A 60,948-nucleotide genomic window follows, 5' to 3' on the forward strand; every position below is an offset into this window, starting at 1 on the left:
TTTAAAGGAACTTACCCGTCGAAGGTGTTTAGTGTTTTGGCATGAGGTTGTCAGTGATATTTCTTTATCATCCCTTCAAACCTGCGATGGAATCGCCTCTCATTTCTCATATGAGTAACTTTTGTCTTTTCTCCCTGTTTCCTGATCAGTCTGAGTAGCACTTTATCAATATGACTGATCGCAGAGAAGCAGGTTTTCATTTTCTTTCTCACTCGTTTTTCCGTTTCCCGTTTCTTTTATTTCTGCTCTTATCTTTATTGTTTTTTCCTTCTGTTTCCTAAAGGCAAAAGCTGAGGTCACTGATCTGAGATCTTGCTTTTTTTTTTTTTTTTTGAGACGGAGTTTCGCTCTTGTTACCCAGGCTGGAGTGCAATGGCGCGATCTCGGCTCACCGCAACCTCCGCCTCCTGGGTTCAGGCAGTTCTCCTGCCTCAGCCTCCTGAGTAGCTGGGATTACAGGCACGCACCACCATGCCCAGCTAATTTTTTTGTATTTTTAGTAGAGACGGGGTTTCACCATGTTGACCGGGATGGTCTCGATCTCTTGACCTCGTGATCAACCTGCCTCGGCCTCCCAAAGTGCTGGGATGACAGGCTTGAGCCACCAGCACGCCCGGCCTGGTCTTTCTTATTTTTATTTTTCGTTTGATTGCTTCTTTTGAGACAGGGTGTCGCTCTGTCCCCCAAGTCACAGCGAAGCACAGTCATAGGTAGCTCGCTGCATCCTTGAACTCCTGGGCCCAGGCGATTCTCCTCCCTTGGCCTCCTCAGGAGCTGGGAATACAGGCACACGCCACGACACCTGGCTAATTCTTTTGTCTGTGGTCTGTTTGTTTTTAGAGACGAGATCTTGTTCTTTTGCCCGGGCTGGCCTCAAGTGAGGCTCCTGCCCCAGCCTCCCCAAGTGCTGGGATTCCTGGCATGAGACCCCGCTCCCTGCCTTTTTTTTCCTTAGGCATTTAATGCTACAAATCTCCCTCTGCTTCGCCCATATCCCACAAGTTTTGATGTATTTTGTTTTCAGTTCCATTCTGTTAACTGCATTTTCTAATTTGCCTTTTCATTTCTTCCTTGACTCAGGAGTTACCTGGACGCGTGTTCTTCGGTTTCCAAATAGTTCAGGATTTTCCAGATATCTTTCACTTACTGTTTTGATTTTTTATTTTTAAATTTTTAAATTTTATTTTTCAGAGAACATGTTTGATTTGGACCTGTCTGAGCTGATGGAGATTTGTTTGACGGCCCAGAACACGGCCTGTCGTGGTAAATGTCCCACATGCACTTGGAAAGAGCATGCATTCTGCTGCTGCTGGGTCCAGGCTGCTAATCAGGTGGCATCCTCTGCACCCTCACACCTTTCTGTCTGCTTGTCCCATCCATCAGTTGCTGAGAGAGGGAGCTGAGGTCTGGGACTGTGGCCGTGGATTCCTCATTGCTCCCTGCAGCTCTTTCTGGCATTGCTCCATGTCAGCAGTCACCAAGATGAGCTCACCCTTTATCATCATGGAATGACTCCTCAGAAATAAGAACAAAATTCTAAGCACCAGCTGAGCAAACAGATCCCCTCTGCCAAGGGAACCCCAGAGGGATCCTGGAAGCTGAATTCATGGACAAGAGATTGGATGTGACAGAGCAGGATCCTCATCGCCTCAGACAAACACTGATACCCCAGACAAACACTGATACCCCAGACAAACACTGTCACAAACCCTGTCACCCTAAACACTGTCACTTCAGACAAACACCATCATCTCAAACACTGTCACCCCAAACACTGTCACAAACCCTGTCACCCCAGACACTGTCACAAACCCTGTCACCCCAAACACTGTCACAAACCCCGTCACCCCAAACACTGTCACAAACCCCATCACCCTAAACACTGTCACTTCAAACACCATCATCTCAAACACTGTCACCCTAAACACTCTCACTTCAGACAAACACCATCATCTCAAACACTGTCACCCCAAACACTGTCACAAACCCCGTCACCCCAAACACTGTCACAAACCCCGTCACCCCAAACACTGTCACTTCAGACAAACACCGTCACCTCAAACCCTGTCACCCTAAACACTCTCACTTCAGACAAACACCATCATCTCAAACACTGTCACCCCAAACACTGTCACAAACCCCGTCACCCCAAACACTGTCACAAACCCCATCACCCTAAACACTGTCACTTCAGACAAACACCATCACCTCAAACCCTGTCACCCCAGACACTGTCACAAACCCTGTCACCCTAAACACTGTCACTTCAGACAAACACCATCACCTCAAACACAGTCACCCGAAACACTGTCACTTCGGACAAACACTGTCACCTCAGACACCATCACCCCAGGGCATGTCAGAGACCTTTGTGGCAGCCCCTCCCATCACAGACCCAGAGGCCTGGGGTGAGAAAATGGTTTCATGGGCCAGGCCCAGGGTCCTTCTGCTTTGTGCAGCCTAGGGACTTCTTGCCCTGCATCCCAGATGCTCTAGCCATAGCTAAAAGGGACCAAGGTACAGCTCAGGCTGTGGCTTCAGAGGTTGTAAGCCCCAAGCTTTGGCAGCTTCCAGGTAGTATTGAGCTTGCAGGTGCACAAAAGTCAAGAACTGAGGTTTAGGAACCTCCACCTAGATTTCGGAGGATGCATGGAAACACCCAGATGTCCAGGAAGAAGTTTGCTGCAGAGGTGGGGCCCTCGTGGGGAACCTCTGCTAGGGCAGTGTGGAAGGGAAACGTGAGGTTGGAGCCCCCACACAGAGTCCCTGCTGGGGCACTGCCTAGTGGAGATATGAGAAAAGGGCAGCTGTCCTCCAGAGGCCAAAATGGTAGATCCACTGACAGCTTGTACCAAGCACCTGGAAAAGCTACCGACACTCAATGCCAGGCTGTGGAAGCAGCCAGGAGAGAGGCTGTACCCTGAAAAGTCATAGGAGTGGAGCTCCTCAAGACCATGGGAACTTATCTCTTGCATCAACGTGACACGGGTGTGAAACACGAAGTCAGAGGAGATCATTTCAGAACTTTAAGATGTAACTGCCTCACTGGATTCCGGACTTGCATGGGGCCTTTGACCCCTTTGTTTTGGCCAATTTCTTCCATTTGGAGGGGTTGTATTTACCCGATGGCTGTACCTTCATTTTATCTAGGAAGTAACTAGCTTGCTTTTGACTTTTTACAGGCTCATAGGCAAAAGGGACTTGCCTTGTCTCAGATGAGACTTTGGACTGTGGACTTTTGAATTAATGATGAAATAGTACTTGGGGGACTGTTGGGAAGGCATGATTAGTTTTGAAAAGTGAAGGCATGAGATTTGGGAGGGGCCAGGGGTGGAATGATGTGGTTTGGCTCTGTGTCCCCCGCCCAAATCTCATCTTAAATTGTGGTTCCCATAATTCCCATGTGTTGTGGGATGGACCTGGTGGAAGTTAATTGAATCGTGAGGTGGTTTCCCCCATACTGTTCTCCTCGTAGTGAATAGGTCTCACAAGATCTGATGGTTTTATAAGGGGTTTCCCTTTCAACTTGGTTTTCATTCTCTCTTGCCTGCCACCATGTAAGAGGTGCCTTTCACCTCCCACCATGTTCTGAACTGAACGCGAGCCCGGGAATCTCGTCCAGCAAGAGGGTCCCAAACCTGGAAGAGAGCGGGGTCTGGAGGACTGGATGGACTATGCCCAGGCAGCAATTTTATTTGTGCAGTAGGTTCCATTATATACTTTTCTACTTAATGTTGTTTACATCAGATCAAAGCATTTTCTCGACAATTGTAAATACTTAAGTCACAAGGTAAGTAAGTTACACCCAGTAAGTAAGTTACACTCAGTAAATACTTAACAATTGTAAATACTGAAGTCACAAGGTAAGTTACACCCAGTAAATACTTAACAATTGTAAATACTGAAGTGCCTCATATCCATAAAGTAATGTCTGTTAATTATTTAGAATAACATAGTCCCTCTCTTGGTTCCTGCTTTCCCTCAGCTCGACTCCCCCAACCGGGGATCTGTGTCCGGGCTCAAACTCACCGTATGGCGAGGCCCATTTCCTGGGGGCCTCACACGGGAGCGATCCCCACAGATCTCCCTCACCACCATGATTGTGAGGCCTCCCCAGGCACATGGAGCTATGAGTTCATTAAACCTCTTTTTCTTTAGAAATTACACAGTCTGGGATATGTCTTTATCAGCGGCATGAAAACAGACCAATGTATGTGGTGTTCTAAGGTGAGAGCCTCACCTGAGATCTTTTTCTCTAGTAGTTGCACCAAATGCTGCTTTACACACTGCATTTGACCACCCTTCGGATATGATAAGTTGTATTTTCATTTTCATTTAGTTAAAAATATTTGTTAATTTTTCTTGAGGCTTTTTGATCCCTGTGTTATTTCTTCTTAACATATTTTAAGGTTTTTTTAGCTCCTGATTTCCAGTTCAATTCCATTGTGGTCTGAGAACATATCTTGTATGGTTTCTGGTCTTTTACACTTGTTAAGATGTATTTTGTGGCCTGGGATGTGGTCAGTTTGGGCGAATGTTCCGTGTGTGTCTGGGAAGAATGTGTATTCTGCTGTGGTAGATGCAATCGTTTATAGGATCCAGTTGATTAATGGTCCTATTCGGTTCAAATATCTTCACGTGTTTCTGCCTGCTAAAGCTCTCAATTACTGCCAGTGCTGTTAGAGTCTTTAACTGTGATCATGGATTTGTCCACATCTCCTTAAGTTCCACAGCTTTTCCCCAGTGTCTGGACCCTGTTTTAGTGCTAGGCTTACACCTATGCTTTTGCCAGAAGCCCAAGGTTGGCAAAGAGAGGACAGTGCACCAGAGAGAGTCAATAACAAAAGCAAAAGCTGAGGAAGCTTCACAGGGGGCAGGTCTGGACAGAGGAGGGTGGGGTTCAGGGATGGGGTTCAGGTCATTCTGCAAACCCGACCTGGGTACCTTGGCCTTTCCCATCCCAGCATGCACTTGGAGCCTGTGGCCCTCACCCACAGGTGCCCCCAGCTCAGAGGTTTGTGCCCCTGCCTGGTGCCCTCCCCTTGGGTGCTGCTGGGACCCGTTTCTTGCTCCTAAGCCACAACATAGGATCGAAGCGATGGGGTGTCCGTGGCTGTGTGTGCATGACCACGCCACATACGACTGTGACCCTGCTTTGCAACTCTGCACCAGAGGGCAGCCTCTGGATAAAAGCCAGTGAGAAAAGGAAGCTACCACTCCTACAGCTGAAAGGACAGACAGGTGCCAGCACCCTGAGCCAGTGTGGAGGCGAACTCTGCCCCAGCTCAGCCTCCAGCCCAGCTGTCACCTGATGTCAGCCTGTGGATCAAGCAGGGGACCCATTAAGCGGTGCCACACCACTGGCCACAGAGACTGTGAGATAACAGATGTGCGTGGTTTTGAGCTGCCAGATTTGTGGTGACCTTGTCACATGAGGACAGACACTACCACCACCGGCTCCCGCAGCAGGTCTTGGGGGCTCAGGGAGTTCTAATAACGAGACCTCAGGGGGCTTCTGGCCAAGTGCAGAGGACAACTTGGCTGAAGGTCACGGCCAGACGCCTGGGGGCAGATCACCAGCCACTCACTCCCTCAGTGTCAAGAGCTGCTATGGAATTGTGGCCAAGCCCGTTCCTTTTTTTTTGTTTGTTTGTTTTGAGACAGAGTCTTGCTCTGCCACTCAGGCTGGAGTGCTAAGGTGAGATCTCAGCTCACCACAACATTCGCCTCCTGGGTTCAAGCAATTCTCCTGCCTCAGCCTCCCAAGTAGCAGGGGTTACTGGCACGCACCACCACACCCAGCTAATTTTTGTGTTTTTAGTAGTGATGGAGTTTCACCAGGCTGATCAGGCTAATCTCGAAATCCTGGCCTCAAGTGAACCACCTGCCTCAGCCTTTCAAAGTGCTGGGATTACAAGCTTGAGCCACCACACCTGGCCAAGCCCATTTCTTTTTTTTTTTTTTTTAAGATAGAGTCTTGCTCTGTCGCCCAGACTGGAGTCCAGTAGCACGATCTCAGCTCACTGCAACCTCAGCCTCCCAAGTCTCTGGGACCACAGGCACACATAATTTTTTGGTATTGGCCAGGCTGGTCTCGAACTTCAGACCTTGTGATCCGCCCACCTCATCCTCCCAACGTGCTGGGATTACGGTCATAAACCACCGCACCCAGCCCCAAGCCTATTATGCCCATGGGAAGGAAGGGGGAGAGAGCAAGGGCTAGGAATACCCCTAGAGGAGAGTGATGGGTGCGGGTGGGGAGCAGGGCCGGAGGCAGCCAGGGATTGTGGTTCGAGGCCCTGGCTCTGGAAGCAGCTTCCAAGAGACCAGCGGTGTAACTGTGACAGCAAACCCCTCAGTACTGTGATTTAATTAAGAGATCATGACAGTGGAGGCAGGATTCTGTTGTGCCGGGAATGTGCCCTCATTGCCTCGCCAGCCCGGCACTGACTCGGAGCCGGGGGCACTCAGGCGTCACTAGGTCAGTGTTTGGGGAGAATTGCCATCTTATTCAAACGCCTTCAAACTTTCATTTTCCTTCCACAGTCTCTGAGTTTGCTCCAGTCCCTCACTGATTATTTCCAGCCGAATCTGCCTTTTCTCATTAAAAGAAAAGCTCATGCATTTTATTTTCAATTAGCTTGCAGGAATCTATCAGGAGAAAGTCCAGCTGAACGTCCTCACTCACAATGCAGTTTCTCAGAACCGCCTGGGACAGCAGGTGTGATCCAGGGTGGGCCTGGCCTCCCACCCCCCGGGGTGCATACATCCCACGTGCTGCCTCCTCCACAGAGCAGGAGCGCAGGGAGAGGCCTCCTCACACTTTCCACCTGGCGGCAGGTGCCGGGACACCAGAGTTCCCTCCAGTCTTGTCCCCTCGGGGACACCCAGGGCACTGTACCGGCATCTCCCTGCCAGCATCTCCTTCCGACCAGCAGCACCTCCTCCGACACCCCACGCTGAGCACTTAGCGTCTTGTTTGGGGACACAGGCACAGCCTGTCTTGCAGGACGCAGGAGAGGACCCTGGAAATACCATCACTGATCATGAAACAACCCTGTTATCCAGGGCTCAGCCCCCACCAAAGTGAACGGACAGGCTGGAGTGTGCAGGATCATGATCACAGCTCACTGTAGCCTCGAACTTCTGGGCTCAGGTGATCCTCCTACCTCAGCCTCCTGAGTAGTCTCCTACCACCATCCCCAGATAATTTTGTTTTTATTTTGGAGAGCAATAGACTCTTGCTGTGTTGCCCAAACTGATCTCAAACTCCTGGCCTCAAACGTTTCTCCCTCCAAAGCATACGTGTCTTCTTTTTTGAGATGGAGTTTTGCTCTTGTTACCCAGGCTGGAGTGCAATGGCACGATCTCGGCTCACCGCAACCTCCGCCTCCTGGGTTCAGGCAATTCTCCTGCCTCAGCCTCCTGAGTAGCTGGGATTACAGGCACGCGCCACCATGCCCAGCTAATTTTTTGCATTTTTAGTAGAGATGGGGTTTCACCATGTTGACCAGGATGGTCTCGATCTCTTGACTTCGTGATCCACCCGCCTCGGCCTCCCCAAGTGCTGGGATTACAGGCGTGAGCCACCGTGTCTGGCAGCATATGTGTCTTTACAGATAAAGTGGGCGTCTTGTAGGCAGTATACCACTAGGTCTTGTTTTCTTATTCATTCAGAAGTTCCTCTGTTATTTCTTTGAATTGGCTCAGCTCCTTCTTAAACATAATTAATTCCTAGATTTGCTCTTTTGAGGTAATTTGCTGTATCTTGTAAGTGATCTTCATTCCTTTCTGCAGGTAACCCCCATATAGGCACGAGGAATGAGAGCTGAGCAGAACCCTGGCACAGTTAGGGCCTGAGGCATATCTCACTTTATAGTGTTACTACTCAGCTATTTCCTTTTATATAATCCTTTATATAATCATATATTAGTTCATAGAATTAGGGCTTGAAGAATCCCTTTATATAATCCTCTATATATAATCATATAAGAGTTGATAGTATGAGTGCCTAAAGAATATTTCCCTACATATATATAATTATATTTTAGTTCATAATCGGAGGAATGCCTAGAGCAGACACAGCGCAGAGCATGATTCAAGGGAAAACAGTTATACCAGGACAAGGATCCATGGCCCAGGCGGCAGCGTTCAGTATCGCAAAGACACCTGCTGTGTGGCAGGCTTGGGGCGAGAGCCACTGCTCCTGGTAAAGGCGTTGTAGGACCCCGCTCCAGTTCTTGTGGGAGGCCGCCCTCAGACCGGCAATCCACCTTGGTGACTGTGAACTCTATCAGCTCTTGCTGCTGTGCTGCTTGAAAAGGATCTTCCCATAGAACCCACTGGAAGCTGCCAGCAGGTGGCGGTAACCCTGACAGCTCTGTCACTGCTGTGTGACTTAAAGCATCCTCCTATAAATCTTCTTAGAAGTAGTTTCCCATAGATAGAGGTATTGCACACTGCACCCTCCTCACTGCGCAGGGCCCACCTTCAAGCCTCGGTGACCTAATGGGGGTGGACCCCTTACTGCACATGGCCCTTGCCTTCATGGGAACGGGCCCCTTGCTGTGCACTGTCCACCTCCACGCCTCGGTGACCTAATGGGGGTGGACCCCTTACTGCGCACGGCCCTTGCCTTCCTGGGAACGGGCCCCTTGCTGCGCACTGTCCACCTCCTGGCCTAGGTGACCTAATGGGGGTGGACCCCTTACTGCGCACGGCCCTTGCCTTCCTGGGAATGGGCCCCTTGCTGCGCACTGTCCACCTCCTGGCCTTGGTGACCTAATGGGGGTGGACCCCATGTTTTATTGCTCATGACCCTATCACTGTCCTTAAAGATGATTTCACTCACTGCCCTGCCCCCTAACCTATGCACAATAATCACTCACGCTTCTGGACCTTCGGGGCTCGCCTGACTCCGCTGATAGGTGGTGTGGCCCCCGAGCCCAGCTGCGTTTTCCTTGTACTTCTGTGTCCTGTCTCTTTATTTCTCGGACCCTGTGCCTCAGCACAGCATAAGGCTCACCCCACGACCCTGTGGGGCCCTCAGCCCTACACTTTGCATTCTTTCTCTTTTTTCTATTCTGTGTATTTTCAAATAGCTTGTCTTTGAGCTCTGACCGTTTCCTCTGCTTGTTCCATTCTGCCATTGAGAGCTTCTGTTTACAGTTCAGCAGACTGTTTTTCTCAGTTCCAATATTTCTGTTTCATTTGTTAATTTCAGTATCTTTGTTAAAATTCTCTGTTAAGTTTCCGAATTGATTTTCTGTGTTATCTTGGAGATCACTGAGTTTCCCCACATCCGCTATTGAGCTCACATAGTGCCATCTTATTAGGGACAGTTAGGATAGAAAAAAGGTTCCTTGCCGTGTCCATTCGAGGAGTTCACAGTTCCCTGTTTGCTTGTTTCTTCTGAATGTACATCTATGTCTTTGCACTGAAGGATTCATCATTTGTTCTAGTCTCCATCTGGCTTGTTTCGGTTTTTACTGAACATGTTTGCTTGGAGATTCTTTGCAAGGTACCTGTTGAATTTTTTCTGCTAGGTTGCTGCTTCCTTCTTTGGCACTAGATGGCACCATAAACCCAGGTTTTCCTCAGCTCCAACAAAGGGTCAGCGTGCTTCCCCTGTCAAATGGGGGAGGTCCCACAGGGGAAATCCTGGTGGTGTGGGAAGATTGGCAGGGGGGTCCATGCCCAGGGAACCTATGGACTGTACCTCCCACCATGTAGCACTGCTGAACAGCCACTCTGATTTGGTGCCTCCTTTCGTATGACAGGGCAGTTTTTAGGGCTAGAGATGCCAGAACCACCTCTTCCCTTTGTCTCTGGCTGGTCTAAGGGATAGTTCTCCTTTAAGCATTCTGAATGCTTCCCTTGGGGTGAAGCAGAACAAGTCTCCTGCCAGGGAGCCGACATAGTAGGGAAGCTGGCAGCCCACCTTGAGCTCACGTTTTCCAGTGCAGAAGCCGTGAGCCAGGGGGATTTCCCAGCGCTTGGTGTCCGGTAGACTGGGAGAAGGGACATCACAGAAACAGAATTCCAGTTATCTGCTAGGTCAGAGTTTATTCACTTCTCTGAGGCCCTGGGAACTATCTCATCCTCACATTTGAGCGCTGGGATGTTGCCGGAGGTCATCTTGGTGCTGAATATTTTTGATTTTCTGTGGCAGAGAGTGATGCCAGCTTCCTTCCGTGCTGCCATCCTGGAACTGGCCATCTTCTCCATGTTTTTTTCATTTGCTTTTAATTCTGGGTGATAACAACTGAACTTCATAAACCATCATGCTCCACATGTGGGTCGAATTTGCCACATACTGACCCTCCAAGGTGGGGGTTGGCCAACCCACCCTGGGCTCTACTCCCCATCCCCTGATCTGGCTCTCACATGAGGGTGGCATAGAGGGCAGATTGCTGAGCCCCAGAACCCGGCTGTCCTCACCTGTAAACAGGACGGGGTGAGAAGTCAGAGGAGGCCCTGGAGGGTCTCGGTGCTTCAGGTGGGAGTCCCCACAGCTGGGCTGACATTGAAACTCTGGGCCGGGGGACCAGCAAGAGATGTGTTTCATTTGCAAGAGGAGAAACAGTCATGAGAGAAGGCAGAGCCGCACTAAGAGTCGGTGAGCAGGACACTGTATGTGAATCATAATTTCACTAAATCTCCACGCAGGAGTCCTAGCTCAGCAGAGCCGCTGCCAGCCTGGTCCAGGGCCAAGCGCATGAGCAGGCTCCTCCCGGGGAGTCTGGCTGCCCCAGCCTCAGGGCTCCCAGAAGCCCCCACTCACAGCAGAGTACACACCCCACGTTACCTGGAGTGGAGACTTTGAGAGAGTGGGGGACACACTGTCACTTTGGACACTGATTATTCTGAAATAGGCATAGAATTTGGCTGTAATCTTCTGCTTTCCATGAGAAAAATGTTATTTCTGTAAACTAGCAGAGGCCTTCTCTCTTGCTTGTCGTGTGGGGGTCAGTTTGGGGATCCTCAGCCTTTGCACATTGCTCCCAGCCCCTGCTCCCCGGCATCAACAGGCCCTGGAAGCTCAGAGAGATGGAACAGCTGTGCTGCCAGGGCCTGGCCTTCCACCCAGCCGAGCCTCTGCCCTGAAGTGAGCCCAGCAGAGAGAACAGACGACAGCCTCCAGCTCCGGCCACAGACACTGCCTGACCCGCTGCCATCTCCAGGTGGACAGGAAGAGACTGAGTCCCTCTCAGCACCATCCCTCAAGAGGGGAGCACTGGGGGCAGGGGTGAGGAGGCCCCTGAGGGTCACGGTGGTAGCCCCCCAACCTCCCTCTAGACACTCACAGGACTCAGTGCCACAGGCAGCCTGGGGGTGAGGGCTCAGGCATCAGGTGGGGCCCCCCACCCCTCGCTCCTCCCGCACAATTTCTTCAGTGAGGTGGGCACCCCGAGGACAGGGCCTGTGAGGTCAGGCATCACCCTGCACAAGACCGCAGGGCTGGACCAGGCCTTGGTGGGGATGGAGAGGTTGCTGGTGCTCAGAGGAGGCTCAGAGACGGCATCCGCCAGGTGTGGGAACAGGTAGGGGGTCATGGGCAAGGCTGAGGGACCCCCCACGCTGAGAGGGCCTCAGGGGAGGGCCCATCTGCAGGAGGGGGCTGCAGGGCCTCCCACCCACCCGTGGTCACAGTCAGAGCAACCTGGGTGCTCAGAGCCTGGGCCAAAGGATTGGGAGCCCGTAGAGTCCCGAGGGGTGGGAGCCAATGGTGCACATGCGGGCTGGGCCTCCTCGGGTCCGACTGAGGGTCCTCGCTCGACACCTGCTGCTGCCCCGGTTCCTATTACCCCCACAGCTGCCTACCCCCAGGCACTCCTCTGGGGCTGAAAGGGCCCAGGGTCCTAGCGAGGTGGGGAGGCCCCGCCACTTCCCCAAGTCTGTGCTGGGGAGTCTGTGGGGTGCGGGCGGTGTGGGTATCTCCCCACAGCCGTCTCAGTCCCGGCGGCATTGGGCCAGAACGGATCTGCTCACGAGGTGGGCGCCAGCCCCCTGGGTTCAGGGAGATGTCACAGGTTCCGGCTTTGGTGGAAAAGGCAGGGGACCTCTTGCTCCCTCCTCGTCCTCAGAAGCCAAGACACACCAACTCCCGGGACCTACAGGCCCACCCTCCCCACGCTCAAGCCGAGCTCACCGCCATGGAGGACGGGGGACCCGGAAAGGGCGCGCCACGGGAGAAAGAACCCTGGAGAGCGCACGACCTGACGGCGGGCAAGGCAAGGATCCGCGTCTGAGCTGCTGGGAACCCCGGAGCCCCGCCACGGAGCCGAGGAAGCGCCGCCCCGCGCGGTGAGTACCGTCTACACAGCGCGCTTCCTCTTTTCTCGTTAGCCCCGCGGAACCAGCCTCTGGTTCTGCACCTCGCGCTCTGCGAGCAGCGCCCGGCTTTGGCGAGCGCTCCCCCGGGACGGCCCAGCGTCTGCCCCGCGAAGCCCGGCGTGTCCAACACAAGGCCCGGGCCCCGGGGCAGCGCTGGAGCGGGGCGCGGGCGCCAGTCCTCCGAACAGGGGCTCATCGCAGTTCGGCAGAAAGAAAGCGGACCCCGCGCCCTGGTTCCTGGGCCTTCAGGCAGTCCCGCCGGCTCCCGGCCCCTCCCCGCTCCCACCCCGACAGCCGCCTCCCCGGGGACCTCCCCCGAGGCTGCGCTTTCAGCCCAAACACAGGGAGGTCTTCTAGGAGCCCGCCCAGTCCCCAAGGCAGCCCAGAAACCCCCACTCCCACCTGTACCTGCCAAGCCCTCGGAGGGGACGCCTGGACCCGCCCCGCGCCGGAGGAGCCCGCACAGGAGGAGCCCCGCCTCGCCACCCCTGCAAGAGGCAGCAACCCGGAAAACTGGTGGGACGCCTCTGAGCAGCCCAGAAAGTGCTCGGAAGGCACAGCTCACCCTGTACGAGCAGGGACGGCGGGGAGGGACATGCCAGCCCCGTGAAAGCAGAGAGGACGCTGCAGGCCAGGTACGCCCAGCAGGTGCGGTCTTATTTCTCACTCTTACGTTTACATCATCTCATTTTGTACTTTACGTCTAATAATATGTAGCTGGCCAGGTACAATGGCTCAAGCCTGTAATTCTAGCACTTTGGGAGGTCAAGACAGGTGGATCACGAGGTCAGGAGTTCAGGACCAGCCTGGGCAACATAGTAAAACCCCATCTCTACTAAAAACACAAAAATTAGCTGGACATGGAGGCATGCACCTGCAGTCCCAGCTACTCCTGAGGTGAGGATGGAGAATCACTTGAACCTAGGAGGCAAAGGTTGCAGTGAGGTATCACGCCATTGCACTCCAGCCTGGGCAACAGAGCAAGACTCTGTATCAAAAAAAAAAAAAAAAAAAAAACGAATACACGGCTGAGCATTATGCGGTCAACTCCAGGCAGTACCCCTCAGCCCTCTGTCCCCTACAGCTCCAGGCACCCCCCAGCCCCTCCCCTGAACAAGACATGATGCCCAGAGGACGAAAGTCCCCCACAGGTTAAGCCAGAAACAAAATCTGAAAGCTTCAGCATCTCCCTGTGCTCAGATCCACTTGTAGCAGATTGCTGTCAACAGCACCATCAGGCTGTGGGTGAGGAAGAGAAGGGGAGCAAAGTGCACCCACCCTTAGCTGGGCTTCTCGGCAGCCCCACCACTCAGGGAACCGAGTGCCCCGCAGCCTGGACCCTTCTTCGTGGGGAGTGGGTGATCCTGGGGGCCACCAGCTGCTGGTGGTAGGACGGGCCTGCCAGGCAGCGCTGGCTGCGGGAGGGGGGCCACAGCAGATGAAGCAGGACAAACTAGCGGAGACGATGTCCAAGCTTCTGTGGACACGTTACAAACGGTACAGGCTTGACATTTTCATGTAACTGGAGTTTTAGAATAAAACCATGATCAGGTTAAGTAATAATGACATCCCACAACTTTCAAGATAAAGGCATGTCCCCACCCCTCGCAGCCACACCCCACCCATCCCTGGGGCTCACCCAGACAGCTACTGCTACAGAAATAAAATGGCCACATTGTCCAAATCTTGACTTTATTTTTAATATAAAAAATGCAAATTTGGAAACCCACCCTACTTTCCCCCTAACATAATGCTTTACCTCTTAAAAATAAAAATAAAGTACTAATTCTATATACATCACATGTACCATACAAAAATGTATCCAAAGTTTCTATTGCTACCAAAGTGTTCTAAATTAAAACAAGTTACAGAAAGCCCCTCATTGTAAACAAAAGATTACAAGTTATAAAATCAAAGTACACAGGCCAGAGTCATTTATACAAGGCGATGCAGTCTGCTCCCAAGCCAAGTTGAATTTGTATGTGCCTGTATAAAAATGCATATCAATATACCTTTGCAAATGTATTTTTCATTATAAAGCAAATGAATACACTTTCTGCAATAAATAATCCGCTGGGAGGCACACCTTCGGGGTTTGAGGTGGGCAGGATGAAGGGAGGTCACGGGCAGGGGGACGATGGGCCGGGATGGGAGCAGGGACACGCCCGCCGGCGGTCACAGGCAGGGGGACGATGGGGCCGGGATGGGAGCAGGGACACGCCCGCCGGCGGTCACGGGCAGGGGGACGATGGGCCGGGATGGGAGCAGGGACACGCCCGCCGGCGGTCACGGGCAGGGGGACGATGGGGCGGGGATGGGAGCAGGGACACGCCCGCCGGCGGTCACGGGCAGGGGGACGATGGGCCGGGATGGGAGCAGGGACACGCCCGCCGGCGGTCACGGGCAGCGGAGTGTTTTTGGTGATCGGCAAGTGATGTACACAGCATAACTTTATTCTCCCCTCTTTTCACAAAGTACCATTCAAAATAATGTCATTTTCTTTCTTAAAATACACATTTGTCATTGTAAATTTACATCCCGTCTTATTAAATAAGTGGTACTCTGTGTAAAGAGCATGATTTACAAAATTATTAAACATTCAAAAGTCTTTAAGAAAAAGCTACATATCCAAGTGACGCCAGCAGCACGGCCTGGGGACGTGCGACAGACGCACTGCGCTGCCCAGAGGCGCCCACCCCACCCAGACAGATGGGTCCCTGGAAAACTTGGAAATAAAACCTCCCCCCTCCCTGGGGAAAAAGAATTAAAGAACTATGACTAAAAATCAGAATAAGTTAAGTTTTGAACAATATACAAATATGTACAGCTTATCAACACTATGGACAAGGAAGACCGCGCTGGGGCGGGCCATCAGTCAATGTCACTGAGGTCGCTGGTCGGCTCCCCGTGGACACGGCTCAGGTGGTTCATGGCACGGTCAAACGCAATGCGCACGGCCTTCCGGATGCTGGAGTTCCTCCCTTCCATCATCTTCAACTTGTCTATAGTCTCGTCAATACCAAGGGGAACCATTTTGGACTTAGGAAGCCACTGCCTTTTTAAAAGGAAAAACATGGAAAATCACTGCTTGCATGTGGCACTGCAGCACGCTCCATGTGATCATCTAACAAATCCACTGCCCTCTGATACAACGGGGCCCTGCTCAGCACCCGCAAGACAGCTGGGCCCCGTGCAGGGATAGGCCCGAGGCCCAGGGGTGCACCCTCCTCCTCCCCTCCCCTCCCCGGTTTGGGGACGTGGGAAGCTAAGGCATAAAAACCGTCACCTCTTCCATCTCCAAAACGTTTCCCAGTGCCTGCTGAGTGACAAGACACACATACACCAAGCCCGGAGCCAGTGTGGGCCCAGAGCAGGGGCCAGTGGTAGGGAAGACCCCATCAAAGGGGCCTCAGATGGACAAGGCACAGGCCTCGCTCGGAGCCTGACAAGGAGCAGTGGCCACGTGCCTAAGAGGCAGAGGTGGGTGCAAGGAAGGCAAAGACAGCAGGGGTGCCCGTGTTGCCAGTCCTGCTCTAGGCACCACAGGCCGGTGGCCCCAAGCCCCTGCGCCAGGTCCCAAGAGCAACCGGCTCTAGGGAACAGGAAGCACCTGCCCAGGCCACACGCACACGCACAGGGCACAGCCGGGGCCACAGCTCCTCCCAGAGGCCCAGGCTGCCAGTGTGTCCTACACAAAGGGGTCTTGGGGTTTGACCCCTGGCACATCAGGGTCCCAGGCGCTCGGGGGAAAGAGCAGCCCAGGGCACAGGGGGAGCCTCCTGTGATGGGTGGACGTCATCTGAGCGGAGCTGGGTGACGCCAGGATGGAAGTCTCTAAGCACGGGGCCAGAGGTCAGGCCTGGGCAGGGCCATGTCTGCAGCACAGGGGCCTGGGAGCCCAGCGGAGGGACCCCCAGCACTACAGTGGACACAGGTAAGGAGCGTGGAGAGCCCGGGCCAGCTCCCTCAGGTGAGAGGGAGAGGAAGCCATCGGGGCAGAGATAGACCCTGTGCTCAGAGCCTGTCCCACAGTCCCAGCAGGGTTGCTGGGCAGTGCCCTTCACCAGGCCCCAGCAGAGCACCCACCTCTGACTTTGTGCCAGGGCCTGGCAGACAAACAGGCTGTTCACCACAGGGACACTCAGGTCACCCAGCAGCGGTGTGGCTGCAGCTTCTCCACACTACCCCCGGCCCCTACACAACCGCCCAGCCGGTCCCCGAAGTCTAAGGCCTCTCGACTCACCAACTTCTCTTATTATCAAAAAAGAGAACGAGGAACAGCTTCTCGTCGGACTTGGTCTGCATGTGCTCCCCGATCTTCAGCACGTCCAGGGGTGGGGCCGGGATGGTGACGCCATTGTGGTGGCCGGGCACTCGCGGCATCTTGGGGTCAATGATCTGCACGGGAAGGACCCGCTGTGGTTGCTATGAGGCTCGCACCCACAGACAACCACCCCCGCCCCCCAGCTGTGTGAGCCTCCTGGGGACACACAGGTGCTGGGGCCCTGGGAGCCACGAGAGCCACACTCACCAGCGCCGGGTAGGAGGGGTAGCCACTGCACTTGGCCCACACCACCTTCAGGGGCTCCAGCACTGAGGCAGCGGCGTCAGTGGAGATCCACATGCTGTTCTGACCGACTTCTGCAGAGAGGTGCCGGGTCAGGACAGAGGGGGCACGCCCCACCCCCACCCACGAGGTGCAGCAACAAGGCGGGCTCTGGCAGCAGAGCGCAGCTCCCAGGCCTTTCTCACCACCCCAGGCGGCCTCACTGCCTCTCTCAGAGGGGTCCAGGTCCGTGCATCCCCACCACCAGCCTCTCATAGACCCAGAAAATCTCACGCCCTCCGGGCTGGAAGGCTAACTCCAGGTGCCCAGCATGGGCCCTTGTGCGCCCTCCTTGCCTCAACAATGGGGCTCCCAGCGTGCTCCTGCCTCATCTAGGCAACTGGCACCCCAAATCCAAATCCAAACTCCTGGCTCCCCCTCCACCAGACCAGCTCCCTGCTGTCCCTCCCACCTGGGGGGTTCTGACAGCATGGCTGCCTTCCACAGTGACGGCCGTGCCAGCCCCAAACCCTGGCCTCCCCTCCCCTACCCTGCAGTCCCCTGTGCAGCTGCAGATCACCAATGAAGCCCAGACAGCCTCTGCAGTGCCTGGCGACCAGGAGCCACACAGAGCTGGGCGCTCCACAGGAGCAAAGGCAGCATGGAGTAGGCCCCACAGCGCCCCAGCAGGGCTGCAGCCCAGAGCCCCTCTGTGTGCCAAACCCCTGCCTGGGAGGTCAGCCCACCGTGGGCAGTTGCCAGGGGTTCTGTGCAGGGCACCATGCTCCCTGAGCCGGAGTGCAGTTCCCAGCAGGCGAGCCCCAAGACGCTAACCAGCAGGGCGAAGAGCGAGCAGGCAAGTCCGGGGGACTCACCGGCTGCGATCCTGGCCGCCTTGGCGTAGTTGCCGTTCTCGATGCAGGAGATCAGCTCACTGCGGTCCTCCAGCGTGTGCCTTCGCACAAGGGCCGGCTTGCCCCGCCCACACTTGGGCACACTAAAGCTTCAGGAGGAAGAGCAGAGGGAGTCAGGTGGCCCACACGCCCCAGCTTCAGCCTCACTCGGGCTGCCCGCCGCCAAGCTGACCACGCATCCTGCCTGACAGCCCCTCGGCCAGGCGGGCCCGTGGGTGTGCAGGTCTGGAGGGAATGTGCCTGTGTGGCCAGGAGGGCTCAGGGGGCCATGCCTCACCCAGGTGCCAAGTGGCCTTCACAGGGCAGACAGGTAGCACTGTGCTCACTGCCAGACTCTGGGAGGAAAAGATCAAATGTAAACTGAACTGCAGATTCTAAAATTGTGTTTATATTTCACGTAGTGTTTTTCCTACTTCTGCTTGAATTATATACAGCAGAATGACAGGCAGCATGGGAAACTGCCCACAGGACACGATTTTTCAGAGGGCTAGGATGGGAGGCGCACTGTCCAGGTTTCCAGGACAGCCAGGTGGGGCGGGCAGTGCTGGGGGCTGCGTGGCGGGAAGCGAGGGCCGCAGTGCCCACCTCGAGTCACAGAGCGGGCTATTGCTGGAGGAGATGCTGGACTCAGAGGCGCAGCGTCGTCGGGGTGCGGCTTTCCTCCCCAGGCCGCCGCCCGGCTCCTGCTCGCTCCTCGCACCCCCAAAGCCGTTGGTGAGACCTGGAACACAGGCGGGCAGGCCCTGAGCTCAGCGCAAGCAGCACGTGCTCAAGCACAACTCAGCTCCACGACACTTGAGCACATCTTACAAAGAATGCTCCACAGAAGCAGCATCTTCCTTTTCACTCCCGAGTCCCTGAGTGTAGTCCTTACTAAGTAAACTCCAAAGTCACTCATTAAATGAAATGGACGGAGCCAGCTGCAGTCAGTTCCCATCACAGCAGTCTGTGGAACACCGTGAAGATGCTCCTCTTGACAAGCCGGTCCCTAACCGGCTCTGTGAGGGCAAAGAAAGGCTGCAGAGAGCCTGTGCACGGGAACAGACGTGCAGTCTGTCCACACGGGCACACATCGCGTCAGATGGCCCCTTCGCCAGGCCAGGGGGCCAGCAAGGACACAGAAAAGTGTTTACAGCAGCGGAGCTCCAGGGAATAGGAAATCAGGTTGGTTTGTTTTTTGGTTTTTTTTTTTTAAAAAAAGATGGGGTTTCACCATCATGGCCAGGCTGGTTTTGAACTCCTGACCTCAGATGATCCATCCACCTCGGCCTCCCAAAGTGCTAGGATTACAGGCATGAGCCACCGCGCCCGGCCAGAAATCAGGTTTTAAAAAGAAAAAACTCTTGGTTCAAAAGACAAGCATCAGCATGAACTCAAAAATGCCGACGGAACGCTAAGACAGAAAATCTGGGGTCCTCCCGTGTCTGAGCGGTGTCCGGCCTCCCCCACACGAAGCTGCCCAGTCACTGGCCTCCAAGTGCCCTAAACAGCTCACAATGCACAACTCCATTCTCTCAACATTTGACAAGTGTTTCATCAAGGCAAATCTCAACATTTTCCTCCTAAAAATGCCCGACTTCATGTCAGTCAACGGGAAGCAACGCATCTGCTGGAGGCCCCTCCACCAAGCCCCCCATAGGAGTCACAATTCGGGGAGGATGTCCCATCCAGTGCACCCTCTGGGTGTGAGGCTTAAGGGGTGTGTGAATTTTTTTTTTCCAAAAAGAACCCCATTGTCCTGCCTACCTCATCCTTGAACTTTTTTTAAATCTATTTACAAAGGAAAACATGTAAATTTGTAAACAGAGCATTTCTTTAGAATTTTTTTTGGAAACCCAGGACGAAGTGCAGCCTCGACCTCCTCAGCTCAAGTGATCCTCCTGCCTTGGCCTCCTGAGTGGCTGAGAGACCAGTGTGAAAGGGAACGGCTGCACTGCGGGGATTCCACCTGCTTCATACACTTCCCATCTTCTCTCAAGGAGCGTGACTTTTACACAGAGGGGTCCAATCAACCTTGGTTGACAGTCCAGAAGGGAAAGTGCCCTGCTGCCCTCCGCAGACCCAAGTCAGACCCCGGATCCATCTCTGCAGGACGGGAACGTACCATGAGCTCCAAGGGAAGCTCTGTGCTTCTCATTTTAACCTCGGTCATTTTAAGGCCAGTGCAGGGTGTGATACTCATTTCTGGCAAGGGAACAAATGTAAGTACCTACAGGGGAAGGCCTTGAGCCACACGCTGAGCTGCCCCTGGGACTCCACATCCTCCCCACACTCATCACAGAGCGAGCTCAGGCCCTGAAGGTGTCTCCGGGACTCCACCCACCTCGCACCAGCAGTGGACAGATGGAGCCCAGTGCCCCTGCCAACATTCAGCCGCACAGGCCCAGGGAGGGATCTGCCGATGGGTGTGAGCCATCTCCAGAGAGCAGCCACCAGCCTGGTGGCCCACACCCGATAACCAGGCCCCCAGTGCACTCCAGACTCCAAATGCAGGGTGGGCCTGCTCCAAGCTGAGCAGATGCAGATCAGGGCCTGGATGGGGAGGCTTTTAGCAGAGTTACTGGTCAGTCTCCACACTTGTGCCAGGCCCAGGGGCCGAGCAGCGGCCACCTGGGGGAAGACGATGACCCGTGCAGGTGGCCTTCACAAGAGCGCCTAGTGATGCCAGCCTGAGGGCCCCAGCTCCAGGAGCACCCACAGCCCCAACACAGGCAAGCCATGCAGGGCTGCTCACCAGCCTTAATGGCATGGTGTGGGGCCAGGAAGGGGATTAGAGTACAAGGCAAGTCCTCAATTCTCAGAAAGAGGAGAACGACATGTCCCCTCCTGAGTTTCCTAAACGTTCAGTGGGTGCGCAGGCGGCAAGCTAGGTGCACACAGAGGTTCCGCGTGTTACCGTGAATATGTGACAGTGCCCAGGAAGATGTGGGCAGCACAGACAAACCCAGCCCAACTGAGACGCCGCCCAGCAGAAGGCCTGGTGGAGGCAGGACGGCAGGGTGGCCGCAGAGCCTGCTGACAGGCAGTCCAGGGGCTGTGGCAGTACAGTCACCCAAGAGGCCAGACCAGGCCACTGACACGGCCCAGGACACTCTGCAGCCACCGCCTGGAGTCCCCAGAGCCTCGGGGGAGCTGTGAGGTGGCCTGTGTGGCCCAGACCCTCCCAGTCTCCACCTGGGCCTCCAGAAAATAATCTATGACAGCCATGGTTCTGAGACCTCTCCACCTCAGCCCTGCCAGCTGGGAGATGACCACCATGACCCGCACCCTTGGCATCCTTGCAAGGACCTCAGCCAAGAACATTCTGAAGCCCAGGCTAGCCTTGAGGTGGGGCCCAACGTGAGGAGCCCGGGGCCTGAGGTGTGCAGAGATGGGTACCCGGTCCATGAGGCCTGGAGCCTCTAAATCATGTACACAGCAGGCAGCCACTTTCAGCTACTATTTCACAGGAGGTGTTTTTTTAATGCTGAATATAAAGCTGCTGGCTGTGACAAGCACTTTAAAAGAGGCAGCGGCTGCCAGGAAAGAGCCAGTACCCGCTCAAGGCAGGAGCTGCACGGAATTCCCACGGCGGCCAGGGTCCGCCCCCACCCAAGGGGCCTTCCCGGTGACCTCCTAAGAGCCCAAAGAAAGACCAAACACAGAAATGTCCCTCTCTACCCCAAAAGGAGATGGCACAAAGGTATACCACAGCCCAGCCACGCATGGTCCATGGAAGCCTGCCTGTCACCAAGTGCGTCCATGGCACACCTCAACTGCTCCGGGAGGTCCCCAAAGGGTCTTCTGAGAGACTGCAGGCAACAGCAGCTGGGACACTACCCCCCACTAGAGGGGAGAGAAGCCCCGGGGTCCAGCTGGGGTGGCTGAGGCCTGAAGGTCTGACTGGCAGGTGGTAGTCCCCTCTGACCTTGGGCCTCCAGCCCTCAAACCCACGTGGACACCACAAATCCTCTGAGCCACGGGTGCAAGAACACTGGACCCCGATCAGTGGCTGCCAAGACACCTGAGGGCAGGGACCCATGGGAACACATCCATGTGGCACGGGATACCCGCCCATGCCAGGCCCTGCCCACCACTGCCGCCAGCACCCACGATGCTGCCTCAGCTTCTCCAGTTCATGGGAAGCTTAGCCGTGTGAAGCAGGTGCACTGAGCCTGCACCCTGAAGACCAGAGCCCTGAGGGCCCCGTGCAGTCAAAAGGCTCCAGCATCCGCGCTGCCCAGAGGTGGAGAGCCCATCATCTTCAGCTCTTACTATTGATAAAAGAGCGTTTTTCAACCTCTCAATAGAAACGCAGACTGAAGATGATTCCACTTCCACCTGTTCTTGCTGGGACCAGCTCTGTGACAATGCGGCTGGGGACGGTCGCAGACAGACCCGAGGCCCAGGCTAGATGCCAACACAAGATCCCGGCTGCGGATGCCCCACCCCACGAGCAGGACTTCTCAGGTGGCCGCAGGAGCACTCAACGTGTCAGTGCTGCTCAAGAATCCACTGGGGATTGTGGGGAGAAAACAGAGGAAAGGGAAGGGGAGAGGAAACCCAGAAATGCAGAAGATGCGAGCGAGTGAGCGAGCACACACTGCTCATGCCACATACTCAGACGGCGCCGAGCCAAGCTCCTCCACACCCCACGGCGCCGACACAGCACGATGCGCGCGGGCACGGCTGCTGCACCCACACCACCGGTCACTACGGGACAGCTCTGCACATGCTCAGGACGGGCCTGGAACACTGTCCAACTGTGTCGTCAGCTGCGGCGGGCTCTCCTCTGCGTCCTTCCTGACTGTCCAGAGGGAAGGCTGAGGCACCGCGACATCCCGCCAGCTCCAGGCGTGCACCAGGCGCCAGCACCATTCCCACTGCCGGGCTCTGACTTACAGAGGGGTGGGCTGGGTGGGGGCAGGGAGCCCCTCCAAGGGCTGCTGTTTGTGTTTTTGTTTAGAGGATGTTTGAACTGATGATTCCAATGTGATCCACAAGAATTAAGTGAAAGGCAAGATGCAGGGATCTTTGTGCATTCCAAAACGGCCGCTTAGCAGAACTCCAGTCCAAGTTGAGGTAAGAGAAAATGATTAGGATCCAAAGAGTGAACTACCCAGCACATTAGTGGTTAAAGTGAGAACCTGGAAAACAGTGAAAAAGCCATTTAGTCTGAATGAAAGGGCAGAACAGCTCAGCCTCCTCCCTGAACAGCCAAAGGACACCAAGGACACCCTCGCGCTCTCACGCCCCGGCACGTGCACAGGGAGACTCTCGAGGCAGGGAACAGCGGCAAGCGTCAAACCACTTCAGGCCGGAGGGTTCTCGGCTGGTGAGCGCAGTCGCGGAGGAAGGAAGCCACCAGCCAGGGCCAGCCTCTGGGGCTGGGCCATCGTGGGAGCAGAGGCCTGGCGCGCAGCACAGTTGGCAGACAGCCCCCAGCAAGTGTGTCGCCTCAGGACCAGTGACCCTGCTTGGGGTCAGCCTAACTTGGATTCGTGCTGTGCTGGAGAAATGTCAGAGCGCTCCCGGAAGTTCAGAGCACACAGATGAATGTTTGGAAAACATCAGAAGGTTCCAAATAATTTCTGTCCTAAGACTGCGAAGAACTGCAGCGCGGAGCAAGAAATCCCCTCCGTGCAGAGCACCAGAAGCCTCCGGGGAAGCCCAAGAGAGGACGGACGGCGGGACTGGCACCGTTCAGAGCACGCCCAGCCCTCCCCGGTGCCTCAGCTGCAGCAGTGGAACGCCTCACATTCCCAAGGGCCTCATCTTAACGCTGCTGAGGCTCCCGGCTGCTCAGGGGAGAGCTCAGGAACTCACCAGCCTCCATAGAAATCCACTGCCACTCGGGAATGAGAGAGAACTCCACTTCAGTCAGGATCAGGGGGCACCATGGTTCTCAAAATCCACATGGATGGGAAGGTGCAAAATCCACCATGATCAGGGAAGGTCTGCTCTATGCCCACTGTCACCACGGGAAACGGCAAAGCACTCCACTCCAATGTGGGACAGTGGCACACAGGGCACACATGGTCTTCTACAAGAGACATCTCATGAGCAAGCCTGAGAGGCTGCTGAGGACATGGCTGCCAGCCAGCAAAACTGTCCACACTGGGAGCCCGCGGCTCGGGCAGGGCCCAGTCAGGTGGGGCCACCTGGTAGAAGCCACCACACAAGCCTCCTGAGTGAGGAGGGGAGGCCGCCATGCACAGAGCCCCACACCTCTGCCGCCAACAGACGTGAAAGCCGGAGGAAGTGGAGTGTTGGCTGAGCCCCAGGTTCTGCGTGGAGGGGATGCCCGTGACTGCACCCAACCACCCTGTAGTACCCTGCGCCAGCGCACCTGCTTGCTGGCAAGGGAGGGAAGCTCCTGGTCTCTGCTCTCCTCCCCGACAGGCACTGCAGGCCAGAGAGCTGCAGAGCAAGCAGGGATGTGGAGTGAGGGAGTGGCCTGGCAGGCCTCGCCCACCACAGCCTTCCATTTTGCACCTGGCCCGCAAGGCTCCACAACACAGGACTCACTCGCCGCCAGAGTGCATGAGAAACCACCGCACACCAGCACCGCCAGAAGAAAACGTGCTTCTCCTTATCTAGGTGTAACTGACAGGAACTGAACCTTGACTCGGGACAAAAACTACAAGGACGGACAGGCTCCAAACACGGTTCCGGAAAGGCAACACTGGAGAGCTGCCCCGGCACCTCCCAGAGCACAGCCAGTTCTCAACCAGCAAACCCGCGACAGTCACTCCTCTTTCAAGGACATAAAACACTCTTTGGCTTCCTGTGAGGGGCACAGCAGCCTCCCCAAAGTGCTCTTGGCACAGCAGACACGAACGCCCTGGCCGAGGAATTCCACAGAGTGCGGTTACAACAGTACAGCAAGTGATGAGAAGCACTGCATGCTCTTTCGGAGGCCCTCACGCCTCATCCGTGTGCGGCCAGCACAGCTACAAATCACCTGCCAAGTGCTGCATTTCCCTCCCATGAGCGCCGATCCTCTCAGAGGCCCAGGGAAGGGCCAGGCACAACGCTGACGTCCGAGGTCTGCGGTCTGCGGGGCAGCAGGACCTGATGAGGGCTGCAGAGTGGAGCTCCCATGGGTGCCAGGAGCGGCCACTCACCAGCTTACCCAGATGTGCAAAGTCAGGCTGTCAACTAAACCTGCACCTGGCCATTCCCACTCCCCTTTTAAGTATCAGAAGGGGCCGGGTGCAGTGGCTCACACACCTAATCCCAACACTTCGGAAGACAGAGGCGATGCGTTCAAAGGCAGCCGGGACAACATAGAGAGACCCCATCTCTACCAAAACTTCTAAAATTAGCCAGGCATGGTGGTGTGCACCTGTAGTCCCGGCTACACAGGAGGCTGAGGCAGGAGGATCACTTGAGCCCAGGAGCTGGAGGCTGCAGTGAGCCATTCACTTCAGCCTGGGTGACAGGGCAAGACCCTGTCTCTTTAAAAAAAAATCAAGAGGAAGTAGGTGGCAGAAGAGAGGAGCCAGGACCATCGACCCCCTCCCAACCCAGGGCAGCCCAGCAAGGCTGCAAACCTCTCACGGCAGACAGGCCCCCTCCATGAGGGCGCTGGCCTCAGACCCGCAATTCAAGGCTTCTGAAAGAAAAAACTGCACTGTTGGCTTCTCTGGACATAAAGGGAATGCTGCAAACCCCCGCGTCACACCAAGGATCCTGGAGGACGATGCTCCCGGCACCGGTCGGCAAGGGGCCTCTCAGGGCCGCCCGTGGCATTTACCTGCATCCAGGCGCTTTCCCGGGGACTCCTCCTCCACCTCGGAGTCTCCGCATGTGCTCCGCGACCTTTTCCGTGGCTGCAGAAGAGTCTCCAACCTCGGAAGGACTACAGACAAAAAGGTTTTGGTCCCTAGCTGAGGAGAAGTTGGCTGGGTTTCAGTGTTCTTGGCAGACTTTGGGGGGCTTACACTTTTCGATTTGCAGAAGAGAACAGAAGTGCGTCTGTTTACATCGCTTGCTGGCTCCGCCACCGCGGAGGCCGCCGCCGCCGGCACATCGCCACTACTGGCGCGGGTGGGCTCTGGAGGGCGTCCGCTTACCAGTGCGCTCTGAGTGCAAGTGCTATGTGATTCATTATCAAATGTGACTCTTTTGAAAAGTTTACTCTGCTCTGGGTTGAGTTCTACTGGTTTGAGGGTTGGTGGTTCTGAATTACGCTCCGAGTCTGAAGGAAGAGGTAATGCATCTGGTGGTTCAAGCTTAGGGGGAGATTTATCTCCTGAAAGAATTATAAATAAAGTGATTTTTGAAAACTGAAGATTATAAAATCTTTTATAAAACTTACTATAAATGTGAAGTCCACCAAAACACTAATTCAGTTAAGGAAATAACGCATCGCTCGTGCCGTCTGCGCCCGGCGTGGGCCCGTGGGCTCAGGCCACAGTGTGTGCTTCCCTAACGCCAAAGGCTGCGGCCCCGGTGCAGTGCCCAGGTGCACACCGACTCTCTGAAGGATGATTCCACATGCGCCCACAGTAAACACATCAGTCGGGTTCACGACAGTTTCTGCAGTCAACAATTCACTTACCTTGAGAAGGAAAAGGGTCTCACATAACTAAAGGGGCCTGAACGTGGCACTCCCACAGGGCTCTACTGGCCACAAGGTTAGCAAGTAAAAGGAAACAGACATTAAATCTCATCTCTGGTCAGGGTCTTCCAAGTCAAAAATGCAAAAAACAAACCAAAAACCAGAGTTGTGAATGACTGTGAACGGTTCTCAAGAAAAGCAGGGAAAAATCCCCACTCACCTCAGCACACAGAAGTCCATGCCACGCTCCCAAATACTGTGCTGGGAGCTTTAAAAAAATAATAAAAGAAAAAGTCTTTGGAAAAAGGCTACTTTAACCTCTTTTTAAAGTCTTTTTGAAACTATAAAAGCAAGAAGTCTGAAATGCTATGGCGCCGAGGTCGGGGGACGGCCTGGTGCTGCTCTGAGGGGCTCTGCGCACTGCCCCAAGTCCCGGGGGCCGAACAGGCTCTGGCACAAGGCTGACGGGGCGAGGCGATGCCGCACCAGGCCCAGCCACCGAGGCTTCTTTCCAAGCGGGACCGGTGCTGACAACAGGAAGCGACATCAAACCAAGAGCAACACTTTGCATTATCACTGGGTACAGTTTTCAGTTCATTTCCGCAAACTTTCCTAAAACCACCTGAAGTATGTATGGTTAATACCAAAAACTCATTTTGAAAATAAAAACTACACAACTTAACAAGACTCAGAGCAAAGTTTTGAGACTGGCAGAAAAAAGCTTTCCCCAAGACTGGGCCCATGACTCTGGGCAGCAGTGCTTCCGGCTGCAAGGTGCCTCTGATTCCAAACACACCCAGTGCCTTAGAGCACCTCACAGCTGATTCAAACATGGGGGAAGCCTCCCTTGCAGCCGGGAGCACAGCCTTGGGGAGGCAGGGGCCAAAAACTCCTCCCCTTCCTGTCAGTGTGGCCAACGGGCTTGAGAAAATGGCTGTAAAACTCCAGGGAACGCTGGCCGAGAGGACTGGGCCATGCAGAGAAGGGCTGCAGAGGGGCTTCCTGTTCATAAGCACGCCCTGCTCCAGCGTCCCTAGTGCCTGTGCAGCAGCAGGAGGGGCTTCAGCACTGAGCCTGTGCGTCCTGGTGTGGCTGCTATCTGGCGGTCCTGGTGCAGCTGGTGTCTGGGGGCACACGGCCTGGCACCTCACCTCACTTCCTGCCTCCTCTTCCACCTCCTGGCCTCCCCATTCGTTCTCCCCCCGATCATGATATTCAACTGCTCGCTGCAAGCAGCCAAGGCCACTGGTCAACCCGTCTTGGTCTCTGTGGGTGCAACAGCACCAGGCCAGCAGATGGAGCCTGAAGGAGCCTCCTCCCAGCACCTCTGAGGGACCCCCATCTCCAGCCCACCGCCTCCACAGCTATCTAAGGGGCACCGCAGACCCCCATCTGCTTCCGGCGCAACCATCAGAAACACCACTCCTGGCCGGCAGCATCCCCACGACATACAGACATCCCTACCTTGCAGCGGGCCCTCCCCGACCATGGTCCACACCCCCTCACCTCCAGCTCTCGGCCCAGCTAGGACACCCCATGTGGAACGCATAACCATCTCCACGCTGCAGGGTCCTCACCATCCCGTGGCCTATCCCAAAGCGGACCCCCATGGCCCTGCCTCACTGCGGCCCCTCCTCGGGCCAGCCAGGCTCCAGCCACCAGCACGGGGTATGGGACGTGCTCCCGCAGCACCGGCCAGATGCACAGAGGAGGCCGTGGCCAAGAACAGAGGCTGCTGATGTCTGGATGCACCGCCACCTCCCCCCGCCGGGCCCCACAGGCCCCTGGACCACTCGGTGCCCTAGTATCCTCAACCATAAAATGAGAAAAAACAGGACCTAAGCCCCCAGGCTGCACTGGCAGAACAGGCAAGCCCAACCCATCCCTCGAGTGGAAATCTGACTGGAAGTTCACATACAAGAGTGAAAACTGAAAGCTCGCTGGCTGCTGGCCATCTCGGGCTGTCACTGAACTGCCTGTGAGAAAAGCTCAGAACACGCCCGATACCACTCGGGCATGATTCGCAGACGCTGTCAATGTCTCAGGATCCTAGAATCCCAGCCCCTGGAACCTGTCCATATTCTAAACGGCAAAATGGCTATCTAATCCAAACCAGCTACTCTAAGATGTTCAAAGACCTAGTTAAGTCTGCAAGAGCAATTCTGAAGTATTTCGCCCACGTGGCCACCCACCCTGTCAATCAAAGCTTCTGTACCGAAGCCACAAGACGCTTTGGAAAATCACAGCATGCAGACATTCGCTCACGAGCACAAACCACACTGTCCCTCCACCGACCCTGCCTCGAGCCTCCATCCTTGGCAATCCTGAAGGGACAAAGCCGCATACACCGCACCTTGTACCCTGAGGGACACACATCCCTTCCTGAGCGCCACACACTCCACGTGGCCAGCACCCATGTACAGCAGGAGGGTCTCTCCACGTGTGCACATCAAGGCCCACGGCTGCCCTGGACTAAAGGGGATGCCCGGAGCCTCTGGCAAGGGCATTACCATGACTGGACATTCCAAGTACTTAAAATGCTCCTCCCACAGCCAGCCACCTGCACTGCCCTGCCTCACTGTGTCAGCAGACACCCACCTCAGCCAGGGTGACCAGCCCCTGCGAGCTGCAGGTCCATCCCCCAGGCTCATCAGACACTCAAATCCCAGCTGTGGCGTGGCCGCCACCCAGCTGACCTGCAGCCCTGGGAAGTCAGCCCTGGCGGGGCCGGCTCACAGCAACAGCCTGAACCTCTGCGCCCAGCATACTTAGTCACGGCCACAGCGGAGCCTGTAGGAGCGCCTGTGCAAGGGGACAGAACAGGGTCAACCTCACAGCCCAGGGGGCGCCTCCCTCCTTCAGACACGAGAGTCTCAGGGGCCTGGCACCCAACGGCTACAGCCTTGTCCAAGCGGCTCCAAACGGAAGCAATATAAACGTTCCATACGTATCATTAAACTACGATTTAAGTGAGACTGCATATTTGCCAGTGAGGAGTTACTATCTTTTTCAGGTATGAAAATATTGTGGATATATCTAAAAAAATGACGGAGAGGCTTCACCGATTAGAACATGCTGGATGTTTAAATATCTGAGTCTTGGTTTCCGTCCTCTTCCAAGTATCATGAGTTCACATGTCTATACCAACTAACGAGCATGCTTTTGGCCGCCTTTCCCACATCTGACTTCCCCGTTCCAGTCTGGCGCTCAGCTCCCCCAGAGACCCCCTTCTTCTCTGACGAGCAGGACCCTGCCAGCCACGCCACGCCTCACCTTCAAGTGGACTTTCAGGCTGCTTGCTCTTGCCCACCCACCTTTCCCATCAGCTCCCAGGAAACGCTCTTTTCATGAATTTCATCACTGAAAACATCAGGTGTAACAGGTGATTCCCAGCCACCTGTGTCTCAATCACACTGTGTGTGTTGTCTTTACACCAGAAAAAAAAAATAAAAATAAAATTACCCCAGACCTAGAAAGCAACAAAAATGGTCTCCAAGGGCTCCTGCTAAGCGCTGGGGGGTGTGAGGAGCCATTCTCACTGCAGGGGAGGGCCAAGAAGCTCCACTGTGCAGGGTCCTCAGCTGTGCGACCCAGTGGCAGTGGAGGAAGCCACTAATAAAAATCTAAAAAGGTAACGTACTGCTCCATGGTGGACACGGTACGACCGTGCGGGCAGAGAAGCGCCAGAAGCTATTCTGAGAACGGTTGAGTGCACCGACTGGCAACTTCCGTGAGGTTGGGTCATGAGACTCAGTCCTCGGGCACAGAAGACAAAGACGGAAGGGCAGTCCACCCAGAGGGAGGCCCACACAGCCAGCGGACGCCTCAGCGGGCTGCATGAAAGCAACGGCCACAGGACCAGGCAACAGCACCAGCCTGGACTCCTCAGCACGACGGGGCAGCACAGGGCCCAGACAGGTGTGGCTGCCATAGGGTCCTATGGGCAAACGTTCCCCAGAAAAAACACAAGGCCCCCAAAGCAGAGGAGGGATCATGTGCTAACACTAACAGCCTCTGAGAGGACAGAAAAGACTTTATTCTATGGACCTAACATAACTGACACCAGCCCCAAAGAGACATTCGAGAGTCTGGGTGCTACACTGTAGTGAACAAATGGAAGAACCCGAAAACAGAAAGAAAAACGGGCACAGAATGCGGACCAGGATGCGTAAGAAATCCTCAGCTGTGTGCACAGGAGTACGCTTCCGAGAGAAAGAAAAGCTCGATGGCTCTCAGCCAAGCTGCCCAGTGCCAAGCAGGACGGAAGGGGCGAAGCTGTGCGGACAGCGAGCCACAGGAAGCTCGGGATGAAAAGAGCCCTGAGACCATGGGGCCCGCCGGCCCGTGTGGCATCCAATGTGAAGACGCTGCGTCACTCAGCACAGACGTCATAAGAGATGAACGTCTTTGTTTCAGAAAAAGAAAGAAAACTGTAGCACAATTCTGTCTTACTTGCATGTGCAGGAGAAAGGCCGGAAGGCCACGGAGCAGCCGCTAACGCTGCGGCGAGAGGGTCTACCCTACTGTCTGCTCTGTGTAACGGAGGCATGTTAAGGGCAACTGCAGAAACAGGGCCAAACACAGTGGCTGTGACTTTCTCCCAACAGCTCCAAAACCTTCGTTTCAAAATTCCCCCTTTGACCAAATAAGAAACATGCCAGTTCTACCTCCTCACCCTGCCAACCTAGATGGTACACAAACCATCGCTCCTAAGCGCCCTCCTCACCACCCCAAGCCTACATCTGCTCTGGGTTTTGCCAGTTCTCCTACCGGATAGACGGCATTCCCAGTCATAAAAACATCTTTGCTGCCTGGACCTTTCCCCAGACGTTCACAGCAGGCTGCCACCTCCCAACTGCTGCAAAGGAGCTGGCCTGGTACCCTCAGGGCAGATGAGGCCTCCGCATGGCCCTCAGTTACTGTCCCGCCCTTCACAAAATCAGGGAGGAGCGTTTCAGTGATAAGAATCTAACACAGCCCTTTCAAATGCTGCTGTTGATGACCTAGCACATAATTCAAATACAACAAAAACATTTCTTACTCTTTCGTTCAAGCTACCTTCACTTTTCAACATAGTGTAAGATCTAAACCATTCTTTCCAAATAGTTGTTCAGGCCCGAGTTAAGAGAAAAATTTTATTCTGTGCCTTAAATTTTATCAACTAATTTATGTGAAAAAACAGACGGCACAAATTATAAAGTCTCTTTAGAAGGAAACAACCGTTCACGGTGACTCAGGCCTGTCATCCCAGCACTTTGGGAGGCTGAGGCAGGGGAATCACTTGAACCCAGGAGGTAGAGGTTGCGGTGAGCTGAGAATACGCTACTGCATCCAGCCTGGCAAGAGAGCAAGACTCTGTCTCAAAACCAAAAACAAAACGAAATCACCACCCCGTGGCAGTGTCAAGTATTCAAGGCTTTGTGAATTTTGCGGAACTGGCGAAAACCGAGCCTGTGCCCAGGCCTGATGGCAGGAAAGCGGGGCAGCCCTCACCACAGCTCACCTTCGTCGCCCGCCTCCAGCCCCAGCGGAGCTCCATCCTCTTCGAGGCGCTCAGGGCCCGGCCCCACGGGCGGGGGCTGGCTGTGCTGCTGGCTCAGCTTGTTCCGGAGAAGGGCAATTTCCTTTCTGAGCAGCTTTGCCCGCTTGCTCCGGGAGCCACTGGACTTCATAGCACAGGTGAGGTCCAGAGTGTCCAGCAGCTCTCTCAGCTGCTCCTCCAGGCCCAGGTGGGCTCTGTTGGCGGGGTCCAGCAACCTGTCCACTGAAGCAAAGGACACATGCTATCAGTCACCAGACCCCACACAGCTTCTGGGAATACATCACCAGTCCCATCTTTCCAATAACCTTTGGCCAAAGCCCCAAGAGTGGCTGCTGGCAACGAGGCCCTCCCCTGCGCTCTGAACCCACGACGGCACTGTTGCCACAGAACACACCGGGATGCTCGTGACAGAGAACTTCTAGTCCCACGACATGTCGCCACAGAAGGGGCCACATCCAGGTAACACTGCAACCTCTCCTGGACCAAGACCCACTGACACTCCCTAGGCAGACGGCCCGACTGCCTGAGCCCAGGCACAGCACACGGACCCCAGAGAGAGGCGCATGCTCCATAGCCCAGCACAACGCGTGGGACCTGCGCTGATTCTGCAGACAGAGGCCACGGCCGGCAAATGTTAACTGACTGAGGCCACTGCACATCCTGAGTGCTGTCTTAGCTGAAGACCATTGTGTGGTTTTATTAAATGGGTTGTAAAATTCGCAGATCATTCCAAATTTCAGGCCTATTTACTACAAAGTCCCTAGAAACGTCACTTTTAGAAACACCAAAATGTATAAAGCACATATTACCTTAAATAAGAGATGGCCAAGAAAAGAAAATGCTCCTCAGAGCTATCTGAAGGTAAAACCAGAGCCAGGAAGAGAGAAGGCAAGAAACACAGTAAGGCTGTCCAGAGACACACGAATCTGTCTAGAAACAGGGTTTTACTGAATAAAGAATAGTAGAGAGAAACAAAACACCTACATCAAAACAGTCTCTGTCAAGACTTGTATCCCTAACATCATTCTGAACAAATGTCACAGATAATATTCAAAAATATACAAAAACATCATGTCCTTTGAAACCCCAAGAAGAAAGCCTCGAAACCTCCGCTTCTTTTTAAACAGAGACCCACGGCCTCCAGGTCTGTGGCTCGGGCTCCAGGCAGTGGGAGGTGTCAGCTGCACTAAGAGCAGCAGGTGTACCCTCAAGGCACACCTTGGCCAATGGCTCAGCTGTGCACTCCCAGATACTGAGAAAGAAACTAGCACTTGTCATCCTTAAATTTCTCCTTAACAAGAAACCCCGAGTGTAGAAATTCACTTAATGAACATGATCTGAAAGGCACCGACACTCAGAGGCCTCTACACCGGCTCCATTGGGTGTAGGAGAGCAGAGGAGCAGAGCCCACTGGGCAAAGAACACTCCAGGCTGCTCCAGCGACAGGGAGCCCAGATGTGATGCATCTTCCTGCTTTTAAGGGCAAGCAACCAGCCTGCACCCTGAACTGCCAGCACCACGCACCAGGTGGGCATCTGAGAGCTGATGCAGGCAAGGAGTCCAAGAGAGTGAAGACTGTCAGGGGTGGGGGAAGCTTTTCCCGAAGTCACCAGAGGCTAGAGAAGGACATTCCAAGACAGGCATAAGCCCCTGAAGCCCTGGGCTCACTCTGAGGTGGCTCAGCCCCAGCTCCTCTCAAATCCCCAAGGGAATGTTTCAGAAAAGGAGAGCTGACCTGACAGGCCTGGAGAGCACAGCTTCAGGGAGGGGTTAAAGCTCCACCCAGGGTTCACCAAGCTCGTATTTTCCAAATTTCTCCAAGAAAAACGTGTTATTCTTAAAATCAGAAAACTGGAGACATAAAATATATTCCCATTCTTTTTTCTTTTCTCTTGGAGACAGGGTCTCACTCTGTCGTGCAGGCTGGAGTGCAGTGGCACAATTTCTGCTCACTGCAGCCTCCACCTCCCGGGTTCAAGTGATTCTCCTGCCTCAGCCTCCCAAGTACCTGGGATTACAGACAGGCGCCAGCCACCACACTCGGCTAATTTTTTGTATTTGTAGTAGAGACGGTGTTTCCCCATGTTGGCCAGGCTGGTCTCAATCTCCCAACCTTAAGTGATCCGCCCACCTTGGCCTCCCTAAGTGTTGGGAATACAGGAGCCACCGCACCTGCCCCTACTCCCATTCTTCCAAGGAGAGTACGGCCCATCTCCAACCCCACAGGAAGCAGGGAGCCCAGTGCTACTGCCATAAGGGTAACAGAGGGCAAGGTGGTGATGGTCCAGCTTGGCTGAACTCCACGATGGCGGGAACATGGAGGAGGAAGAGGGCCAGGCCTCACCACAGAAGAACCAACCTGGCGCAGGTCAGTGATTCACCTGGAGAAAGCGTAGGCCAAGAAATCAGGGATATGGGAAGTTCAGATAAATGAACCAAACACTCCGAGACTTCTGCTCAGTTTGTGGTTCAGAGCTGGAGCTCCCAGGTGCTCCAGCAACCCCTCTGAGCAGGACACACCCTTCAGCAGACAATCCCAGAGGCAGGGTGCTGGGGACAGCCCTGGTTCCGAAGGACCGGTCTAGAGAAGGGTGCAGGTGAGTGAGTGCTCACAGCCGCAGCACGTGCCTGGGCAACCGAGAAGCGCCGGCCCAGGCTGGAGTTCAGGCGGGCCACAGACACGGTCCCAGAGCCCTTTCTGCAACACGCGCAAACCACGAGGCCAAAGGGTCGGAAGCGAAGTCAGAGTTCCTCCCGCTCCAGCCACCCTCGGAAGCTGCCTGAGGCCTACTCGGGATGCACACCGCAACTAAGCTGCTTTCTGGATCTGCATCACTGAGGCTGAGCTGGAGGGAGCCACAGCCACAGGGGTCCTCTTGGTGGACACCCAAAACACAGCCGGTCTGAAGTAAGAGGTGCTGGGTATAAAATACACATCAGATGGCAGAGAGAGTGAAAAGCTCGTATATCCTCAGTAATGTTCACACTGACTCCATGCTGAAACCAATTCTTTCACCTGCTTTTCCATTTTGCAGTGAGGCTACTAGGAAATGTAAATGGTGTGTGTGGCTGCACGCTACTCCTCCTGGGCCACTCCTCCTGGGCCACGCTGAGGTGGAGCTGGTAACACAAGGCAGGGAGTCTGCTAGGAAGAGCGACTTCCAGCTCCTCTGGACACGGCGCCAGTTCTTACCATCTTCCCAGGAGAAAGGCCGCCGGGACACCGCAGCAGGCCGCTCAGGCAGGTGCATCCCCGAGGCCTCTTCTAAGCCGATGCTGTCCACCTCACGCCGGGCCTGCCTCAGAACAACACCTCCCTGATCGCGCAGCCGCACCGCGGCTCTATAGAACACGGTGTCCCTGGCATTGTACTTCATGCAGTTAGCTATAATGAGATCAAAATCCTCCTCAAACTCATGGAGGTTTTTATACCCTTGAGCTTCTAACCGTTTTCTCATTGTGGCAAAGTCCATGGGATGTTTAATGTGATCCAAATAATCTGGGACCTAATTTTAGGGAGAAAAAGAATCATTTACAAACTAAAACAGGATGTTAGTTTATTCTTTATTTATTATTCCATGCAACCCACAAACCCACGGTATCTGAGAGCCACACGCACACATGCTCATGGTACAGACACAGGATCCAAGTCCTGCAGGGACCTTCCTGACCCAGCTCGTCTAGCTACAGGCGGCTGGGTGCCACCACAGCTCAGGGGACTGTCTGCATGGGGCCTCTCACCCACTGCACTACCAATATTTTACAATGAAATGCACCACTTTTAAAATTTAAAAATATCTTTGTGTATTTTTTTGCAGGTAAAAAAAAATTTTAAAAAAAAAGCACAGTAAAATAAAATGAGAATTAAGAACTTGAGGGGCATACTCGAGGCAGTCACACATTTACCAGTCACACAGCAGCACAAATCCACAGTCCCACATGCCACAGGACACACAAGCGCCGCAGAAACCCACCTCCTTCAGACTCACGGGCTGCGCGAAGATCCTGGCGGGGTCCTTATCCTGCAGCTGGTCCAGCACCGAGCGCAGCAGCACCGTCAGCGGAGTCAGCCGCAGCTCCATGGCCACCTGCTCCACCTTCACCTGGGGGGCCCAGCAGAGCCTCAGCTTTAGGGAGCCCCACAGCCTCAGACCCCCACGCGCCCCACAGCTGCGAGCAGCTCCCACAGGCCCCCTGACTTCCGTCAAGGAACACGTCAATGCAGTCTTCACTTAGGCCCCTGCACCACGGCAGGCAGGTACCTAACCTGGGCTGAGCGAGGCGCTGCCGTGGGCCAGAACCCACAGGGTGCAGCCCACACTCTGCAGCAGCTGCCAGCATCGCCCACCCCATATGGCCAGCGGTGCACTCCATGCGGGACGGGGCCGGGCCCCACCTGCTCACGCTTGAGCTTCTCCCGCTTGCGAAGCAGCTCGATCAGCAGGCGGGCTCGCTCCAGGTCGTGCCGCAGCCGCTGCCAGTACTTCAGCTTCTCTTTGGCAGCCTTCATCTCCTCATCGTTTTCTCTCTGAGAACAGTGAACGCTTCCGTCAGTCAAACCCAGAGGCTCCTCCTGCAAAAGGCCTCAGATACCACGCAGGTTAAGACCCCAGGAGGCATCCACAGCACAGGTCCTCAGATACCACGCAGGTTAAGACCCCAGGAGGCATCCACAGCACAGGTCCTCAGATACCACGCAGGTTAAGACCCCAGGAGGTATCCACAGCACAGGTCCTCAGATACCACGCAGGTTAAGACCCCAGGAGGCATCCACAGCACAGGTCCTCAGATACCATGCAGGTTAAGACCCCAGGAGGCATCCACAGCACAGGTCCTCAGATACCACGCAGGTTAAGACCCCAGGAGGCATCCACAGCACAGGTCCTCAGATACCACGCAGGTTAAGACCCCAGGAGGCATCCACAGCACAGGTCCTCAGATACCACGCAGGTTAAGACCCCAGGAGGTATCCACAGCACAGGTCCTCAGATACCATGCAGGTTAAGACCCCAGGGGGTATCCACAGCACAGGTCCTCAGATACCATGCAGGTTAAGACCCCAGGAGGTATCCACAGCACAGGTCCTCAGATACCACGCAGGTTAAGACCCCAGGAGGCATCCACAGCACAGGCCCTGTAGGCCCATCACAGAGAGGACAACAGATCCACCCTCACTAGAGAGCCCCTGTGACAGTGCTAGGACAAAGGGGATGGAGGGGACGACCAGGCCACAGGGAGCAGGGAGCTGGCTCCAGTGCACAGGTTCTGCCCTCCAGAGGACAGAGGTCTCCACAAGCTGGCAGGGAGGGGCCTTCCCAGAACCAGAAAGGCCCACAGAGGTGGGGCCAGGATAGAACAGGGGACCCTCGATGACTCACCTCCAGGACAGCTGGCAATGGAGGGAGCAGCCAGGAAGAAACCAGATGCACAGAAAACATGCTGGGCCCATCCTGCCCGGGATGGAGCGGGCCAGGGGCCCGGTACATGGCCCACCTGCTGCCCTGCCCTACACAGTGAGTGCCTCCATCCTGATACACGTCCCCCCACAGCCGTCCCCATCGACAGCACCTGCTCCTTTCTCAGTGGACGGAAGGATGTGCCAGACAGCACAGGCTGCCAGCCTCACCCCCAGCCCACATCCACAGCACGGTGATGGAAAGAAATCCAGAGCCCTACGAAGGCCACGACATAGGCAGGCGCAGGAGAGAAGGCTGCCTGCCTGGGTCTGCCCTCAGCCCTGTCCTCACCGTGTCCCCAGGCCTGGCCACATGGGACCTGCTCGTCACAGTGCCAGGGGCACCCTGACCCTACCTCAAAGCGGAGAGGAAGTAACAAGTGCGTGGGCCTGAGTGGGCCCCCGATGCCTATTGTCCTCTAGAGCTGCAGGACACACATGTCCCGACAGCGGTTTCAGGCACATGCTAGCCCTGAGACCCTCCTCTCCCCTCAACGCCTCTGTCCCCTGGTTCCCACCCGCCCACCTCAGGGTGCCATCACAGCTTTTTAAAGGACTGAGGGTGTGAAGGCAAAGACTGGTGGACTACAAGATGCCAGACCCCGGACTCCAAACTGCTCACAAAGGGAGGCTCAAGGAGGGAAGCAAGGCCTCTCCATGGCAAGGGAGAGCAGAGCTGGCACCCCCCAACCCCGCCCGCCAGTGAGGCTCTCTTGGTTTTCCTCAGTGTTGCTCAACACCCTCAGGCACGAAGTCGAGGCTAACAGTAACAAGGCCCACATCAACTCAAGCAAAGGCCAAAAAACCGGGCTCCAAAACCCTAGGTCCCGGAGCCTCTGCACATTGCCTGTCCCTCAACGTGCAATCAACACATCCAAACACTCCGGCCACAAGGACATTTGGCCTGGGAATCTATTATGAAGCGGGAGCAATCTCATCACCAGCAAGCCCTGTGTCACACAGTGGCTGCTAAGCAAACTTACTATCTGCTCCCCAGGCTGATTTAATAAGAAACGCCACCGGAAGGCAGGGGCCTCCAACGGCACGTGGACCCTGAGCCCAGCCGGCCTCCTGTATGCAACGACTTGGCCAGCAAAGGTCCCATGACACACACAGCCTCATCCACTCAGAAGGACCGAGGTTCCTCACTCAGCTCTAAAGTGGCCGGTATTTCCCATGTAAGAATCAACATTGGAGCCGAGCGCGGTGGCTCACGCCTGTAATCCCAGCACTTTCAGAGGCCGAGGTGGGTGGATCACGAGGTCAAGAGATCGAGACCATCCTGGTCAACATGGTGAAACCCCGTCTCTACTAAAAATACAAAAAATTAGCTGTGCATGGTGGCATGTGCCTGTAATCCCAGCTACTCAGGAGGCTGAGGCAAGAGAATTGCCTGATCCCAGGAGGCGGAGGTTGCAGTGAGCCGAGATCGCTCCATTGCACTCCAGCCTGGGTGACAAGAGCGAAACTCCATCTCAAAAAAAAAAAAAGAATCAACATCGGAAGGCTCCACGAGGTAGGACAGAAGCGAAGGAGGAGAACTCAGGGATCCCCACTGCCAGCGAGAAGCACCAAGAGCCTCTGGGTCCATTCTAGACACATGGGGGAGACAAAGGGCAGGGCTGGGGGACCGTGACGACCAGCTGGGTCGGGTTAAAATCCCCTCTTCGGGGAAGCCCAGGCCAGCTCCTTCGTGGGATGAGGACTCACAACGTTAGAGAGGCTGGTCTCAGCCTCACCGGCCCCAGTCCTCCTGACTCCTGACTCCAGCACCTGGCTCCTGCCACTGAGCCCAACCACACCAGCAGGTGCGTGGGACTGGCAGAGGCCATGCACGCAGCACGGCAGGGACAATGCAGCCAGCAGCGCCCAGCCTGCCCTAGGACAGACACTCGGAAAGCTGGAGGATGTGCTCCCAGGACAGGAAGGATGGGCCACAGGAGCAGGAGCCACAGTGCGATGCCACCATCATACGCACAAACTGCTCTCGTGCTCCCTTCAGCCTTCAGCAGCTGCCGTACAGACCAGCACGAAACCCAGGGCCCTGCATGCGCAGCCAGCACAGACCAGCCGCGGCGGCGGCAGCCTCAGCACCTGCTGGCCTCTTAGAGACCCCGTCCAGTTCATTCACCTGCCTCTACCACAGAGTCCTCTCCCAGGGCCAGGCTGGAACAGGCGCACAGAGACACACGGGAATCAAACACATCAGGTACTTCCACAGCCTCACAAGATGCAGCCACACCAAGCCATGGCCATCCCTGGCCAGGAGAAGGCAGAAGCACAGTCTCTCCTGACAGCCCAGCCACACAGAGGCAAGTTTCCTGGCTCTCCATGCCGAGTGCTGTGCTGAGGCTCAAGTCCAGCCAGCTCCTTCTGCTCCTTCCCAGATGTCCTCAGAAGCCACCCCTTCTGCCAGGAGAAATGCTTCTGGCTGTGCTGTGGGGATGTTCTCTCCTTACAAACATATTCTACACACAATGGGACCTAAGGCCCAGCGGGCAGCCGTGTAGCAGCAGAGGCACGGTTCCCAGGCTCCAGCTGGTCACCTCTTCCCTGCAACCCTCCCCCTCCCTTGCCTGGCTCCACCATGCCCCAGGCCACCCCCAGCTGCCCATGTCCCCATGGGTCCTGCCCACTGACCCACATGTCCTGTCACTGCAGGGATCCTGGCCCTCATGTCCCAGCTCCTAACAGTAGAAGTGATGAGTCCCACAGCTGGACATTCCCGTCTGATCACATCCACACCCACTTTCCATGGAATCCACCCTTCATGGCTCCTCGCTGGCTTCTCTGCAGTCCTGTCCAGCCCCAAGATGAGATGCAAGATCCAAATCCTCAATTTCCTCCCAAAAAGCCTCACTTCCATGCCCCAACATCACGGGTCAAGACCAACGCCTCTAGCCCCTGGAGCACAGAGCTTCCCACGCTTGGCAGCTTCCTGACTCTGCTTCTTAGAGTCATCCTTCCCCACAGAGCTCTCGTCCAGGGAACCCCCCGGGGGCCACGAGGTGAGGGCAGAGGATTGACGGAAAGCAACATCACATCACAGAACAGAAGATGCAGTTAATTCATTCAACAGCCAAAAAACCTTCACTGAGGCTTCAGCTCTGTGGCCATGTGAGGACCTCACTTGGAGAGGGGCTGGCTCACAGACCTGCAGGGAGCCCCAAGACACCTGGACAGACACACAGCAGGGCAACCCGGGTGGACAGCATGGGAGGCCCAGAACACTCCACAGGCAAGAAGCACCAAGGCCGCATCAGAAAACCTTGGACCCCACCACCAAATCACACCCCTAAACCACAATGTGCCAGACCACAGCACCAGACTCTGGAGTTCCCGGAGCACAAGGCAGCCACGGCAGTTGACTGAACGGGGCTGACGTTGCAGGGACACAGTCTGCCAGGCAGAGACAGCCCAGCTGCCACCTGGGGACCCGACCACGAACCCTGCAGACTGCCCGTGAGCCGGCGCCACCTCACAGCAAGCAGGACGGTTCCACTTCGTGCCTAGGATGGCAGCGAGAAGCACCACGAGGAAATTCCATGAGGCTCTCAGGCCAGATGCCGGCCATCGACCAGCTCTTCCTAAAACCCAGCGGCTCCTCACTAGGCAGCGTGAGCAGACGGCGCCCACTGCGGGTCCTGGGCCTGTGCAGGGCCACCTGTGTTTTCAGTTTACTTCTGTGCATCTCACAGAAGCTACTTCACTCTGCAACCCTATTTTCTCAGAACTGTTTCACAACTTCGCCTGAGTCTATAATTCAAACCTACTACCAAAATGTAAGAGTTTGGTTTGTTCTTTTAAAAGGAGAAGGATGGTCTTCCCTCCTGCTCTCTCAGCTCTCTCGAGCCCTCCCCACCCCACCACAATCCAAGCTCAACCAGCCTTCAGGGCAAGGCCCTTAAATCACTCCTGGCATATTTCCAAAACCCACACTCCAGGCCCAGCACACAGACCCCACCCACATGGCCCAGGGCTCACTGGGTCCCACCCATGCTGTCCCCAGCCTGGAGGCCCATGCAGCCACAGCAATAACACATCCCTAGGCATCCCCGGTCCCCAGAGCTGGCCACTGCCCATCAGCAGGTATACAGGCAGGGCAGGGACAGGCATGGGGAGCACAGCTGAAAATGGAAGAAACACCCAGTGACAGGCAGGGACGAGTCACCCCCCCCAGTCACGGAACCAGAGCCCAGGGCACACCTAATTCCCCCTACAGCTCCAGGGCTGAACGAGACTGAGGCTTCCCAATGGGGAACCTGGGCCCAGGAGCCAGCGCCACATCCAGCCTGCACCAGGTGCCCTCTCCTGGAGGGCGAGGGCAAGAGAGGTGGAGAGACTGCGGGGGCTTCAAGCCACGTACCTGCTGTGAGCTTCGCTGAGACTGCAGGCTGGACTGGAGCCGCCGCAGCAGGGGGGCGCCGTTCCTTGACAGCCGCTTCAGCAGCCAGTAGCTGTGGGCTCGCTCCACAAACTGCTTCTTCCGCTGAATGGCCACCTGATTCGCAATCCTGTTTAACCTAAAACAGACACTCGGAGTTTACCTTTGAAGGAGTGCGTTAAAATGTTTCACCACAGAAGCTAGAAATGGCCGTGTTACTGCTAATAAAACCACGAGCTCATACTTTTTCTCCCTAAGCCATGACAGGTGCAGTTCCTACTATCTATCCCTGGTGCTGCTACAACAAAGTTCATGACCTCCAACGATCTGAAGAATCCATCCACCTTTCAGGTCGGGTGCAGTGGCTCAAGCCTATAATCCCAGCACTTGGGAGGTGGAGGTGGGAGGATCACTTAAGGCCAGAAGTTTGAGACCAGCCTGGCCAACACAGCGAAATCCCGTCTCTACCAAAACTGCAAAAAAATTAGCTGGGCGTGGTGGTGCACATCTGTAATCCCAGCTACTCAGGAGGCTGAGGCACAAGATCACTGAAACCTGGGAGGCGGAAGTTGCAGTGAGCCGAGATTGCACCACTGCACTCCAGCCTGGGCGACAGAGCAAGACTGACCCAAAAAAAAGAAAAAGATTTTTCATTTACAACAACATTTATCAGATTAAACATCCAAAACGAAAACATGCTAAGCAAAGCCTCCGACAGTTTTCATTGTTTCTACGTGACGCCACGGCAAACAAGCCGACTTCAACCACATCTATGTCAGTGGGCCCCCACCCACCCACTGGTCCCCCACATCACCTCCAAGAGGAGACAGCTCAAGACCTAAGCCACTGACGGGTGCGACTTTACTGAGCTCACTAAAAAGACATCACGCATCTTCAAGTCTCCCATGAAGTGCAAAGTGCTGCCTTGGGGGCACAGGGAGCCCTCCGGGAGCCTCAAGACCCTCAGTGCCTCTCACGCCACCTCTTCTGGCAGGGCCTGGCGCGAGTGTGGGGCCTGCAGAACACCCACCAGACCCAGAACTGATGGTGAGGTACCTCCCTCACATGGAACCCACCCGGGAACTTTGCCAGACCGGCCCATTACCAAGAGCTCGCGTGCAGATGTGGAGCGCAGGCTAAAACAATCCTGTCCACCAGTCCAAGGGCAGTCTGCACGCTCAGGACACCACATGCCCGCCCTGAAACACACCCCTGGCAAGAACAGAGGTAGGGGAGGTTGTCAGCAGCTGCACTAAGCTGCTGGGCTCTGATCGCAGCCCCAGGAGGCTGCTCTTCTACACGCTGGGCTGGGCTGGACCTGGTCACCTCATGGGCTGCTGTTGTGGGAGCAGCTTGTTTTTACCACCTTGCACTGAGGCAAACTGTGCAGTAAATAGCACGACACTTGACTCTTCTGGCTCAGTGAGTCACTGTTTTCCTTTGAGACAAAGTCTCACTCTGTCGCCCAGGCTGGAGTGCAGTGGCTCGATCTCGGCTCACTGCGACCTCCGCCTCCCGAGTGCAAGCGATTCTCCTGCCTCAGTCTCCCAAGTAGCTGGGACTACAGGTGCCTGCCACCACACTCGGCTAATTTTTGTATTTTCAGCAGAGACTGGGTTTCACATGTTGGCCAGGCTGGTCTGAAACTCCTCACCTCAGGTGATCTGTTGCCTCGGCCTCCCAAAGTGCTGGAATGACAGATGTGAGCCACCTGGCCCAGCCTCCATGAGTCCTACAGGAATGCAGATGTTTCAACACATACACACACCCTCAGGGTATTTTAATGACCAACTGAGGCAATACAGACATAAGTACTTTTTAACAATTTGAAGATCTAAAGAAATGCTGTTTGGCAATATGCTCATAAAGAAAAGAGGCCAGGACAGGCGCAGTGGCTCAGGCCTATCATCCCAGCACCGTGGGAGGCCGAGGCAGGCAGATCACGAGTTCAAGAGATCGAGACCATCCTGCCCAACATGGTGAAACCCCGTCTCTACTAAAAATACAAAAACTAGCCAGGTGTGGTGGAGGGCACCTGTAGTCCCAGCTACTTGGGAGGCTGAGGCAGGAGAGAATCACTTGAACCCGGGAGATGGAGGTTGCAGTGAGCGAAGATCATGCCATTGCACTCCAGCCTGGGCAACAGAGCGAGACTCTGTCTCAAAAAAAAGAAGAAGAAAGAATGAGGCCCGGCACAATGGCTCCCACCTGTAACCCCAGCACTCTGAGAGGCCGAGGCAGGAGGATCACTTGAGCCTGAAAGTTTGAGACCAGCCTAGTCAAGATGCTAAGACCCCTATCTCTACAAATGAAATTGTTTTCAGTTAGCCAGGCACAGTGGGACGTGCCTGTAGTCCCAGCTACTCACAAGGCTAAGGCAGGAGGATCCCTTGAGGATCTGCTGGATCCCTGGGAGTTCAGGATGGCAGTGAGTCGACAGTGCACCACTGTACTCCAGCCCAGGCAACAGAACAAGGCCCTCTTTTTTTTTTTTTTTTTGAGATGGATTCTCACTGTCATCCAGGCTGGAGTGCAGTGGCTTGATCTCGGCTCACTACGACCTCCGCCTCCCAGGTTCAAGCGATTCTCTTGCCTCAGCCTCCCAAGTGGCTGGGATTACAGGTGTGCAACACCACACTCAGCATCTAATTTTTGTATTTTTAGTAGAGATGGGGTTTCGCCATGTTGCCCAGGCTGGTCTCAAACTCCTGGCCTCTCAAAAGTGCTGGGATTACAGGCCTGAGCCACCACGCCCAGCCAGCCCTCTCTCAAAAAAAAAAAAAAAAAGAGATGCTGTTTGTTTTTATTCTTCTGACCCATGAGATGTGAGAAAAGACTCTGACCTCATAAACAAGCCACCATCTTGTCTAGAGTAAGGACTTCGTTAAACATGGACAGCCCACAAGTTGTGAGCAAAAAGGGTTTGATGAAAATGCTTTAAATACTTAGAGCCAGGTGCCAGGTGTGCGTTTGTGGTCCCAGCTACCTGGGAGACTGAGGGAGCTCATGTGAGTAAGAGGCTGAAAAACCCAAAATCAGAGTGAGGAAGAGCAGCTTCCCAGGTAAGATGATGAGCCCTACCTCAGCTCAGACAGAGTTAAGGGGAAACAGACCTCAGGTGAGAAAGCTAAGCAGACATACATATGGCAGCTACAGAAAGTGGTTCCTGCTAGTTGGCTGGACTGAGACACTGGCACGGTGGGCGAGACGAGGGCCTGGCACAGCAGCCACAATGCCCACCTCAGGGAGGATTGCAGACAAGTCAGAACTCACACCAGGGAAAAGAACCCCAGAAACGATGGGAGGTCAGCAGAGTTCCAACATCTTGGAAATTCCTTGGATTTTTGTTAAGCCAAGTGTACATGCTGACACATAAGATACTTTACCACGGGATCCACTAAACGCACTGCAGAACATATGCACAGGGAGACCAATCCTGTTAAGATGTCAACACCACCAGAGTGATCTACAGATTCAATGCAATTCCTATTAAAATACCAATGTCGTCTTTTGCAGAAATAGGAAAACCCATCCTAAAATTCATATGGATACTCAAGGAACCCCCAGCAGTCAAAACCACCTTGAGAAAGAGCAAAGCTGGAAAAGTCATTGCTTCCTGGCTTGAGGACCTACCACAACACTAGTCATCCAAGCACGTGGTGCTGATCAAAGGACAGACACACAGACCAGGGGACAGCAGAGCGCCCCGAAGCAAACCCTCCCGTATCCAGCACAGACTGCTGACAACTCTATGCTGAATTCCTGGTCTCTCAAAGTGCTGGGAGTACAGGCTTGAGCCACCACGCCCAGCCAGCCCTATGTCTTACAAAAAAAAAGCTTTTGTTTGTTTTCATTCTTCTGACCCAAGAGATGCGAGAAAAGATTGTGACCTCATAAACAAGCCGCCATCTTCTCCACAGTCAGAGTCAGGGTTTCTTGCTGTGAGCTGAGTTGTGAATGCCAAGACCACACAGTGGGGAAAGGCCGTCTTTTCAGCAGATGGCACCAAGACAAGTGGATACGGCCATGCAAAACAATGTCGAGTTGAACCTTGCCTCATTCCACACACAAAAATTAACTCAAAATCAAAGACCTAAACGTAAGATCTAAAACCATACATCTCCTAAAACAGAGGGCAAAAGCTTCATGGCACTGGATTTGGCAAGAATTTCTTAAAGAAGACACTCAAGGTGCAGGGAACAAAAGAAAAACCTAGACTTGATGAAGAATTTCAAAACGTGTGCATTAAAAGACACGGCAGAGTGAATGGAAGCAAATATTTTCAAATCACGGATCTGGTAACAGATTAATATCCAGAAACTCCTCAAACTCAACATAAAATAAACAGCCCAGTTCAAAAGTGGGCAAAACACTCAAATAGATAATTCTTCAAAAGTACAAATGCTCAATAAACACATGAAAAGATGCTCAACATCAATAATTAGAGAAATGCAAACCCAAACTATGATGTCAGCCTCACACTCATTAGAATGTCTATCAGGGCCGGGCGCAGTGGTTCAAGCCTGTAATCCCAGCACTTTGGGAGGCCGAGGCGGGTGGATCACGAGGTCCAGAGATCGAGACCATCCTGGTCAACACGGTGAAACCCCGTCTCTACTAAAAAAAAAAAAAAAAAAAAATACAAAAAATTAGCTGGGCATGGTGGCACGTGCCTATAATCCCAGCTACTCAGGAGGCTGAGGGAGGAGAATCGCCTGAACCCAGGAGGCGGAGGTTGCGGTGAGCTGAGATTGCGCCATTGCACTCCAGCCTGGGTAACAAGAGCGAAACTCCGTCTCAAAAAAAAAAAAGGAATGGCTATCAAAAAATACTAACAAGAGAACGACGTTGGCAAGGACGTGGAAACGCAGAACCCTCGCGCACTGCCCGCGGCCACTGCGGAAAACAGTGCCGTGGCTCCTCAAAATGTTGAAAATGGAAGTACCATCTGACCCAGCAATCCCACTTCTGGGTATACACCCAAAGGAACTGAAAACAGGACTCCGACCCTCATCGCCATGTTCTTCACAGCATTACTCACAAGAGGGAAGATATGGAAGGAACCCAAGCGCCCATCAAGGAATGAATGGGTAAGCAAAAGTTTCTCTCCACATACAATCAACGGGTAAGGAGAAGGTCTTCTCTACATACAGAGGATCATTCAGCCTTAAAAGGCAAGGAAGTTCCAGCCTGTCGTGGTGGCTCAGGCCTGTAATCTTAGCACTTCAGGAGGCTGAGGCAGATATCACAAGGTCGGGAGTTCAAGACCATCCTGGCCACCATGGTAAAACCCCGTCTCTACTAAAATTACAAAAAAATAGCCAGGCAGGGTGGTGCGCGCCTGCAGTCCCAGCTACTCAGGAGGCTGAGGCAGGAGAATTGCTTGAACCCAGGAGGCGGAGGATGCGGTGAGCCGAAATCGCACCATTGCACTCCAGCCTGGGCGACAGAGCGAGACTGCTGGCATCCACACATCAGTGTCCCTGCCATCCCTCCCAGTCCACCCACAGCAGCCAACTCATGCACCCACACTGCCCTCCTGGAGTCCACACAGGGCTTTCCCAGAGAAGCCAACATCTCCTGCTTCACCAATCCATGCCAGATACAAACTGATACAACAAAATTAACACCCAGAAACATGGAGGAAAAAAAAGACTTAAAAGCACAAGCCAGGGGGTCAGGTGTGGTGGCTCATACCTGTATCCCCAGCACTTTGGGAGGCTGAGGACCACTTCGGCCCAGGAGTTCAAGGCTGCAGTGAGCTGTGATGAGCCACTTCACTCGAGCCTGGGCAACAGAGCAAGACCCCAACTCAGTTAAAAAAAAAAAAAAAATCCCTCTGCAGGTACCCACTAGGTGACAGCTGGGATCCTCACAGACCTAACACCCTCAAGACAGGACACGGCGTCCCCCACCTTCTGAGGAGGGCTGTGCAGCTCAGCGGCCTGGGGCTGCGGAAAGTGCCCAAGGGAGACGACAGCTTCCGGCAGTGACCCCAGAGAAAGCTCCAGAACAGTGACATCTTTACTGCAGAGTCAACATACTACCCTCCAGCATTAAACAGATGAGAGACTGCGGCCGGGGTTGGGCGAGGTGGCTCAGGCCTGTAATCCCAACACCTTGGGAGGCCTAGGCAGGATCATCACTTGAGCCCAGGAATTCAAGATCAGCCTGGGCAACACTCTGAGACCCTGTCTCTATAAAATAAAAACTACACTAGGGACAGGTGGCCTCCGACAGTGTGGGAAGCCAGTCGGGGTAGGAAAGAAGTCCCGGCAGCCTTCCAAAGTCCGGCCCCGGGTGCCTACCCTGCAGGGAATGGCAGGCAGGCACTCTCTGACTGTGGGGGCCGAGGCCCACCAGCCAAGGCCCTTAGCAGCCAGCACACACCATCTGTGGGTGATCACGCCTGCCCGGGACTTCGCTGTCCAACCACCAGGACCTGTGGGGAGAGAACTGGTGGACCCTGTTCCCTCCCCTTCTGCCCCCATTTCAGACATCCCACTGGGACTCATTTTAGGGGTTTCCACTGACTTCCAGGAAGTCCATAAGCCACTATGGCCCCAGCTTGGGTGGCCACACCTGTCCTTGCCATGGTAACCCTTTCCCATGACCTTACAGTGCGTCAAGCTCCAGGAATGGCTCAGAAGGGGTGCAGAGCCAGTGGCGATGGCACGCTGGGTCAAGGAGCCTTCCCTGGAGGCAATTTGTTTGGCAGAGGCCTTGGGGAGCTCAAAAGGATGGCACTGGGGGGTGCATGACTATTCATGAAGCCAAAAAGAAATTAAACAAGGCATCAGAAGGAACCTTCCAGGCGGGAGATAGTTCAAGTTCAGGCTACCTGCTAACAACAGCTGTTAGGGTATCGGCTGGACCAACTAATCTGCCTATCAGATACCAAGACAGGGAATCCAGACAAACTCCGTCACACACGTCAAGTCCAAGCTCAAACAATCAGCTGGTGCAGCCTGTCTGCTGGACGACTGTGCTGTGATGGACAAGAACGAGCAGGCAGCCCAGGAGCCCCGGACAGCTCTGTTCACCTCCATCCAACCACAGCACCCTGCACGCCAGGGACCACCACTACAGGTCCACCACTGAGGGACTGGTACCATCTGAGGACTGCCTGTACCAACAAGACTAAAAGATTTCTTGGAAGAATATCAATTCCAGAGGTCTTTCTCTTTTCTCTAAACATGCCTCACATAGAGATCTCCAGATGCAGCTGTGTCCAAGAGAAACAAAACTCAAAAGACTGCTCTGGGTAACTATGCAAAACCCTTTAGACGCTGAGCGCACTGACTCACGCCTGTAATCCCAGCACTTTAGGACACTGAGGCAGGCAGATCACCTGAGGTCAGGAGTTCGAGACCAGCCTAGTCCAACATGGTAAAACCTTGTCTCTACTAAAAATACAAAAATTAAACAGGCATGGCGGTGGGTAATCCCACCTACTCAGCAGTAATCCCAGCTACTCAGCAGGCTGAGGGAGGAGAATCACTGGAACCCAGGAATTGCAGTGAGCAGAGATCACACCACTGCCCTGCAGCCTGGGCGAGAGAGTGAGACTCCATCTCCCAAAAAAAAAAAAAAAAAAAAACAACCGTTAGAGACAGGGTCTCACTCTGTCACCCAGACTGGAGTACAAAGTGTGATCCCAACTCACTGCAGCCTCGAACTCCTGGGCTCAGGAGATCCAGCTGCCTCAGCTTTCTACAGTGTTAGGATTACTAGCATGAGCCACTGCACCTGGTGACCTTTCCTAACAGCTGAAGTCAATCTAATTTAAATGCATGAAGAGAAGTAACTTGGTATTCACCTGACTGATGCTTCCCTTCCTAAGGCTAACCAAGACAAGTTGATCCTTTTAAACTAAAAATAAAATGTCTGGTCAGGCGCAGTGTCTCATACCTGTAATCCCAGCACTTTAGGAGGCCAGGAGATGGAGACCATCCTGGCTAACACAGGGAAATCCCGTCTCTACTAAAAACACAAAACATTAGCTGGGCATGGTGGCAAGCGCCTGTAGTCACAGCTACCTGGGAGGCTGAAGCAGGAGAATCGCTTGAACCTGGGAGGCGAGGTTGCAGTGAACCAAGATCAAGCCACTGCACTCCAACGTGGGCAACAGAACGAGACTGTCTCAAAAAACAAGCCTGGTGTGGTGGGTCACAGCTGTAATCCCAGCACTTTGGGAGGCCAAGGCGGGCGGATCACAAGTTCAGGAGTTCGAGACCAGCCTGACCAACATGGTGAAATGCAAAAAATTAGCTGGGCGTGGTGGCACGTGCCAGTAATCCCAGCTACTCAGGAGGCTGAGGCAGGAGAATTGCCTGAGCCCAGGAAGCGGAGGCTGCGGTGAGCCGTGATCGCGCCATTGCACTGCAACCTGGGCAACAGAGTGAGACACTGTTTCAAAAAATAATAAAATGTCCCCAGTGAAGATGGGAGAGCACCCCATCCGAGTGAAGGTGGGATGATCGCCCATCAGGACGCCGCTCATCTGAGGTTCCTGTCCATGAGGTCAGAAGCCCACGCTCTGGTAGCAGAGGAGCTCCCTCCAGAAGATCTGAAGAAGTCAAAGGGACCAAGATGGCACAGGTGAACTGTCTATGCTGATCAGTCTCTTTTAGGACACGTTGTATTTTGCATCCTGATGCACTAGGGGTTCTGTTAAACAGATCACGCATGTGAGAATTTACCCCTCACTTCACACAACGAGCCAACAGTGACCGTGAAACGCTGTCTGTCTTTCACTGTGCGGATGAACGCCCATGTGAATGAGTGCTGCACTGATCCATGCTGAGGGAGCCCTAATTTCCAGCAGGTGCAAAGGAAAAAGATTTTCTAAGACTAAAGACAAATGTCGTCCTATACAGGTGCAACTCAATGCCTGTTAACAAAAACTGATAAAGCTGAAGAGCGGCAACGAGAAGAAAAAATAGGGCCAGACGCGGTGGCTCATGCCCGCAATCCCAGCACTTCGGGAGGCCAAGGTAGGCAGATCGCTTGAGCCCAGGAGTTCGAGACCAACCTGGATAACACAGTGGAACCCCATCTCACCATAAAATAAAAACACTAGCAGGGTGTGGTGGCACACGCCTGTGGTCCCAGCTACTCAGGAAGCAAGAGATAGGAGAGTCGCTGGAACCCAGGAGGCCGCGGCTGTAGTGAGCCATGATCATGCCACTGCACTCCAGTCTGAGCAACAGAGCAGGTCTCTGTCTCAAGAAAAACAGAAGTAAATGTAGACATTTTACCCTTTGGAGCAGCAGTTACCCTGTGTCCCAAGCAGTTACCACTGATTGACTGGAAATGGCTTTAGAAATCTCCAAGTTGCCCTTAAGCAGTCTAACTAAGGGCATCAGCAGTACCTCCCTTCTACCATGTAAAATACTTTGACTTAATTTTCTTCCAGATACAGGGTATACCTACCTGATTGTTTTTTGTTTTTTTTTTGAGACAGAGTCTCACTGTGTCGCCTAGGCCAGGGTGCGGTGATGCAATCGCAGCTCGGCTCACTGCAACCCCCACCTCCCAGGTTCGAGCAATTCTTCTGCCTCAGCCTCCCAAGTAGCTGGGACTACAGGCACACGCCAATACACCCGGCTAATTTTTCTATTTTTCTTTTTTAGTGGAGATGGGGTTTCACATAGTGGCCAGGCTGGTTTCGAACTGCTGACCTCGTGATCCGCCGGCCTCAGCCTCCCAAAGTGCTGGGATTATAGGTGTGAGCCACCGCACCCTGATTGTTCTTTTTTTTTTTTAAGATAGCATCTCACTCGTCACCCAGGCTAGAGTGTGCAGTGGCGTGACCTCGGTTCACTGCAAGGTCCGCCTCCCAGGTTCAAGCAATTCTCCTGCCTCAGCCTCCGCAGTAGCTGGGTTTATAGTGTGCGCTACCACATGCAGCTAATATTTGTATTTTAGTAGATACGGGGTTTCACCATGTTGGCCAGTCTCAAACTCCTGACCTCAGGTGATCTACCCACCTTGGCCTCCCGAAGCGCTGGGATTACTGGTGGCTCACATACCTGACCCTACTTATTTTTCAAAGTGTTTATTTACTGCTGTTATTATTTGATTGTAATACATTAAACTCAGAAAAGAAAAAATAACGTTAGATCTTTTTTAGCCAGGTGCGGTAGCTCAGCCCTATAACCCCAACACTTTGGGAGTTTGAGGCGGGTGGATCACCTGAGGTCAGGAGTTCAATGAAACCAGCCTGGCCAAAATGATGAAACCCCATCTCTACTAAAAATACAAAAATCAGCCGGTGTAGTTTAAAAAAAAAAAAAAAGCTATCTTCTTTACACTTGAAACTTTAACTTTTTAAACCACTAGAATTATAAAAGCTGTCAGTCCCTGAAGGCAGATTCTGTTCCGTCTGCAGGGAACAAGGAAGATTCTCTTTCTCTAAAATCTCCAAAACGTTGCTCAGATGGACACACATCCCTCTTCCAGTGTGACTGGCTGGCCTGAAGCATCACATCCTCAGATGCTCTCAACGGGTCCTACACCGGAGCCATGGGTCACTGCACACCCTAAACAACTGGACTCAGCATCCCCGCCAACAGCTGCACATCAAGAAGTTTCATCATGGGCCAAGCACAGTGGCTCATGCCTACCGTCCCAGCACTTTAGGAGGCTGAGGTGGGAGGATCGCTTGAGCCTGGGTTGGAGACTACAGTGAGCCATGATCACGCCACTGTACTCCAGCCTGGGCAACAGAGCAAGACCCTGTCTCTAAACATAAAATCAAGAAGCAGCTTCACCCTCATCTACACACAATTCAGATGCACAGCTGAGGCTTCCTACTTGCACCAAGGGGTAGTGCCCACAGGGTAAGAACAGGGCTGCCAGATCAGCTGCCTCTCAGGCCACAACACGGCTGCAAAGCCGGTTTCAGGCAGCAGTCAGTACTCAGTACTCAGTACTGTGCTGGGGGCCTGCCCCTCACAACCACCTGTGAGTTGGGTCCAGCACCATGGTGCCAACAGGCCAGGGGCATGGCAAGCTCTTCCACTGGTGGAAGGTGGCCTGAAGCATCAGCATCCCCTGGAGACTGGAAAACCACAGAGCGGCCAAGAACACTTGTCCACGTTTGTCTCTCTCTCTGAAGGTGAAATAATAGTCTATTCCTAAGTCAGGAAAAGAACAGAATGAACATGAACCACATTATACCTTTAATATCTGCTTGAGTTTTCTCAGTCGGTCCTGGATGGGGCCCCAGCACCTCTGTATGCAAACAGTCCTGCCCACCCAACACCAGGAGCCACAGAAGGGGGCGTGTAGACCCACCAGGCCCTGCCTCTCCCAGAGCAGGTCAGCATCTGGTGCTGGTCAGGGAAGGGACCACTTCAGACTTTTGGCTCTTCATTTTGTTAGATCGTATCTTGTTTATTTTGCTTCAATTTCAGTAAAGCTGAAATTGTTAGACCTCTTATAAAGAAGCTCTTAAAGCCTAGACTTTTTGACTCATAGGTAAAAATCCAAACAAAACCATCTCTTTACAGTCAGATTAATTTGCAAAGACAAACACCTTGGTTTCGACAAGGGGTTTTCCTGGATGGGAAGGATGAGCACTTTTGGTTCATTCTGTCTGAACTGAGTAATCCTGAGTATTTACAGCTCTCTGAAAAGAAACCAGATTTCACTTTGGCAAAGTAGAGTAATATTAACAAAATCACTTAAAACCTCTTTTGATGCGCCGGGCGTGGTGGCCACAACTGTAATCCCAGCACTATGGGAGGCCAAGGTGGGTTGATCACAAGGTCAAGAGATTGAGACCATCCCGGTCAACAAGGTGAAACCCTGTCTCTACTAAAAATACAAAAAATTAGCTGGGCGTGGTGGCGCGTGCCTGTAATCCCAGCTACTTAGGAGGCTGAGGCAGGAAAACTGCCTGAACCCAGGAGGCGGAGGTTGTGGTGAGCCGAGATCGCGCCATTGCCCTCCAGCCTGGGTAACAAGAGTGAAACTTCGTCTCAAAAAAAAAAAAAAAACTTCTTTTGAGACAAAGTCTTACCCTGTCACCCAGGCTCGAGTACAGTAGCACAATCTCAGCTGGCTGCAACCTGCCGGCGTCCACCCAATGCAGCTCAGCATGCATGCACCCCAACCTGTCCTACCCTCCCCCTCCATAGGTGGGGCAGATCTGACACCTCAGAGGGCCCTGCTCATTGACCCCTGGCAGTCCTGGAGGGTCTGTGTGGTATTGGGGCTCCGGGCATCTCCCCAGCCAGGCTGCAGGCTGGGCCCCAGGTTGGCTCTCCTCACCCTGCTGATGGGTAGGCCCCATCTGTGCTCACAGCTCCTCCCCTTCTTTGGCCACCTTGCCCTCAGGACATCTGCAGCAAGACTGGGGGCACAGCATGGAAAACATGGCCAAGGCAACAGCAATGGATGTCCCAATGCCATAAGTCACTGGGAAGCCCAGGCCAGAGCCCCTCAGGTTGAAAGTCTCACAGAGCTCCTCCATGGGCTTCATTACTCCTTAAAGTTATGTCCCCAAAATTCTTAAAAGTCCTTACACCTAGATGGGTCCAGTGAGTCATGCCTGTAATCCCAGCACTTTGGGATTCGGAGGTGGACAGATTGCCTGAGCTCAGGAGTTCAAGACCACCCTCGGCAACATGGTGAAACCCCACCTCTACTAAAAATACAAAAATTAGCTGGGCATAGGACTACACCTGTAGTCTTAGCTACTAGGGAGGCTGAGGCACTAGAATTGCTGGAACCTGGCGGCAGAGGCTGCCGTGGGCCAGGATGGTACCACTGCACTCCAGCCTGGGCAACAGAGCAAAACTGTGGGGGGGTGGGGGAAGGGCCAGGCGAGGTGGCTGACGCCTGTTAATTCCAGCACTTTGGGAAGCTGAGGCGGGCAGATCACTTGAGGTCAGGCGTTCGAGACCAGCCTAGCCAACGTGGTCAAACCCCGTCTCTATTAAAAATATAATCATAATACAAAAACTAGCCTTAGCCAGGCATGGTGGCAAAAATCTGCAATCCCAGCTACTCAAGAGGCTGAGGCAGGAGAATTGCTTCAACGGGGAGGTGGAGGCTGCAGTGAGCCAAGAATGGCGCCACTGCACTACAGCCTAGGCAACAGAGTGAAACTCCATCTCAAAAAAGAAAAAAATCATTCACTGACTCACGGGAAAAGTTAAAAAAAATAAGAGGCCGGGTGCAGTGGCTCATGCCTATAATCCCAACATTTTGGGAGGCCGAGGCGGGCAGATCACAAGGAAGGGAGTTCAAGACCATCCTGACCAACATGGTGAAACCCCTCTCTACTAATACAAAAATTAGCTGGGTGTGGTGGCTCACGCCTATAATCCCAGCTACTCGGGAGGCTGAGGCAAGAGAATGACTTGAATCTGGGAGGTGGAGGTTGCAGTGAGCCGACCGAGATCCCGCCACTGCACTCACTCCAGCCCGGGCAACAAGAATAAAACTCGTCTCAAAAAAAACTAGAAAACCATAGCTCATTCCAAGCCTACAGACTAAAACGTTTTCCATCTATTCCCCCAGAAGCCGTGGCAAATGAGCAGAACCACACTTCTGGGGGTTAGGAAGCTGCGCCAACAGAAACGCAAACGACTACCCAGCACGGGCTCTGCAGGCTGTGCCCGGTCCTCCCAGGGTCCCGCACCGCAGGCTCCTTGTGGCCCCAATGCTTGGCCGCGCTTACCTCTGCGGGGGAATATAAGGAGCGCACACGGTCGGCAGGACCGCGCAAGGCTCGGCCAGAGCTTTCTTGGCCTTTTTCGCTTTCTTCCTGACTTTGGACGTGGACCTGACCGTTTTGACCGAGCTCTCTTTTCGACAGACACCGTTTTTCATCTCGACATCCCCGTAAATGTTCAGAGGCCTCCGGGTGCAGCCTGGAGGTGTGTGGACGTCACAGTAAGCGGTCTTTCTGACGGAGAAGGTGGTGCCGCCACCAGTCAGTTCCTTCACGGGCTCCATTTTCATGTACAGGCCGGCCTTCTGGGCACACGTCACATGGAATGCTGTGTAGCAGTTCGCTTTGTGGCACTGGATGCAGGCACCCACGCCCTTCTGCTTACAGAGGTAGCACGTCAGTTTCCACCGGGCGGGGGGGATGTTCCGCACCCCGTCGATGGGCTCGATGAACACCGTGTTGGCAAAGCCGACCTCCGGGATCCACAGGGCACACACCACGTGGCCCCAGCGGTCATCGTCTGTCTTTTTGAAGGCACCGCCCTTGTTGGGGCACAGCACACAGTCGGCAGGCCGCGCCCGGGACTGCAGGCAGTGGCGGCAGAGCCACTGGCCCTCGGGGATGTAGGGCACCCCGTAGCACTCCTGGTGCACGGCCAGGTTACACATGTCGCAGAAGAGGATCACGTTGCTGTTCTGGCACTCTCCGTCCATACAGATGCAGCACACGGCGTCCTCGTCGATCAGGGACTGCTGCTCGCCCTGCTTCTGGTTCTCGCAGTGCGACTCCTTCTCGAAGCGGTCCATCAGGAACTCAAACATGCTCTGTGACACGGCGGGGACACAGTCGCCCTTGCGCTTCTCGTTGACAATCTCCAGCCAGGCGTAGTCCTCCTCATCCATGTCGTACTCCACCTCGTTGTCCAGCTCCTCAGCCGACTTCTCGATGAACTTGTAGTAGGCCGGAGGCCGCCTGGGGGCGGACGGCGGACTGTACTCCACAACGCGCACCTTGGGCTCCGGGAGGGCACTGGCCGAGGCCAGCGTGCCGTGGGCGCTGGGGAGGGCTTCATTTTTCTTTTTGACTCTGTTGTTTTTGTGCCGCTTAGTTCTTAGGCAGACAGGGGGCCGTTCGCTGTTTTCCTTATTGCTGTTGCACTCACTCATCTCCTGAGCAGTGAGGTCATCTTCTAATATGATCTCCAAGGGATCAAAAATACTGATCCTGTGCAGGCGCCCTTCAATCTCTATCTCCACCATCCTCTGAGCCTGAGCGTAGGTCAGTGTTTCTCGGGTGGGGGAGTGCTTAACACTGCACGGGGAGGAAGGGTGCCTCGCTGCTGAGCCTCGATGGCATCGTCCTTTCCTCCTCATTTGGTAATGATTACCTGAAATAAAGGCAAAGGTAGGGTTAATTCTCCGCAGGGTGACAAAAGACTTGAGAAAGAAACCAAAGTACACTTGGACAGAGCTAGCTCACCAACTCAAGGCCCAACTGAGGCAAAACTCAGCTAACTTTTTTTTTTTTTTTTTTTTGAGACGGAGTTTTGCTCTTGTTACCCAGGCTGGAGTGCAATGGCGTGATCTCAGCTCACCACAACCTCCGCCTCCTGGTTCAGGCAATTCTCCTGCCTCAGCCTCCTGAGTAGCTGGGATTACAGGCGTGCACCACCATGCCCACCTAATTTTTTGTATTTTTAGTAGAGACAGGGTTTCACCATGTTGACCAGGATGGTCTCGATCTCTTGACCTCGTGATCCACCCACCTAGGCCTCCCAAAGTGCTGGGATTACAGGCGTGAGCCACCGCGCCCGGTCCACAAAACCCAGCTAACTTCTTCCTGAGGTTTCCAAAAAAAAAACACCCATCCAGGCCTGAACAACTCCCCAGAACCAGGGAGAGAGCAGGGGCAAACAGGGGCAGAGTGGGGGGAGGCAGACTGAGGAGCGCCCTCCAGCCCTCCAGGTTCCCACCACTCACCAGTCCGCTCTCAGACCATGGCAACACTCCCCACGAATAAGGGTCCATCCCAGAGCCCACGGCTGCAGGACCGTCCACATACAGGGCTGCCGCCCCCCTCCCCGCCCGGCACAGTGGCTACACCCACCAGACAGGTATGCTCAGTGGCTACCTGGTCCCATCAGATGCTCCCCCTAAACCACTCTCTTCCCCTCCCCAGTGCTCCCAGGAGAGCACCCCCATGAACCCAAGGGCACCACAGTCCTTGCAGCATTCTTGCTGGGGCCAGGGGTAGGAGCCAGACCATGGCCTGTCCTCCATAGACACGCCCTCCACATGCACACCACAGCACAGGGGACCAAGAGCAGAGCCCTGTAGTGGTCTGAAGGGACAGTCTTTGCCCCTAGGAGGCCCCAATCCCGCTTCTGCAGAGCCTTGGCAGTTGACAACCATGGAAACCCCCACGGGTCCAGCCAACCTGCCCCTCCCCTCCAGGCTCTCCTCGCCCCAGCGAGACCATGGTGCTGGCCACGCCCGCCTCCTCTCCAAGCAGATCCAGGTACTTGCAACATGCCAAAGGCCATCTCTGCTCTCCCTGGCACACGTGGAGGCAGACGCTCTGCTCAGACTCCACAGCAAGAGCCAACCCCCAGGATCCCATGCTACTTGCAGACCCGCACCAGGAGGGTTGCCATCGCTGGCACAGGTGCCTGAAAACTTGGCCACAGAGGCCAAGGTGGGCAGACCCCTTGGGGTCAGGAGTTAAGAGACCAGCCTGGTCAACATGATGAAATGCCATCTCTACTAAAAACACAAAAATTAGCTGGGCATGCTGGCAGGTGCCTGTAATCCCAGCTACTCGGTAGGCTGAGGCAAGAGAATCAGTTTAACCCAGGAGACGGAGGTTGCGGTGAGCCAAAATCGCGCCACTGCACTCCAGCCTGGGCAGCAAAGCAAAACTCCATCTTAAGAAAAAAAAAAAAAAAAAAGACTTAGCCATGGAGACCTAGGGGAATTTACTTTCCCAGAGGTGGGCAAAACCAATGAACTGCTACCCATACCTCCAGCTCCTTGTGGCAGAGGCCTCTGATGTCCAAACACCACAGACTGGGTCTACTCCCAGCTGTCCCTGGGGTGCATGATGTGTGCGAACCTCCTGTGAAGACCTCCCTCCAAAGAGCCACACTTCACCGACAGGAAGCAGAATGATTTCTCAGTGACTGACTCGCAAAACAAATCTCAGCAGAAGCCCAAGGCCCACTGTGCATGCAGCTCTGCCAGGTCAGGGACGCCTGGCCTCAGGGGCGGGGTGGGGGGGTGGCAGGGCACCAGCAGGGGCCTCAGGAAAAGCCCTCCAGGAGCAGGCTTCCCCTGTGAGTCCCGAAAGGAAATCCCAGCAGACTTTAAAGAGCCCTTCTTAAGACAGACCCTGCAGCCAGAAATCCCCATAGTATGTCGAAACCGGGCTGCAGTTACCCATTACCTACAGCGAGAACAGCGGTCACTGAGCCAAACCTCAGCGCCCCCCGCGTCTCCGGGGTCTCCAGGTGCGCACTCGGCCCTGGGTTCCCGGGGGGGGGGAGGGGGGCTGTCAGCACAGCCACCCCCAGCCGGCCCGCGAGCCCAGCGGAGGTGACACCAAAGCCTGCACTGAGCGACCCGAGTGCACCAGGCACCGCGACACGCGTCATTACCGCGGTGGGGCAGAAGCAACAGGTGCTTTACTCAGCAGATCAGAAACGAACCTGTAATTGTCCCCTCGACAGCGAAGCTCTGAGTCGCCCTGAAGACGGGCGGCCCTTGGAAACCCAGTCTGCACCCGGGAGCCGGGAGCTCCTCACCCAAACCCTTTCTACACGGGGCGAACCGGACGCCGGCTTAACCGCCCCGGCGGCTCTGCAACCCGAACGCCCCTGGGACCCGCGGAAAGCAGCCTCTTGGCAGCGCCGGCCGACCCGCGCCCTCCTCCGCGGCACCGGTTCGCGCCCGGGCCGGTTCCGTTCCTGGCCCTTCGGGGCGAGGACGAGCACGTCCAGCGGGAAGGATCGCACGGAGCGTCTCGAGGAACAGTTCTCTCCGGCACATCCCTAGAGCTCCGGGAGCCGAGGGCGGGAAGGGCTGCCCCGGAGCCGACCGCGTCCATGTTCCCGCCGCCCGCCCGGGGAGAAGCCGCGTCCGCGCCAGGCCCCTCCGCGGCGCCGAGTTGCGCGAAGTTGTGTTGAGCACACGGCACTCGGGGCGGCGCGGGCCGGGCGCACATCCGCGGGTCCCACTGACTCCGCCGCGCGGGCGGGGGGACGGGGCTTCCCAGGAGTCGCGCTGCCCGCGACCGACGCTCCCCGGAAAGGCCCGCGAAGCCCGGCGTCCGTCTCCCCGCAAACGCCCGGGGCGGCCGCGGCGCCGGTTCCTAAGCCAGGCCGCGCGGCTGCGGCGCGATCCCGGGGCGCGTCCCTGCTCACGGGGAGCTCCCTTCTCGGCAGAGCCCGGCGGGCCCGGCGGTTACATAAGGGGCGGCCCGGCCGGCGCGGCGGCTGCCCGAGGCCCGACCCGACTCCAGCGCGGACTCCCCGGCCAAGGCCGCCGACACCCGCAGCCCCACTCGGCCTCCCTCCGCCGCCCGGCCCGACCTCCCCGTCTCCCAGCGCGGCCTCCCCGTCCCCCCGGCCGCCCGGCCCGACCTCCCCGGGCTCCCCGCCCGCGGACAATGCGGAGCCGCCGCCGCCGCCGCCGCCAAACATGGCGTCGGCACCACAACCCCGAGAGGCCGGGCCGAGGCGGCGGCGGCAGAGGCCCGGGCGGCCGGCGAGGCGGTGGGAGGCCCTTCCCTGCCCCGTCGCCGCCCACTCACCTTCGGGGCGCCGCGGCCGCGGGAGCCCGGCGGGCGGGCGGGCGGGCGCGGGGGCCGGCGCGGCCGAGGCGGCGCTAATGGCGCCCGCGGCTCCTCCGCCAACGGCCGCGCAGGCCGGGCCCCGCCGCCGCTCCTGGGCGCGGGCTCCTCTCGGCCGCGGCGACTCCGGGCCCGGCAGCGGCGGCCGCGGGCTCTCGGGCGGCGGCTCGCGCGGCGCGGGTTCGGGGCCCGGCTGGAGGCCCGGCTCGGGGGGCCCGGCCGGCGGGCGCGGGCGGCGGGCGCGGGGCGCGGGGCGCGGGGCTGGCTCGGACGCCCGGGCCGGGTCGCTCGCTCGCTCCCCAGCGAAGCAAACAATGCGGCGAGCGCTCCGCCCGGCGCGCTGCGTGCTAGACGCGCCCCGCCCGCCGCCGCCATGACGCGCGGAGTCCGCCGCCTCGGCCGCGCACGGGGGAGGGGGCGCCGCGAGGAGCCGGGGGAAGTCGTGCCCCTGAGGCGGCGGGGACCCGGCGGGGTGTGGGGGGCCTTGAGTTACGGAGGACCGGGCCTGGAGTGCGGGGCCTGAGGGCGTCGGGAGGATGGAGGATGAGGGAACCTGAGTGGGGGACACCAGCCGGGAGTGGGGGGCCCTGAGGCAGGAAGGCGTTGACCCGGGAGTGGGGCCCTGAGGCGCGGGGGTACTGGGCCGGGAGTTGGGGGGCCCTGAGGCAGGTGAGTTGGCCCGGAAGTGGGGGGC

The 60,948-nt window shown here is 55.2% G+C and overlaps 1 protein-coding gene and 1 long non-coding RNA gene across 9 annotated transcripts; both read right to left on the reverse strand.

Annotated features, from left to right (window-relative positions):
- Positions 1–10,041: 10,041 nt before the first annotated feature.
- Positions 10,042–12,346, reverse strand: LOC144578481 (uncharacterized). Its single transcript, XR_013524332.1, has 3 exons — positions 12,152–12,346; positions 10,441–10,533; positions 10,042–10,250 (listed from the first exon to the last, which is right to left on the reverse strand). It is a non-coding gene; the product is annotated as an uncharacterized LOC144578481 (long non-coding RNA).
- Positions 12,347–14,014: 1,668 nt separating this feature from the next.
- Positions 14,015–60,572, reverse strand: BRD1 (bromodomain containing 1). 8 transcript variants are annotated; one of them, XR_013524313.1, is made up of 14 exons: positions 60,216–60,572; positions 55,416–56,796; positions 41,705–41,861; positions 36,280–36,411; positions 35,858–35,986; positions 35,077–35,389; positions 31,845–32,105; positions 25,722–26,032; positions 25,535–25,639; positions 18,382–18,517; positions 17,758–17,885; positions 16,868–16,977; positions 16,580–16,734; positions 14,015–15,391 (listed from the first exon to the last, which is right to left on the reverse strand). XR_013524313.1 is itself a non-coding variant. In XM_035273872.3 (13 exons), the coding sequence occupies exons 2-13, from the start codon at positions 56,780–56,782 to the stop codon at positions 15,208–15,210; spliced, it is 3,162 nt and encodes a 1,053-aa protein (XP_035129763.1). In that variant the 5' UTR covers positions 56,783–56,796; positions 60,216–60,572; the 3' UTR covers positions 14,015–15,207. The 8 variants fall into 8 exon arrangements, 7 of the variants coding, with proteins under 7 accessions (XP_035129763.1, XP_035129754.1, XP_035129756.1 ...); XM_035273872.3 differs by lacking the exon at positions 25,722–26,032 and having other exon boundaries at positions 35,873–35,986; XM_035273863.3 differs by having other exon boundaries at positions 25,535–26,032; positions 35,873–35,986.
- Between the last annotated feature and the right edge of the window lie 376 nt (positions 60,573–60,948).

This window comes from Callithrix jacchus, chromosome 1 (genome assembly GCF_049354715.1).
Source record: "Callithrix jacchus isolate 240 chromosome 1, calJac240_pri, whole genome shotgun sequence".
NCBI lineage: Eukaryota > Metazoa > Chordata > Mammalia > Primates > Cebidae > Callithrix > Callithrix jacchus.

Coding starts and splice junctions, on each gene's coding strand:
- BRD1 (XM_035273856.3), bottom strand. CDS start 56,782: ATGAGGAGGAAAGGACGATGCCATCGAGGCTCAGCAGCGAGGCACCCT. Junction 16,735..16,867: donor ACCCCTCCTACCCGGCGCTG/GTGAGTGTGGCT, acceptor CTTCCCGTGCAG/ATCATTGACCCCAAGATGCC. Junction 15,392..16,579: donor TTTGATAATAAGAGAAGTTG/GTGAGTCGAGAG, acceptor CCTTTTAAAAAG/GCAGTGGCTTCCTAAGTCCA.